The sequence below is a fragment of the Stomoxys calcitrans genome, chromosome 2 (genome assembly GCF_963082655.1).
Source record: "Stomoxys calcitrans chromosome 2, idStoCalc2.1, whole genome shotgun sequence".
Taxonomy (NCBI): domain Eukaryota; kingdom Metazoa; phylum Arthropoda; class Insecta; order Diptera; family Muscidae; genus Stomoxys; species Stomoxys calcitrans.
In genome coordinates, this window is record NC_081553.1 from 152,327,698 (window position 1) to 152,399,786 (window position 72,089).

The following is a 72,089-nucleotide window of genomic DNA, read 5'->3' on the forward strand; positions in this document are numbered from 1 at the left end:
TAAAACTTGGGCTTGGTAATAACTTTCAATATTATCAAGATAATGACCCCAAACATTCTGCTTTAAATACCAAGATGTGGATGCTGTATAACTGCCCCAAAGTCATTAAAACTCCTCCTCAAAGTCCCGACTTGAACCCAATTGAACATCTTTGGGAACATCTCGAACGCAAATTGAGAACGCGCAATTTTTCGAGCAAGAGTCAAATGCAACAGGTGATAATGGAGGAATGGACTAATATAGACCAAAATATAACCGCTAAATTAGTCCAATCGATGTCAAACCGTTTAAAAGAAGTTATAAGACGCGGTGGTCGAATAACAAAGTATTAATTTTTTTAAATTATGTTATTTATTTTTTTGTTTTTTTGCAATGATGAATACTTTTTTTGTTTAATTTTTTGTGTTCAGCTGTAAAATAGCCCTTTTTGTTCCAATAAATACTATTTTTTTCTTTAAAAACAATAAAATTGTGTACATATATATCACACAAGCACTACTGCATCATTAGTTTAATATGTTTTTATTCCAATTGTCTTTTGTAGACTTATTAAAAAAAAAACATTGAATGATGAATACTTTTTTTGACCGCTGTAGGTTATCTATAATGAGTTAAATAGTAAATTATTGGCGAAAAAAATTAAAAAATGCCCTAAAATTAAGCAAAAGTCCAAAAGGAAATTTAAAAATGAAAAAAATTTTCTTAAATCTTGAAATAATTATACAATTCCCAAGAAATCGTTAATTTTTTTTATGATTTCGTGATTTATTTTGATTTTTTTTTTTATTTATTATTTTTAATTTTTTAAACTGTCTATGTTATCTACACCTTTATGAGTATGGAAATTTATATTCCGTTTGTCCCCAAAAATCCCCAAATTAATGTCAATATCCCCAATATAAATCCCTTATGGATTTTGAAGGGCTTTTTATAAAAAAAAATCAATTCATTTCTTGAGCAAAAATATCTTTTACTGACAGCCAAACCGACTGAAGATGTGCGCCACCTATAAGCACTGATAAAATATTTGAGGCTAAAAAAATGGACAGCAATATAGATTTTGTTTTTTAGCAATATTTATTCAATGTAAGTAAGATGTACTAGAAATACAACCATTGCCAAATTGAATTGGACAGATTGTTATCGTCATCATGCAACAGCAGTCGATAACACGCGCATTGCACGGTATTGTATTAAAAACAGTGACACAATACCTACATGAAGTTAGCAACGTCGCTAACTTTGGATAACACAAAAATTTCTAAAATCACAGGGCAACACAAAGTAACAAAAAATCAAAAAGTACGGAAATTATCAACTGGTTTTAGCTTCGGTCGTCAGAAAATTGACCTTTGAGTTATTTACTTCCAGCCTGGAGGCCAGGAACGGACGTCGTCCAAAAAAGTACATATACCAGTTTAAAAGGGAGACCAACACCTTTAATTTGGTGTACCCCAGAACTGTTTTTCGTGGAGGGCAGTTTTCGCGTTTCGAACCAAAATTCTGGAAGATTTTTTCCACAAAAAACAGCTCTGGGGTAAATGTGTTATACCAAAGTAAAATTAATGATCTCCCCTTTAAATTGGTATATGTATTTTTTTGAACAAATTCCGTTCCTGGTCTCAAGGCTGGAAGTAGATAACTTGCAGGTTAATTTTCTGGCGACCGAAGCTAAAAACTGTTGACAATTTCCGTAATTTTAGTTTTTATTACTTTGTATCACCCTGTGATTTTAGAAATTTTCACGTAGTTAGCAAAAGTCGACTTTTGCTGCTCATCCCTCTGGATTATCAGTCTCTTCCTTATTTGTTAGTCTCACGAATGGTTGTGCGCTTGAAGAATTGCACCCGACTTCAGGTGCCAAGGCACCCACACCTCTAGGAGGGGCAGATAACATACTACGGTCTGATGCCACCACCGCAGATGTTGGGCCTTCGAATTTCGTTTTGAGCTTACTGAAAGACTTTGAACTTTTTGCGTAATATGTAGTTCCATTTCCAAGACAGATTGAGAAACACGTCCGCTTCCCTCAAAGGCTAATTTTAGAGACTGAAGTACACATTACGACAAAAAAATATATTAAGCCAATTATGCTACAACTGCAAAAAATTATTTCAGTTTTGGCAACTGAAATGATAGACGTAGTACATTCTAATGCAAACACAAGTTACGAATAAAAAACGTGGTTGAAATCATTTTTAAACTTTTTTAATTTTCAACAGTAACATACACAACATACGTTTAGTAGAGCAACTGTTTTTTTTTTTTGGGTGGAATTAATAGGTTTGGTAAGGTTGAAAAGAGGGTGCAGATATTAATCCGCCCCATGTCACTATGGACATAAACCTAACCAGAATTCGGCTTGTTGTGCGCTCTAAAAACTATAAAGCAACCTCTAAAATGAAAATTTTAAGTTAGGAATTCTGTGTTACTTATAAAATCCTTAATTGCTTTCAATACCGCTTCCCTAAGTTGGTTCATGTCTGGTATTGTGTCTTCACCTAAGTGCCGGTATCTGTTAGAAGCGAAAGCCGGGCAATGACAAAGGAAATGCTCCAACGTTTCATCATCTTGCCCGCATGCCATACAGATGCTATCATTTGCCGCACCAATTTTACATAAGTGAGTCCTATGTGTCCCGTTATGATACCAATAGTTATACTGACCTCCTTCTTACTTCCTTTCTGTAATACAATAGCCTCGTCTTCTTACGATCTGGATCCCTCCATAGGATTTTCGTCGTCCTACCGACCGTTTCACTATTCCACAATGTTCCATGCACATTCGTCGCCCATTTCCTTAACTCGGACTGCGTCGTCCCGAAAGGCTTCGGGTTAACCAAGTTAATTGACGGCAGTCCTCTGGCTTTCACTGCCAAATCGTCTGCCCTTTCAGTTCCCTTTACTCTGTTATGGCGCGGAACCCAAACGATGCGGTGGGTGGCGGTGTTGGAGAGTCCAAAGGCAGATGAAGTGATGCCAGGTATGCTCCATCGTCTCCCTGTCCCACCACTGTTGCATCCGACGTTGATAACTCTGGGGAAAATATATAATTAACATTTTTATGACAAATAACTAAGGTCCTCGGCCGAGTACCAGCATTAGCTAAGAATAATTGGTAGTTTATTTGGTTTAGTGCAGAAAATTTGTTCTGGCTCCTGAATTAAGGCAATATGAATCCTGCATTGCTGATTTTCTCCATCAGAGCGAGTGTAGCAGTCTCGATCTGGTAATTTTTCCAGCTTCCGTAGAAGTGCTTGGATCGTCAGTTCTATCCTTTCCAGCATCCTGCACTTTTGCCCGATTACGCTGTCGTCGTGCACCGGATCGCTTTCTCGGTCTGCTTGTGAGCTTAGCAAAGCCATCGCTCACTTCTGCTGTCATCCCAATGCCCTCATTTCTCGATTCGTCCGCTCCACTCAACGGCTACAATGAAAAAATGTTTTTATAACAATAATTAACCGTGTTTACACCAATTATTCGGGAATTCTAAACCTAATTTTGGCGAAAAATACATATTTTACACGTGAGACAGTGCTAAGTTTGGCCGGGCCGAATCTTATATACCCTCCACCATGGATCGCAGTTATCGAGTTCTATGCGCAGTATCTCTTTTTAGGCAAACTAAAAATATTGAATTAGAACTGTTATTCTATTAGAGCTATTTTAAGTTATAGTCCGATTCTGACCATAAATAAATGCTGATCATTGTAGAAGTCTTTGTGTAATATTTCAGTTCATTCGGATAAGAATTGCGCCTTGTAGCAGCAAAATTGGGAGATCGGAGCTGTATAAAGCTATTGATCGATTCAGACAATATTAGACACGACACACAGACGGACGGACATGGATAGATCGACTTAAAATGACATGACGATCAAGAATATAAATACTTTATGGGGCCTCAGGCGTATATTTCGAGGTGTTACAAACAGAATGAGGCTATAAAAACACAAACAACACAAGTGAATGTTTTAATTTCGTAGTACTAATTAAAAATTAATCGGCATTATATCTTATGTGTGATCGTATATTTACAGTGCAATCGCGATAAAACGAACAAATTAAAACCAATTCAACTAACTTTTGCAAGATTGTTAATATTTGCAAATAGCATCTAATTTCCCATTAAAAATGTTTATTTGTAAGTTAAAAATAATATACAATACAACTATTCATTCAATTATTTTTCTATTTATGAATAAGAAATCTAGATATAAATATAAATATAGCAATTATGATCATACCGATGATAAATGCTGCATATGCTACCGATGTGCTATGTTTGTGATGGTTGTAGTGCCCATTGTTAGCCTCTTCTATAGACCTTATCCTGAGTTGGATGGATAAATGTTCGGCGAACTGTGATGGGAACTGGTCTAATACAGAGGACTGATTGGTTTTGATGATAGTGTCATCAAGGGAATGGTAAGGCCTCATTAACTCTACGACATGTCCAAGACTGGTGTATGATGATTTAAGAACGGATGATATATTATGTTGGCCTGTTAGATGGATAAAACCATGCTTAAGGATGCACTCTGGCCTTAATGTCAAAATTCTAGATCCTTCTAAGCTAAGAGGTATGATATTATTTTCGCATACCACTGTAACTTGTGCATCTGGAAGAGTTGCATACATACATTGATTTTGGCCCTTTAAAGGTGTCCATGACACATTTGTATGGAGTGTCGTCAACGGGCAATTCGCGTATGTTCTGTTCCGTATCAAATTGAGTTCACATGCGCACATTTCTGCTCCAAAGGTGAATAGTAAGTACACACCATAACATATGAACAAATCCTGATTGATCACATCACATTTTTATACCCTCCACCATAAGATGGGGGGTATACTAATTTCGTCATTCTGTTTGTAACTACTCGAAATATTCGTCTGAGACCCCATAAAGTATATATATTCTTTATCGTCGCGACATTTTATGTCGATCTAGCCATGTCCGTCCGTCCGTCTGTCTGTCGAAAGCACGCTAACTTCCGAAGGAGTAAAGCTAGCCGCTTGAAATTTTGCACAAATACTTCTTATTAGTGTAGGTCGGTTAGTATTGTAAATGGGCCATATCGGTCCATGTTTTGATATAGCTGCCATATAAACCGATCTTGGGTCTTGACTTCTTGAGCCTCTAGAGTGCGCAATTCTTATCCGATTGGAATGAAATTTTGCACGACGTGTTTTGCTATGATATCCAATAACTGCGCCAAGTATGGTTCAAATCGGTTGATAACCTGATATAGCTGCCATATAAACCGATCTTGGGTCTTGACTTCTTGAGCCTCTAGAGGTCGCAATTATTATCCGATTTGCCTGAAATTTTGTACTACGGATCCTCTCATGACCATCAACATACGTGTTTATTATGATCTGAATCGGTCTATAGCCCGATACAGCTCCCATATAAATCGATCTCTCTATTTTACTTCTTGAGCCCCCAAAGGGCGCATTTCTTATTCGAATTGGCTGACATTTTACACAGGCCTCCAACAGATAATTTAATTGTGGTCCAAACCGGACCATATCTTGATATCACTCTAATAGCAGAGTAAGTCTTTTCGTTTATCCTTTTTTTGCCTAAGAAGAGATGCCGGGAAAAGAACTTGACAAATGCGATCCATGGTGGATCGCATTTCGGCCCGGCCGAACTTAGCACGCTTTTACTTGTTGTAATTGTGCTTGCGCAACTGGAAAATAATGTCCTTGTTCGATGTTTACCGCCAACATTGGGTTTAAAATATTTATTACTGCTAATGAGTCACCTATCTGGTTGGGTACTGGATAAGGTGAAAAAGCTTAAAGTCATCAGTGTCAGCCAAGGGTAGCGTTATAGTAAACACTACATGATCATTGGTAAGTCCGCCCTTTATTTTCATCAACTTGTATATATCTAATAAATCGTCATCAGAAACGGGCAGCCTTAATGGCATTGGTATGTGTGACTTAATCTGTTTCATCTCGGCCTGAAGTTGCGTTGGAGTTAGTAAGAGCGGATTAATCTTCCCATGATGGACATCTGTTAAAGCATCTAAAATACATCTTTGCATCCGTTCAATTCTGTCAGTGACTACTGAAAGCTGCATCATGTTGAAATTGATGGCTTGTAGTAGTTTAAGTTGGTTTATTTCGGCACTTAGCGAATTTTCTTTCTTGCTTATTTTGTCAATACTCTTCTGAATTTCTTTAAAACTGTGTTTGGTCAAAGTTGTACTGTGTTTCACAACGTTTATAGTGGAATTAATGACAGAAGTTTGATTTTTAAGGAGGTTTAATAGAAAGGTGTCGACTTTCAAGGTTATTATTGTAGATGACATCTGTTCGGCGTATTCTGAGTCTAAAATACCAAAAAGTGAGTTCGCAATATTTCCAATTACGTTTATGGCACCTTCTTTTTCGTGATTTCTGCAGTAATCTATTTTCTAAAACCAGATCTTCTTTAGTATGTTGTAGCTCTTTTACAATGTGGAGACAAGACTTATTCATTTTCACCATGCTGCACATGTATTGTTGTGTGTTGATCCCGTCAGATAAAAACCTTTTATCTGCCCAGTACATTGATAGGTCATAGTATACAAGAAGATTCCATTGACTTGTCGCAATTCTCGTGGTTCCAATTTCTTCGAAGTGAACTCCTATCTTGTTTCCGAATTTTGTAATATTTATTTGTTTGCAGAAATGATGGGAAGAATTAACAATAGGGCTAAAAGGGTTGTGAATAGATGTTTTCCATGTAATCTGATTCTTTTCCGTTGAGGTTCATTTTCTGCAGACATTTGGTAGCGAGGTATGGAGCTGCCCTTGTGCCATATGTCACTGTATTGTAGTAATACGTAGTAATTAATCGGCATGGCTGGATCTTCCCTCCAAATTGTCAGTTGATATTGGTGATTGGTGGAATCTAGTAGTATCTGTCTATACATTTTTTCTATGTCAGTCGTGAAGACGAATCTCGGCAATCGGAACCTGAGTAAGATTGAAAATAGATCGCTTTGCACGACTGGCCCAGTGTACATAATGTCGTTCAAGGATAATCCAGTTGATGTTTTCGCTGATGCGTCGAACACCACTCTAAGTTTTGTTGTAGTTGAGACGGGTTTCAGCACGCAATGATGTGGAATGAAATACTTCGGGTCCATCACGTTGTCTAGTTCAACTTTCGCATATGGCCCAATTCTTCATATTCGCGCATAAAACGTACGTATTGTGTACGTATCTCTGGATTCTTTTGCAATCGTCTCTCAAGGCTGATGAATCGATTGTAGGCTACATTTTGCGACTGACCCAATGCCTGAGGGTTTTCGCGAAATGGAAGGCTGCTGGAGATAATACCTTTTCATTAGATCCGACCTCATCCATTTTCCAAAGTTGTTCAATCGCAGTTTCTAGTGATGTTTCACTATCGAATATTGCACACGTTGGTGCTGTTGACTGACTGGCAATGTTGTGTTGTCGGATTTGTCCACCGACGATCCAGCCAAGTGAAGTGTTGGAAGACCATCAGCAAGTCTTATAGCTCCAAGTTGCGTGAGACTAAAGTAAAATTCAGCATCAAGTAGAATATTTATTTTTTCTTGTTTATAGAAATTGGGGTCTGCTAGATGAATGGTCCTTGGAATGTTTCATGTGGAAGCGTCAACGTTCCGGTTTGGTTGTGGTGGAATTATAGTTGGTAAGACGAAGGCTTCCAAGTTTGCAGAGAAACAATGATCTCTTGATGTCATTTCAACATTTATACGATGAGTTGCTCTTTTCTGGACCTTCCGCTGGTGAGAGAGATAATTTTCAAATGAGCCTTTCCGTTATAATATTCACTTGAGAACCTGAGTCCAGCACTGCCAGGAATTCATATGAAGCACCATTTCGAGATTTGATGATTATCTTTGCTGTGGCTAATATTACATAATTATTGTTACCGATTAAAGATGAAGCGGATGCAGATGGGACTGCCACTGCATTGTTTGGGGCTGCGCTGTTTTGTGCGTTTGAATGTTGTTGTTTTTGAGTTGAATTTTGGTTTTTAGGTGAATTTTGGTTTCGCTTTTGCAGATACAGCAACGTGTTGTGTTTGTTGCCACAACTGCTTGCAGAGCAGCCATTTGCTGAATGGTCAATCTTGAAGCAATTGACGCAAAGTTTGTGTTGTTGTACTCACACAGCAACAAACACAACACGTTGCTGCATCTGCAAAAGGGGAACCAAAATTCTGGATGGATCCTCCAGATGCTGCCATACTTCATCGTAAAAGTTCTGCATTTGAAGCCATAGGCCTTTGACTGTCTCGATCTTGATGGAGTAGAATTGTATTGGTTCGCCGTCCTCCACCGATGTCAAACCCTGCAGGAATCGGTTTAAGGCCGTCATCCGAGCCTTTATTTTCCTAGTTATCCCTTGATGCGGGATAAACTCCTTTTGCAACTCCTCAGTACAATAACTTGTTCATGTTATATGTAACAATGTATATATTGTGGAAGCCCTACATGTTTTTTTGTGTGCAATTAAATAACGTAGATGCAATAGTATCAGACTTCGCCCAGAGATATGATGTTTATCTTAGTTCGGTCGCGAACCAAACTATGTGTGTAACACCTTGGAACGGCGTGATCTTTTTTTTTCGTGATAATGCCCTGCGAAGAAATGCCGTGAATGTGCGTCCAATGATCATAATGTGCTTTTTAATTGTAGTATTCAGTCTTACACAGATTTCGACAACCGCAAGCCGACACCATATACACAAAAAGAATAAAATAAAAAAATAAACAAAAAAGTAATAAGAATCCATTTGGTTTACCTCGCAACCGTATACCTTGAAAATACAACCAAAATCCCCAGACACTACATAATTTAAAAAAAAAAATAATACAATAATAAAACAGTAAACTCGTCTGATTTATGTTTGTTTTTGTTTTTGTGCTAACCTTAAGTAGTTCATTTCCTGGTAATATAGGTAGACTCAAAAAAAAAAAAATATATAGAAATAAATGTGTATGTAAAACTTAGAGTAAAATTTACCTCCTCAGAAGAAAAAAAAAAGTGGGCATTATTTCTTTAAGTGCAAACTGTTCATTCATAAACCACAATTCGTTTATTTGCCAATGAGTGCAGATAAAGTTAGAAGAAACTGCAAACGACAACGCGAGAGGTTTTTGATTTGAATAGATCTAGTCCACAGGTGAAGCAGAAATATATAAAGGGAAAGAAAAAAAATGGCATCAGCTTATCCTAATTTAGATGGGCTTCACGACACCGAGATGGTTGAGAACATCCAAACCGGGACTAAACCCATAAATAGACCCAGTAACCCTAGTCAGGGCCAACAAGCTTACACATCCAGAGAACAGATAGACAAGGCGATAAGCGGGATAATGCAGGAGAATATGCAGGCAATCCACCAACAGATTCGATCTCTCTCTTTTAGTCAGATACGACACTCCGAAAAACAGTTTCGATTTAATGAAGGAGTTAGTGGAACGGGGACAAAGAGCAGGCGAAAATATAAATGAGTTCATAGATGACCTACACCTTTTAAGATAAAGGTTATTGGAACCCGTTACAGAATACGATGTGTTGAAAAAAGCAAAGAACAACCTGAGAAGTGATTAAGCTCGCATAGCTTTTCCTATGAATATATCCTCTTTAGAGCAACTAGGAGCGGTTTGCAATGAGATTGAAAGTAAATTTCGAGGCGTGACCTAAAACCACCAAACCTGGTTCCTTACGGAGGGCTTAGAAACGTGAATGAGATGATCATAGAGAGTGAACCCGAGGATGAAGGCGAACCGAACACTTTAGGTTAGGTAGAAGCTCTAAACGCCAATATAGAATATTGGAACTGCGCAAAATTCGGTCATGGGTTCCGAAAGTATTTGGCGCTGGAACGGAACATTTTCTGCAACAAGTGTGGAATACAAAATACTTATTATCCTAAATGTCTAAAACGTAAACCGGGAAACCCGAAGAAGAACATGGTATCTGCGGGGAACCATCGTTCGGGAGAGGAGCCCTCGAAAACGAGCCACTAAATTAAGAAAATCCCCATAGCCTAGCAAATTACAAATACTTAAGACATTATCTACCATTAGAGACTCGGCAAATCTACAATGAAACGACAAAAAGAAGATATTTGAAAACCAAAGTGGCGAAATTATAAACTATTATAAAACTATTATAACTATTATAATATTATGTTAAAAGTACTTAAACCTCGAATACAAAAATTGAAGGAAAAGGCAGAAGCACACAAGCAAATTGTCAAAGCAGTACACTCGGCGATTAAATATACCCATGAAAAAAGCGATCCTAGACCATATGCCACTATTAAACTATAAGGTCAAGAGCTGCGAAAACTCTTGGATTCAGGGGCGTCTGTACGGCTATTAGGAAATGGGTGCCGTGAATTAATGGAAAAACTTGAAGAATCAATTACCCCATATGTGTCCGTTGTGACTACAGCATCTGGCGACCGACAACGAATTCTAGGTAGAGTGAGCGAAAAGGTGAAAATAATCGTATATTGTCTATGCCCTGATCTTGAACAAAGCCTCTATCAAGGTGTAGACTTCTGGAAAGCTTTTCAGATCGCGCCAGAAATCTTCAACGTGTATGCATTAGATATAGAGCAGATTCAGGAAAAATATAGAGAACAGTATGAGGAAGACGACCGGAGAGAAATGCATGAGCTTAGTCCTGAACCAGCGCAGGCTCTAAAGAATGTGATTCGAAGATTTCCCTCATTTGGATCCAGAGGTTTGGGCCATACACACCTCGAGAAGCATACAATAAAGCTGGTAGAGGTGTCGGTACCTATAAAGAATAAGCATTATCCGATCTCGCCTGCTGTCCAAGAGATCGTATACCCCAAAATTGATCGAATGTTAGAACTAAAGGTTATAGATGAAAGTGAAAGCGCATAGAGCAATAGGACGACAGTAGTTCTCAATCCTGGAAACAATCGACTTTGCCTAGATGCCATTAGTTTTCAATGCTGTTACAGTCAAAGACGCATATCCACTTCAATATATCGATGGGTCGAATAATAAGTAGTGTGGATCTAAAACATGCATTTTGGCACATCTAATTGGACGAGGAATCACGACCATGCACTACTTTTACTGTCCCTGGCCGACCCCTATATCAATGACAATGACAACATAATGTCATTCGGTCTATGTAATGCGGCCCAACGCCTATGCCCTCTTATGGATAAGGTCATACCCGCTAAACTGAAATCGAACGTTTTCATCTACCTAGATGATCTCCTAATAAACGCTGGGATTTCGAATCCCACATAAAAATATTGGAGGAGGTGACGAAATGTTTGGAAGAGGCAGACCTGACTATAGGATTAAAGATGAGCAATTTCTGTTTTAAAGAACTGCGGTACCTAGGATTTATAATTGGTGGCGGTACCCCGAATACAGACACCGAGGAGGTGAAAGCAATCGTATACCGAAGTCGCCAAGGACGTCAGGAGTTTTTTAGGTACAGGCCGGCAGCTCTGACAGACGCTCTGAAGAACAACGTCAAGTTCAAAATGACCGAAATGGTCCTAAGCGCGTTTTAAGAGTTGAAATACCCATTTTAAAACATCCAGATTTTTCCGAAGAGTTTTTCATCCAATGCGATGCTTCAGACATAAGAATTGGGGCAGTACTTTTCCAGAAATGTGACAACGAAGTGGAAAACCCAATAGCATTCTATTCACAAAAACTGAACAAAGCCCAGAGAAACTACAGCGTCACTGAGAAAGAATGCCTAGCAGCGGTCTTGGCGATTAAAAGATTCCGACCGTACGTCGAGTTTTTGAAATTTACAGTAATTATGGATCATGGTTGATGGGACTCCGAGACTTGAGTGAGCGGTTTGCCAGATTTCACGATCGAACACCGAAAAGGCAAAGATAATGTTGTGGCTGACATGCTATCCAGGCTATCCAGGCCAGGAGGAAATTGATCTCGATAACCAGCTCGAATTTGAAACAACGGAATTTGAGAGCGATGAATACAAAGAACTCCGTAAAACGATTGTAAAGAACAAAAAAAACTTGAAAATTTGGGGTACCTGAAACAATACACATTGATAATGGAGCGCAAATTACCTCCACCAGTTTTAAAGAAATGGTAGCGAAATATCAGATATATCATATACAAACTGCCCCTTATGCACCCTAATCTAATGCATCAGAAAGAGCAAATCAAATTGTAGCAATTAGGGCTTACCTTGAAAATGATCACCGGGAATGGGATTTGTATCAATCGGAGACTGAATGTGCAATGAGAACATCAATACATACCGCGACTGGAGTAACGCCGTTTTTTGCCTTATTCGGATATAATATGTTCTCATGCGGAGCCGATTGTAAACTTGCCAGGCGTCTAAAATCCATCACAGACCACGAAATCTTAAGTCTCGATCGGAATGACAGAATGTCTTTTATCCTGGGAAAAGGGAGAGAGAACCTGAAAAGTGCTAAACGTTTCAACGAAAGAGCACGGAAATTGAACATCCTCCCTGGGCAGGAAATTTATCGACGGAATCACGTTTTAAATAACTTCAGAAGAAATTTTCATGCTAAATTTCAAAAATGTCGTGTGGTTAAGCCATTCGGAAATAATATGTTTGAAGTCAAGAATCTACAGGGAAAACCATTAGGCGTTTGCCATGCCAAAGATATCAAGATATAAAGAACTCCATGGCAGAAGGTCTATGAAACTAACTCCCGGTTATCAACCCAATAATATTTCCCAATATGCTAATTGGTGACTACCAGAGCAGATACCAGCCAAGATGTTTTTAATAATTAAGATTTATTGAAAATAACACAGGACTTGCGTGTAATACAACCTTTAGTAAACCTATAGGGAAAAGAAAAATCAGTTAAGAATTTAATCAAAAACAAAATTGTTTTCAATTAAAAAATTAATTGATTCAATAATTTTTTTTCTGATTGGATATGATACTTTTTTTAATTACAGTCGTGATTGAAATTCTTGAAACTTTCAATTAAAAATCAATTGAAGCAATTAATTTGATTCAATCCTAAAATTTTTTGTCAATCCCAATCGCAGTTGAAATTTTTTTTTTTTAATTTTCAGTTAAAAAATTAATTGAACCAATCATATTTTTAATTGAAAAAACTTTTTGAATTGAAAATTGGTTTTAGACCCCACCTCTTTCATTCTTTTAGAATATCTGCCCTCTTTAAATGTTTTACTTAAGCACCATATTTAAAGCAACCCTATGTCACGCTTTTTCTTTTTGTCTAGAAATCCCGGGTTCCTGCCAAATTGGGGTGGTTAGGTTAACCATATTACATATCGTCCCCTATGATATAACTGCAAGGAGATTTGAAAGGCCCAAGCGTCCCACATTTCGATAGATTTATAGCAATCCCCTGGCAGCCGTTTTTACAAACAACTTTTCAAGAGAAAAAAATTTAAAACATGTTTTTATTGAATTAATTGAAAGTTTTAAATATTTCAATAATTTTTTTTGGTTTGAATATACAACTGTTTTTTTTTTAATTGAAAGATTTTTTCAACTACTCCTTCAGAAACGGCGATTGATAGTATCATTTTGTGAATGAAGCAGCAATTTAAAAAATTAATTGAAGCCATTATTTGTGTGATGAAACCGATTACTACTTTTTCTGTGTACGATAAGGACAATTAGATAAGTGGGCACTGTTCAGAGATAAGATTTTATTTACTCGTAAAAGCCGAATTATGGCTGATGCCGACGCGGTCAGACAAATATTTCACACAGAGGTTGTAAGTATATCAAATAACAACATTTTGTTTGAAAATTTCTTTCAACATCGAACCATATGCCATCAATTTTCAAATGACATTGTCAAAATATAATATTTTTAACAAAATCATCAATAGATCATTAAGAAATAGATATGAGTAGGTGAGCGGCTAGTATCGGCACTGTCAGAAATTTTAGTAGCCCCAGGGATACTCAAAAATTTTTCAAACTTTGCTATCAATTGGCACACAGCCCTAATGAGCAATTAAAAAAATATTTATTGAGTTTCAAAAATTTTCTTTAGCCAGATGTGCAGTTTCTTTTGATTAATTTGTTTTTCTATTACTTTCTTGGAAAGCGATATTATCATATTCGTACGATTGAGTCAAAATTTTCTTCCGGTGGATGAACGCCGGCTAAGTCTACGATGTAGGGCAAGGGCAGCGATGTAAGATGCAAACCACGAACACATTTAGTCTGTTGTGATTATGAATAGCCTGCCTTTTTAGGAAAAAGAGTTGGTACTACTTACATGGAGCTGTCAGGAGGGGGAACGATTGTCAATTGTGTCACGGTTGGATAATAGTGACCGGAATGAGTTGCGGGGTAGTGGGGAAATCACTGTGGTTGGCATATGGAGTAATTATTGCTATCCGGACGTTGGTGGCCTGAGGCAGAAAGGGAGTTTGTAAGTAACATCCCCTACTTCGATATTCAATACTCACCCGTTTACTTACGTCACCGGCGAGTAAATTTGTGATGCATGCAGATAGCTATTTCTAGGGGTAGGCGTATTCGGGTGGTGATCCCATTCGCATGTACATGATAGGTTGCATGTGCGGGGTTTTATGCCCGGAATTGTTTCCTTTGGAACCGCAGTGTTGAAGTAGCAACCCTCGTGAAACGGACTCGGCTGTTTGCAAGTTCCATTGATGACGAATTTTTTTATTTCCCCCGAGAATCACATAGGGCTGCGGATGTTTTCTGCTGCCGACATGTGCAGTCCGATGGCACCCGAATAATTCCTTCTGCTGTTATGAGATTTGCGATAGCACCCTTAGATTTCTTTTTGTTACCGTTGGTGTTTCAATGACACACACCAGACTCATTTCTTTGACCATTGCCACATTGGTGCCCGTCAACGTCGACATATTAGCCGGTATCTGGTGGTGGCCATCAAATTTTGGTGTTGCCTTTACACGGGGCTCTTTTGGAGGAGGCCACGTTTTACGTTTTTGATAAAGGCAGGCAGATGGATGGAGCTGTGTGCCAGTGGGAGATCAAGGAAGCAAATGGGCAAGTGATTTTGTTATGATATTAGACAGACAGTACGGGCAGAGTTGTAAAGGAATCCGGGTTCACATGTCGCTGGACTTTACGTTGTAAATCTGCCTTCGGAATTGCCAGGATATTTCGGTTTTCACAGTCAAGCGATTCCACGGTTAAGTCCATTTTTGTGGCGTCTATGTCGGTGCGATACTACACTATCATTGCATCTGTGATGCCGGATTTGCAAGCTACATTAAAATTTTTTTTTGTCGTATGTACATACGTAGTGTTTACAACACACGCCAGAGGAGGTTGGTTTAAATGTTCATTACCCTACTTCAGTTTGTATAATTCAGTCAATTTTAATTTGAATGTTGACGAACGAACATAGTAAAAGCCATTAATGACGAAAATTCAGCTATGTCGACTCAACGCTTGGCTTAACCTTGTTAAGTATACCCTGGAGACGATATTGACAGACATAGAAGTCGAGAAAACGGGAATTGCCGAGATATAGCCCGGTAGAATTGAGACTTAATCTCAGGCTTGAAAGTCGTTCCCCACGTTCATACATCGGTCTTTCCAACCAGGGATTTTAAAGCCCGAAGTTTTGTTGTGTGGCGTGCGTTGATGCAAGGGACATACATCCACCCGTAAGTCGTAAGCTGCGATTGTGCGGCAAGAAGAAGACCAACACATGGACAGGTCAGTGTCAATGTAGTCGTGTTTGTTTTGTTATATATCTACAGATTGTTGTTATGTGTTTAATGAAGACATCCAAAATTTCAGCAACAAGCCGAATGGAGGGAAAAGAAGTCCCAGGACGACGGCTTGGGCTGATTTGTTCATAATACCCCGGTAAAGCTTCAAAGTCGTGGTCGTATCTTCAGCATAAAGTATTGTCAATGTAAAATTGTAACAAAGTGCTAGTGCTAAAATCTTTTCCTTTTTTCTCATAGTTGGCTCGCCCCAAAGTGAAGTCTTTTGCAAAGAAAAATCCTGTTAGAAATTTTATTTGTTCATTTTTGTGTTTGGTGTACTTATACAAAGTGCAAGTAAAAGTAATTGCGTGGCACTAGACAAATTAAGAAATAGTTGGTTTTGTTTGGTTGTCGTTTGTGTCTGTGCAGGTGACATCCACTCATCCAGCGGTTATTATCAACCTCCCAGGAGGATTAAGAAACCCTTCCGAAAATCCAGGGTTTGGCCAAGAGCTGTAAAAGAGAGGATACCGTCAGCAAATAAATTTTTTGAAATCAACATTAAATCCTGGGATACCAGAAATATTTCCCGGGTATTCATGTCAAGTAGCTGTGTTTCGAGGTAGTACCTGTCTTGTGTTTGTGTCTGTCTTACTTGGGAATGAAATTGGTTTTGTGTGTAAAGCCCAAGAATCCTGCAAAGAAAAAAAATAAGAATGTTGAAGAAAATAATTTATTATTCAAACCCAGAATTTATTATTATAACCTAGAAAAGAGAAAAAAAAAATAAAAAAACAGATTCTACAAAACAAAGTAATTAAGTTCTAAACAAATAAAGCAGAGAAAAAAAAGAAAATAAAAAAAGAGCAATTTAGAATTAGTTAGGGTTAAGAAAAAAATCGTTTTTTTTTTTTGTAAAAATTATTTATACCAAATAATTAGGGTTCTCAGCGTATGAATTCGAAAATTGGCTCGAATTTAATTAAAACAATACTAGTGTTAGTGATTTAGTCAGGTCTACGTTGTATGTTTTAGGTTAAGTGGCAAAACAAAATAATAAGACAAAAAAAAAAGCAAATAGGAAGAATAGTTTTAGTTTTTGTGTTTAGTAGTATAAGAATTATGAAAATAATTGTTTTTTAATGTTCAATGTTAATAGAATAATATTTGTGTAAGGTTTTTTAATATGGGGACGGTGGTTGCATAGGTGGTTTGTGAGGTGAGCTAAACGGTTTGATGTTTGGGAAGGTTTGAAACCTTCCTAAGTATCCTGAGCTAGTTAGGAACGGCAGCGTCAACGCCTAAAGGTGCTGCCGCAAATCCACCACACATAAATATTTTGCAGAAAAGTGTAAACCAATACGTCATTTTAAAGGGAGGTTTTTATCTATTATCTCTTTGGCAACACTGGTTTAAGCAGCTCACGCACGTGTTTTGTTTCATTGTCAAACATTTTCAGTTTGGTCAGTAATTTAACTATGAATCGTCTTGCAAACGAATAACTCTTGAATTTTATTATCAAATTGCGTGCTTTGTTAAGAAGTTCACAATACCAGAAGTGAACCAACTTAAGGGCGTGGCATGGAAAACAATGAAGGATTTTGTTTAGCACGGAATTCCTAACTTAGATTTTCTTTTTCGAGGTTACTTTTTTGTTATTTAAAGTGCATAATAAGCCGATTACTGTCCATAGTGACGTGGGGTAGATTAACATCCGCACTCTTTTTTCAACCTAACCTAACCTAACCTAAGAAAGTTCATTGCACACACAAACAACGAAAATTGAGCGAACAAGTAACATACACAAAATCAGAGTTGCGCCAATCGCCGATTTTAATAAATAGTACACTCAATATTTTGTTGTAGGGCAACTGCCACTACCTGTAAATGAATATATCTTGCGTCTATAATAACATAACTACCAAGTAGTGTACCGTAAACAGAAGAGCAACCTTTTTACTCTGTCAACGAGTTTCGTTTGTGTGTGTTTTATAGATAAGAACCATAAAACACAAACAACGAAAAATGGCGCAAACTAGTTACCTATACAAAATCAGAGTTCCAGTAATCACTGATTTTGACAGATAGTGCACTCAACATTTTGTTATTGGGCAACTGAAAAATTGAATAAATGAATATATCTTGTGTCTATACAGACAAACCCCCTTGGAAAGATTATGCCCAAATTGGATTAGACTAAAAATTGCAAAATTATAAATTAGCATTTTCTTTATATATATATACAGGGTGGCTGATGAAAGCCGCTACCAAAAAAAAATGTAATAACTTTTTTTCTATTTAATAATAATAATTTAATAATTAATTTAATTAATTAATTAATTAATTTAATTAATAATAATTTAATAATTAATTTAATAATTTAATTTAACATGAATAAAAGAAAAATGTATTCCATACACCGAAAAAAAAATGTAGCAATATTCATCATTGTAGCAATATTCATCAGCCACCCTGTATATATATATATATATATATATATATATATATATATATATATATATATATATATATATATATATATATATATATATATATATATATATATATATATATATATATATATATACATATATACATATATATATATATATATATATATATATATATATATGTGTATATATATATATATTTATTTATTTATTATTAAATTATTTATCAGGATCCACTGAATAAGCTTAAGCCAAGCGATCAGCCGACATACAATTTTTTTTAATTTTTCGCAGTACTTGGTATTGAGGATGTCAACTTGTTTTCATTTCACATTCATTTTTTGTTTACGTTTTCTCCTATTTGATGGCATTTTCAATTGGCAGATTTGACATCCTTTATGATGGCCCCAACACTTTATGGTTTCGCAAGTGACCTAACCTTCTTTAGTGAATTCTGATTATTTTTAAAGATTTCATAATATAAGGTAAAAACATCCTTCACAATTTTTTTCCAATATCAACCGTAAAAGGCAATGTCAATTTAAAATTTTCTTATAAACACTATTGTTCTTATATCAATGAATGATGTAAGATTCTAGCTTTTAGCTCAATGATTAGCGATTTCGTGTTTGTGTTTTAAGCTGCGTCTGAACAATGTGCCGCTGAGTAAAACCTCAATCTACAAGAGGTTTACCTGATTGAAAATTTCACAAATGTCGCCAGTATAATTGAGAACATAACCATCGCCGAATTTTTTTTTGTGGTTGAAACCACTTAAAGTCCTTCTGATGGTAGGAGGATTTGATGTGGCTCTTATCCAGGAACAATGGGTGTTGGTTCCATGGAGAAAGTTCGTGACTACAAATTCCTGTATTTAACCTACTCAAAGGTACGGGAAATGGGGGACACAGAGCCTGTATTCTTGCAAAGAGTAGTCTAAATATTTTTCTTTTTCCTTTGATAAGCACTGACGATTCAGTAGTAGTCTCATTGCTTGCTGGCATCCCAACTTCAAGCATTAAGGGTGGTTGAAACTGCCTCCGCAGAAAAAACAAAACCCTCATTGTGAGATGTGATACTAATGCACTTCACCAGATATGGGGATGTTCGGATATAACGAAAGGGGAGAGATGCTAAAGATATATATTATAAGTTGCAATGTGGCGATTTAAAACAAAGTGAACAACTCGACTTTTATTACCAGGAACAGGCAAGAGGTACTAGATGATACCTTTGTATCGGAGAATATAAGCGGAAGAGTATGCTGCTGGGATATGTTGGATGAACACAGTTTTCCCCGTCCTAGTTATATTAGTTTTATACTTGGAGAAAATAGTCCAAAAATGGGCCCTCGGCAAAATAGAATAAAGGCGGGGATAAATATCGGCACGCATCCTGTACGGCTATCTCTCTACCTGTAAACGAAGTGGAAGATGGTCAAAAATGTCTTAGAGCCAAACATAGGGCAAACTGCGACCCCCAGGTGGCACCCAGAACTGAATGGTCTAAGAAAGAATGCAGAAAAATCGTTAAGAGGGTGAAAGCCATAAGGGCACCACACGACTGGCACGTTTACAAGGCTGATATACACTTAGTCCCTAAAGTCTGCGTTCATGTGACAATTTCTTTTTTAATTATTAAAAAACAACATAATAAAATAAATAAAGTAAAGTTTTGTTGTATATGTTGTTTCTTTATATTTCTTAAATTAAAAAACAAAAATTCAAGTTTGCTTTTGCTTTTTTGTTCTAACGATACTTTTGTCTCATAAGAAGAAATTATGACAACCAAAAAGTCTGCGTTCACTTTGTTTATTTCGAAAGTACCGTTACTTTTTATGATGCTTGTTCTTATTTTTGATCAGTTTTAGTTCATTATCATAACAAGTGATAGTTACACGTGTTTTTTTTTAATTAATAAATTTGGAAACATGGAAATTAAAGGAAAGGAAATATGCATATCTGAAAGAAAAATAATTAATAAATTGTGGAAAGAAGGACAAAGCCTTAGAAATATTGGTGGAACAGTTGGAAAAACGTATTCTTCTGTCCAGCGCATAATTAATAATTATAAAGAAACCGGCATTATAGCTTCAAAGCCTCGGCCTGGGCGTCCAAAAAAATTATTCATTAGAGAAGAGCGCAAAGTGATTAACATGGCAAGCAACAACCCTCGAATAACATCAACCAAAATTGTTGAAAATATTAAAACAATGTTTAAAAAAAGCATCTGTGCCGAAACTGCCAGAAAAATATTACATAGAGCTGGATTTCATCGAAGAGTTGCTCGAAGAAAGCCGTATATTTCAGTCACAAATAGACAAAAGCGAATTGCATTCGCTAATACTTTCATCAATAAGCCTTTATTATTTTCTCCAACGAGAGCAATTTCTGTATTTTTGGCATTAAAGGTCGGCAAATAGTGTGGTGCAAGTCCTGGGCTGAGCTGGAAAAATAAAATTTAGTGGTGGAGTTATGGTGTGGGGGTGTATGGCTGCTAGTGGAGTGGGTCAATTAGAATTTATTGAGTCAAAAATGGATAAATGGGGTTATCTCAATATTTTGACAAAAAAAATTGGAAACCAAGTGCTGCTAAACAGCAAACTAGTTACCTATACAAAATCAGAGTTCCAGTAATCACTGATTTTGACAGATAGTGCACTCAACATTTTGTTATTGGGCAACTGAAAAATTGAATAAATGAATATATCTTGTGTCTATACAGACAAACCCCCTTGGAAAGATTATGCCAAAATTGGATTAGACTAAAAATTGCAACATTATAAATTAGCATTTTCTTTATATATATATATATATATATATATATATATATATATATATATATATATATATATATATATATATATATATATATATATATATATATATATATATAAAGAAAATGCTAATTTATAATGTTGCAATTTTTAGTCTAATCCAATTTTGCCGATTGAAATGCCATCAAATGGGAGAAAACGTAAACAAAGAATGAATGTGAAATGAAAACAAGTTGACATCCTCAATACCAAGTACTGCCAAAAATTAAAAGAAAATTTTATGTCGGCTGATCGCTTGGCTTAAGCTTATTCAGTGGATCCTGATAAATAAAATAATAAATATATATATATATATATATATATATATATATATATATATATATATATATATATATATATATATATATATATATATATATATTTATTATTTTATTTATCAGGATCCACTGAATAAGCTTAAGCCAAGCGATCAGCCGACATAAAATTTTCTTTTAATTTTTGGCAGTACTTGGTATTGAGGATGTCAACTTGCTTTCATTTCACATTCATTCTTTCTTTACGTTTTCTCCTATTTGATGGCATTTTCAATCGGCAGATTTGACATACTTTATGATGGCCCCAACACTTTATGGTTTCGCAAGTGACCAACCTTCTTTAGTGAATTCTGATTATTTTTAAAGATTTCATAATATAAGGTAAAAACATCCTTCAAAATTTTTTTCCAATATCAACCGTAAAAGGCAATGTCAATTTAAAATTTTCTTATAAACACTATTGTTCTTATATCAATGAATGATGTAAGATTCTAGCTTTTAGCTCAATGATTAGCGATTTCGTGTTTGTGTTTTAAGCTGCGTCTGAACAATGTGCCGCTGAGTAAAACCTCAATCTACAAAAGGTTAACCTGATTGAAAATTCTTTTTCCTTTGATAAGCACTGACGATTCAGTAGTAGTCTCATTGCTTGCTGGCATCCCAACTTCAAGCATTAAGGGTGGTTGAAACTGCCTCCGCAGAAAAAACAAAACCCTCATTGTGAGATGTGGTACTAATGCACTTCACCAGATATGGGGATGTTCGGATATAACGAAAGGGGAGAGATGCTAAAGATATATATTATAAGTTGCAATGTGGCGATTTAAAACAAAGTGAACAACTCGACTTTTATTACCAGGAACAGGCAAGAGGTACTAGATGATACCTTTGTATCGGAGAATATAAGCGGAAGAGTATGCTGCTGGGATATGTTGGATGAACACAGTTTTCCCCGTCCTAGTTATATTAGTTTTATACTTGGAGAAAATAGTCCAAAAATGGGCCCTCGGCAAAATAGAATAAAGGCGGGGATAAATATCGGCACGCATCCTGTACGGCTATCTCTCTACCTGTATCTCTACACCTGTAAACGAAGTGGAAGATGGTCAAAAATGTCTTAGAGCCAAACATAGGGTAAACTGCGACCCCCAGGTGGCACCCAGACCTGAATGGTCTAAGAAAGAATGCAGAAAAATCGTTAAGAGGGTGAAAGCCATAAGGGCACCACACGACTGGCACGTTTACAAGGCTGATATACACATAGTCCATAAAGTCTGCGTTCATGTGACAATTTCTTTTTTAATTATTAAAAAACAACATAATAAAATAAATAAAGTAAAGTTTTGTTGTATATGTTGTTTCTTTATATTTCTTAAATTAAAAAACAAAAATTCAAGTTTGCTTTTGCTTTTTTGTTCTAACGATACTTTTGTCTCATAAGAAGAAATTATGACAACCAAAAAGTCTGCGTTCACTTTGTTTATTTCGAAAGTACCGTTACTTTTTATGATGCTTGTTCTTATTTTTGATCAGATTCAGTTCATTATCATAACAAGTGATAGTTACACGTGTTTTTTTTTTAATTAATAAATTTGGAAACATGGAAATTAAAGGAAAGGAAATATGCATATCTGAAAGAAAAATAATTAATTAATTGTGGAAAGAAGGACAAAGCTTTAGAAATATTGGTGGAACAGTTGGAAAAACGTATTCTTCTGTCCAGCGCATAATTAATAATTATAAAGAAACCGGCATTATAGCTTCAAAGCCTCGGCCTGGGCGTCCAAAAAAATTATTCATTAGAGAAGAGCGCAAAGTGATTAACATGGCAAGCAACAACCCTCGAATAACATCAACCAAAATTGTTGAAAATATTAAAACAATGTTTAAAAAAAGCATCTGTGCCGAAACTGCCAGAAAAATATTACATAGAGCTGAATTTCATCGAAGAGTTGCTCGAAGAAAGCCGTATATTTCAGTCACAAATAGACAAAAGCGAATTGCATTCGCTAATACTTTCATAAATAAGCCTTTATTATTTTCTCCAACGAGAGAAAATTCTGTATTTTTGGCATTAAAGGTCGGCAAATAGTGTGGTGCAAGTCCTGTACTGAGCTGGAAAAATAAAATTTCGTGGTGGAGTTATGGTGTGGGGGTGTATGGCTGCTAGTGGAGTGGGTCAATTAGAATTTATTGAGTCAAAAATGGATAAATGGGGTTATCTCAATATTTTGACAAAAAAAATTGGAAACCAAGTGCTGCTAAACAGGGTTAGCAACGACATTTTGGTTCCAACAAGATAACAAACCAAAGCATACATCGGAGGTTGTTAGGCTTTGGCTTCTTTATAACACTCCAACGCAGCTTAAAACACCACCACCAATCACCATCTTTGGGATATATTGGAGAAAAAAATTCGTCAGCACGTTATAACCAGCAAGGAGATGTTACGAAGTGTCATGCAGGCAGAATGGGCGAAAATATCATCTGAGGAAACAGGGAAGTTGGTAAACTTTATGCCAAATAGACTAAGTGCAGTCTTAAACCAACGTGGCTATCCTACCAAATATTACGAATGTGTTAATATGTTTTTATTTTGTGTTTAAATAACTCTTTTGTATATTTTTAATTACTGAACGCAGACTTTGTGGTGCTTATATTTAATTGTTATCATATTTAAATTGCTCTAGATTAAAAGTGCTTAACCAAACTTAGAATTTTGTTTTTGTTTTTTAATGTTAGGAATATGAAGAAAAAATATATGTAAAAGAGTTGATTTGATTTATAATTTTATTTTGTGTTCTTTAACCAATCATAAAAGTTTGTCCGGTGAACGCAGACTTTATGGGCTATGTGTAAGAAAATACAAGGGCGAGCTGAGAAAAACGTAGAACAAATTCTGGGTGGAATTCTGCAGTTCCACGGAGGAAACATCTGTGGCCTCTAGCCTACGGAAAATCCTATCCTTGAAACCTTTTACGATAGGTTTACTTAGGGAGAATAGGTTGTCACAGATATGCATTCGTAAGAGGTTGTTCAGAAAATTTTGCCTTGGATAAAAAGCTTTTGGACGATAAAAACGTTTTGATCTATCACCGGTTCAATTACAATCAGTGATCAGTGGTTTCGATATACTCTGTTTATATCAGCATTTCGTATATAGCTGTGGGATGTCGAGAGACACAAAGGACATTTTCATTCCTCCAGCAGGAAAACCGTACCACACAAATGGGAGAGATTTTCGTCCTATTAGTCTGTCATCCTTGAAAAAAACATATCTTAGGGCAAAGGTGTCTGAAGATTTCCTTTATCGGTAGCAGCATGCATGACAAGACCACTGAAACAGCATTACACGACCTGCCAAGAAATACACAATTGTAGCATTTCTTGACAGGAGGGCCGTTTGTTTTGCTGGACAGGAAATTGAAATTTTGTTACTTTAGTTCAGAAATAAAAGAGAAGAATTTAAACTGAAATTTGAAGTTCAAGGTATTCTCTGCACAAATGTTGTTAGAGACGTTTTGATTTTTGCTGTGTTGGAGATGGTATGTAAGTCGTTGGGTAGCTGATTCCACAGACGAATTGTGCGAATATAGACTTGTCTTTCGGATATTTGAGTCCTGTTTTATTTGAATTATATTTTTCCACGTCTTAACCATTAAAAATTTAGGCTTTGATAAAGGTAAACAGATTCTTTTTCATTTATTATTTTATGAAAAAAAAACAAGAGTATTTTGCGGGTGACGTATCTATTGTATGGCATGTTATAAATCTGGTTTGCATAGAATGAAACCCTGTCATATCTTTCCGTTAACAAAAACGAACGAAAACTTTATATCAGTATAAAAGTGTAGGGGTGAAATATGTTTTCCCAAGTAACATTCTACCATGGAAAGTTGCGAAGGAGCGTGAGTTCCATAGATTTCGAAGTTTGGCATATACATTTTTGTGATCAGTCCAACTAAGATGTTTGTTAAAAATAATCCCCAGGTTTTTGACTTTACGAACAATTTCAATTTTGTAGTCACCGATACATAAATAAATTTCATTCGTATTCTCTTATGAATACGAATGGCCTTGCATTTACTTGGGTTAAGAGCTAGACCGTTTGCAGTAGCCCACTGTAACACTTTTGCAAGGTCTTGATATACAAATGCAATACTGCCATCTAATGTGGCTTTAGGTGCTGAGGCGTAAAGTTGTACATCGTCAGCGTACATTCTAATATTGCCGTGTTGGATTACATTTGCGGATCGTTGCTGTACAGAGTATACAGCAGAGGTCCTAAAATTGATTGCAAGTGGCGGTGAAGATTATCTATTATGCGTAGTGAATTGCTAACGCTATTGCAAATAAGACGATATCATTCTTGCCGTAATACTTGAGAACTCAAACATATTTGCATGATTATTTCATAATGTTGGATGATGAACAGAATCAAAAGCTTTTGAGTGGTCCAAAAGGACTAAAACTGCGACGTCGTGAGTACGTCTAAATCCTGATTATTTATCAGTCAGTAATTTACGGTCATTTGAATACGCATATATTTGTTTATGCAGTAGTTTCTCAAACACTTTAGAAAAAAAGGTAAAATGCCAATGGGTCTGTATTCGTTTAGACTCTTTTGAAAAGAAATTATTTTTGCAAGCTTCCAGATGCTGGGAAAAGTACTTGTTTTGATAATAGAATTAAAAACATGTGTTATTGGTTTCAAGACATAAGACGCAATAAATCTTATAAATTTGGGATTAAATGCATCATATCCAACCAACATACCATCAATTTCAGCCACATGTTGAAAATTTAACTCGCGATCTGAATAATTAATAATCGGTCGGTTAGAACAAGTTCCCACATCAACCATTGGAATATTTACAAACGTTTCGTTTAAGTCACTCACGTTAATTTCACTCTTAGGCTGAGTTTTCTGTTCAGCTTTTCATGTGGAATGCTGTCACACAGTATATAAAAAAACGTCGGCGAAACGCTGGAGGAAAATAGGCGAAAATGTAGGACTCTGTTTTTAGTGGAGAAATTGCAAAAAAAAAAAATAGTGGCAACGCCGGACATCATTGTAGGTATAATTTTTGTTTTATTGGTTTTAATGATTTGTTCTTTTTTTATTTTATTTATTTCCAAAAAAAAAAAATTAATAATAAAACCATAAATGCAAATAAAAAACGTCTTTTGGTATGAAAATCAAAACAAAACATAGCTGTCAAATTCCGCTGGCGAGACTATTCTGAAAGCAGAATAGAATACCAACCCTTGCTGTAGACGTTTTGGATATACCACACATATGACAGATTTCATTCCAACTATGCTTTCCTCCAACGGCCCTTTTAAATTTGTTGCCTTAGTACTCCAGTTTAGCGCGATTTATATGTGCCACGACAGTTTTTCGACAATCTTGGTAAGACTTGTAAAGCGTTGCGATTTTATATCTTTTCCAGAGTTTATAGTCGTCATTTCTCTTTTCTATAAGTATTTTATTCTCTGACTAAACCTAGGTTTAGCTTGGTGTTTTATGGTTTTTGTTATCATCGGAACATGTTTGTTGTATAAGGAGGCTATAGTATCCGTCAACAATTAAGCATCTTCATCAGCACTCGAACTAAAGTACAATTAATCCTATCTTAGATTGAGCAGGTCGCTTTTCAAAACCGATTGGTTAATTTTCTTAAAATCTCGATACGAATAACTTTCACCCTGACATGTTTGTTGTATAAGGAGGTTATAGTATCCGTCAACAATTAAGCATCTTCATCAGAACTCGAACTAAAGTACAATTCATCCTATCTTAAAATGAGCAGATCATTTTCAAAGCCGATTGGTTAATTTTCTTAAAATCTCGATACGAATTACTTTCACCGTGATATGATTTTGTAGCATTATATATAAGGAATATCATATCGTGTCTCGAGAAACCAGAGCCTGTTAATTGGTCGTAGTGAAGAACTTTGTCCTTATTGCTAACGAAAATTAGATCAATCAGTATATTTATAATGGTGGTAAAGACGTTGAAGTCACCAGTTAAGATAATGTCATTGTACATAATGGATATTGACTGTAATTTTGCTGTTAATGTTTCAATGGGTATGTTCTTATTTGGTCTTTATACACAGCCTAGAAAAATTTTGTTACCTCCTAATGTTAGCCCCGTGAAAATGTGTTCATGATTTTCTCCATATTCCGTAGTACAAACTACCCGGCATATAAGACCTTTGCGAATGCAAATAGCAACGTCTCCCCCATTTGTTAAGCGAAATTTATATCAAACATTTTGGAAAGAGAACCATTGGCATATGTTGGTGTTTTAAACCTCGTGCATTGGGTATATACTGTAGTTGTCAGACCTATAGTACTATATGGTATTGCTTTCTTGTGGATGGTGCTTCAAAAGCCCATCTACTTGTTTAATACTACTTGCTTGTGCATAACAGCCGCACTGAGAACGACACCATCTGATGCACTGAATTTTATGCTACCCCTATGGCTCTACACATTGTGGCTAGGCAAATTTCACAGATCCAGGCAGTGTGGATTAAGCATTGCCTGCGCCGCTTTTTGATAAAACGTATTGTACCATTATTTCTAATAGAACCTATTGGAACTGCAAAACAATAGTAACCGAAATTACCTAGACTGAGGAAGAATCAGGCCCGAGGGACAACGAATGATAGATCGTCACAAAGGCGGGTTGTGAACTTTGCAAAATTATGTGATCTAATCTAATCTGCCGCTTTGCCGTCGCTGGCTCGAACAGAACGTCCAAGTCATTGTATCCGTCATGACAGTTCACTGTCTGATCGGAAAACGTACTTACAGACTGAAGGTTGCAAGTAACGATTTTTGCAGATCCTGTGAGGACGTCGAGGAAGAAGAGGCTATAGAATCTGCTGTGTGTAACGCAGCAGATGTTCGGTATGGCACATCTGCTCACGTGTCTCATATAAAGTCGGTTGATACGGGATAATCATGAGCACCACACAGGTTGGAACTTTGAGCTCCGACTTGTGTGGTGCCCATCGTTATCACGGAAAGCGTCCACAGGTTGCGGTTGGTGGAGCTCCGTTTTTATGCGGAGTAGCTGCAAATGCGGCGGCGGGCAGTCAGCGATTTTCGAGAGGAGAGTCTCAGTGAAGAGGCAGGTGGCAATGGCTCTTAATTAAATACTGAGTTCCAATGATACTCGAGATGACAAGGCGTGTTATTCAAATAACCAATGGCCAACATCAGCGTCTGTTCCCAGGTTAGGAGCCACTGGAGGCGAGCGTCTGATCTTGGAGCAAGCGGCGCGCAACAACGAGGGATACATGTCCGATCTCACAAAACCCACACGGTTTGGGCGCTGGGCCAGTAACCCAGGAAAACTATGAGAATTACTATGTAAAACAAAGGAAAAGTAAAACCGGACCTCCCCAACGTTGACGACCAAAGCAAGCGAAAAAAGGACCATGATTTGCGGATCTGACCGGACCTTCTCTTTAGAGAAGGTGCAGTATACGCGCTGGCGGATGTATTAGAGAAGTTCAAGGCAGATATTACTACCTTACAGGAAGTGCGATGGACTAAGAATGGCGTCACAACAACACCAAACTGTGACGAACTATTCTAAAGCTGCCATAACACGAGGCATGAATTTGGCTGCAGATTTGTGGTTAGCCGGAGACTGAAACACATTGTCTAAAGCTTTACTCCGGTGGATGAGAGGCTAGCCACAATCTGAATAAAAGCCTAATTCTTCAACATCAGCCTTTTTTGTGCCAATGCCCCGACAGAAGACAAGGACGAGCAGACCAAGAGTATTTTCTACGAACGCATGGAGAGATAATATGACCCCTGCCCCGCCCATGATATTAAAATCGTTCGAATTTAATGCGAATATAGGAAGGAAGACATTTTTGGTCCAACAGTCGGAAAGTTAAGCCTCCAGGAGATAACGTCCGATAATAGGTTGAGGCTAATAGATTTCGGCGCGGCAAAAAATATGATAGTTAGCAGCACAAGATTTCAACATAAAAATAGTCACAAAGCCACATGGCTGTCAACCGACCAAAACGCGAGGAACCAAATTGATCACGTTATGATAAATAGAAGAAGAAGAATAAATAGAAGAAAAATAGAATAGAACAATTAGTGGAGCGAATATAGATTCGGATCATTACCTTGTTGCAGCAAATGTTCGCACCTATTTGAAAATGGGGAGGATAGTACGATCTGACACTGCACGGAAGCTGGAGATTGAAAAGCTCCAAGCAAAACAGATGGCAACGGCATACTCCACTCGTCTGACCCAACTGCTTGATGAAAGCACTCCTTGTTCCGATGATATAATGGCGCAGTGCCAAACCATGCCCACTCCATGAAAATGCCGCGAAATCCGTACTTGGGTACCGGAAGGCTCACCCAAGAAACCCAAGGTAAGACCAAGAGAGCCGAGATGTTACTGAAGCCAAGGATGCGCGCATATAGAGCGACCCAGCAATCTGTAACAGCGCGCTGGGTGAAAAAGAGGTATAGGGAGAAAAGGAGAGAGGAGGAACGTCTATTCCGCATAAAGAAAAAGGAAATGGAAAGACGTGAGTGTGAGCGGGTTGTATGTACAGGAGTCAGAATGAAGTCCAATAATTCTAGCAGTAATTAAACTTCAGACCGATGGCTTTGGTGCAGGCACATCCTCCTGCAGAGACAAGGAAGGAAATCTGGCAACTGACACAAATAGCATGCTGAGGACATGGAAAGAACATTTTAACCAAATGCTAGTGTCCGACGTTGGCGGCAAGAAAATACCGCAGAACCAATCTCTAATGATGGTATAGAATGTTTACCTCCTATCAGAATGACAAGCCTGTTTGCGTAATCTAGCTTGAACAACGCATACCCGATGATTCGAACCTCAGCATACTATGTCCCGTACACAAGAAAGAAGACAAGACGGAATGTGCCAACTACAGAGGAACAAGTCTCCTCCCCATCGCATACAAGATATTCTCGAGCGTACTGTGTGACAGATTAAAACCTAAAATCAATTAGATAATTGGGCACTATCAATGCTACTTTAGACCTGGTAAATCCACCCTGGACCAGATTTCCACACTGCGCCAAATCTTGGAAAAGACGCGAGAAGGACAAATTAATACCACAAAGCCGCTTTCGATGCCCACAAAGCAGCTTTCGATACCCCTTTACATTCAAGGGTATTTCAAGTCATGTCTGAGTTTGGTATCCCTGTAAAATTAATAAGACTCTGCAGGATGACACTTGCTGATACACGTTCCTCAGTAAGAATAGGAATGAATCGCTAGGAATCAAACGAGGTTTCATACAAGGAGAAAGTCTATCGTGTGATATTTTTAATATCCTGCTGGAGAAGAATATACGAGATGCAGATGTAAATAGATATGGCACACTTATCACACCTGCTACTCGCCTATGCCGACGACATCGGCAACATAGGTCGGTCACCGGAAGTAGTAACTGCAGCCTTTGAAAAAATCGAAAGAGAGTCAGTGAAAATGGGTCTGGTAGTTAATGGAGATAATACGTAATGGATGGTTTCAACACCCAAAACGCCTTGTACAACCGAATAATGAAAATGGAGAAAGTTGGAAACCACAACTTTGAGATTGTGAGCAACTTCATTTACCTTAGCACCGCCGTAACCGAAACGAATGACATCAGTTTTGAGATAAAGGTACACCGGGACGACCAAAAGCCCGATGGGACTATCAAGTGTTGGAAGACACATTGAAACTTGGTATCTGAGGTTATAAAATGAACAAAGAAGATCGAAGAGCTTGGAACGCTATTTTGCGTTCATCTAGTGGACCAAATGTTCTGTCATGGCCAATTTAAGTTATTATTTAAAAGTTATACAATTTGATTTTCGACAAATTCCTAACCCTGTCCGCTGTTTCAACTGCAATATCTGCTAAAATATTGAACACGTATTACTGCTGAAGAGGAAACAAATTGTTGCTATGATTTAAAAAAATTTGCAATGCTATGTTGGAGAGTATATATTTGCATGGAATTCGCCTATAGTATTTTACTTTTACGTTTTATTGTATTTAGTTTTCTACTTTATTTTAGTATTTATATTGTTATTATATGTATTTTATGTTATTGTACTTTATTTTATATTATATTATTTAATTTTGTTGTTGTTTAGTTTGGTCAAGTTTTAATTGATTGTATTTTACATTTTCAATGTGAGCAAATGTACTTATTTGAGGAGATTTGCAGCAAATCTCCTTCCAAATTCAAATGCAACGCTGAGTTTGCATTGAATGCCGGTTATAGTGATTTTTGGACATAAATTTTTCTTAACATTTGGCAATTTCGTATTGAAATTATAAAATTTAGTAGTAATTTAATAAAATCGTTTCACTAAATTAATTGCTGACCACAATGTATATGCTGAACACAATATAAATGCTAATCACAATAAAAAAGCTGTCAAAAACGTCACTGTTGACAAATAAAAACCACATTTAATCGTTGTGGAAACGGGTTTTGGAGATTATCTCAAATCAAGTGGATTTGGGCTCTAGTGGAAACATGGTTTAAGACTTACAATATTATTTTTAAGACACGTTACATTGGTTTTATACTAATTTAGACTCAAAATACAATTAACACGACTTGAAAGCTAATATCACAGTTTGTTTCACGGTATTGCAACGCCGTAACTAGCGCTTATGTTGTCAGTGTCTTCTTTATGGTTCATCGTCCCCCCAATGTTTTGTTGAAAACGAAAGCTTTCTATCATAAGTCTCTTTTCGCTCTTTATCTAAATAATATTTTTACGTTGTCAAAGTCTGGTATGTGGCCTGTGCTAAGAGTGTTGTGCAAGTGCTGCACAGTTATTTGATATCAGGAGGAGGTGTCCAAGGAGCAATCCTTCTCCTACCATCGATACATCAGGTTTAGAATAGCACGGACAGCTCCGAATCTGATAAGCTTTCGCCATAAGATGAATAATAATATTAACAGGATTACGACTACAAAAGTGGGGTTTTTCGAAGATAGTTGTCCTCTTCGGGAAAGAAAACCCCTGGCTGACTGGAGAGATTCGCAATATTTGGAAAGAGGTCCGCACACTTTGCAACAGAGCCCGTCGTCAAACGGGTAGGTTTACTGGGATGTGTACTACACACGAAGGCTCAAGGAATACAATCACATTACCAGCGATAGCGATAATTACGCCGCGATAATTACGCCGCTGAGATAAAAAGGCAATGGAGGCCATGTTGAGGCTTTTGATGAAAACGCACTTTACCCGGGTTACGAAGGGACTTACGGAGACACCGGAATCTTTGAATAATGAGGTAGATCGAGATTTATCATTACTGAAATTTGGGTAAAGAAAGCCTTCAGAAACTTTGAACCATTTAACTCCGAATGGTTCATATACTCCGAAAGTCTGGCAGGAGGCAAGGGTAGTATTTATACCCATGGAATGTAGTGTAGATGGCATAATAATGCGTAGGACATTCAACGAACTGCTGAACAAATAGCATGTCTATGTCAAGGGAAGGTCGGTGAAGACTGCCCTGCACGAGGTTGTGTACAAAATGGAGGAATCATTCGATGCCAAGACGTGCTTTTAGTAGTGTGCGGACTAACCCGTTGATGCAATCCTTAGAACATTAGCGGATGGACCGGGTACTTAGAGAATGGAACCCATATGCTAGGTAACAGATAGACAAATTGTGAGTCTCATGACATAAATATTATGGATAAAGTAACACAGGGCACGTTAAAAAAAAGCATTTTATCGCCCTTCCATAGGGTAACTACCATTAATGACCTATTACGGAAGCTGACTGAAGAGGGGTCTGAACTCGTCTGCTACGCAGACGTTGTCATCTTCGAAGAGGTCCGGATCGGAATCAGCTATACAGAAGGGCCGAAAGGGTCTCACAAATAAAACACGACTGGGCTAGACTTGGACTGACGGAACTCCGGTATTGGCATCTAGGAGATCATGATATACAGATGGATCAAACCTATAGGACAGGTGGACCTGGAGTCTATATTGAGATACCAGGAATTGAGATCTGTTTTCGACTGCCTGACCATAATACGATCCTGCAGACAGAGATCCGGGCGATTACGGGATGAGTGAGGTGTCGAGTCTGAACATCTTTACGGACAATAAACAGGCCATAGTAGCAACACAAACCAGGACGGTAAGGTCAAGAACAGTCTTAGAGTTAAAAAAGGAGATTAAGGCCTGCTTTGAGAATGGCACAATCCCCATCGTTTGGGTGCCGGGTCATAGTGGAGTAAGAGGGATTGAAGGAGCAGACAATTTGGAAGTGAAGGTCAGAGGACTGTCATCAATAAACTTGGTTAACACGAAGCCTTTCGGGTCAACGCCGTCCGAGACACTGTGGAACAGCGATACAGTCGGAAGGAAGGCGAAAATCATATGGGGAGATCCGGATGATGAGAAGACGAGTCCATTACTGAAAGGAGGTCCGTATAGCTTTCGGTATAATAACGGGACACCTAGCACTACGAGCTCACTTATGATAAATCGGTGCTGCAATTGATAGCATGTGTAGGGCATGCGGGGAAGGTGATGAAACGTTGGCGCTTTTCTTATGTCATTGCCCGGCTATCGGGGCTTACAGACACCGGTGCTAAGGTGGGAACACAATACCCGACATAACCCAACTTAGGGTGGGTTATGGAAAATAATAGAGGATTTTGTAAGTGGCACGGAATCCCTGAGTTAGATTCTCTTCTCCTCTTTTCAACCTAACCTACTTTATTGAAGTTTATTCTATTTTAGTTTACTCTCTTTTATTTGATCCTATTTTATTGTAGTTTATTTTATTTTATAATTATTTTTTGTATTTCACTTATGGTGAATTTGATTGTACAAAAAATCAAAATGTTGTGTTCGTTTGTCCAAAAAATTTAACCCCACCACCTTGTATATTGTTCAAAATAACTGCGTGCACTAAATATCATATTGGGTGAACTGTGCGTAACTTCACTCGTAAAACAACTGATTGCCGTCAGCAAATCTGGTTTCAAAGAAGGAAAGCAGAAGAAGAAAGCTATATATTAAAAATTGAGATAAGAAATGGAAATAGCGCGTTTTATTTAGAATATAAGATGCATTGAAAGTTCTTTATCCGAAGACGAGGGTGCGATTTTTACCGTATTATTTTATCGAAATGACTACAAATAAACATACAAACATGTTCGATTGAAAATGTAAATCGTATTAGTTGCGAAAACGCATCTATGATACAATTACCACATGTATGGCTGTCCTTTTTCCCACTGCATGTAATTTTGTATAATGACAAACTTTTTTTCTGTGGCAATTACACTTCTTCCGTAGTACACATGATTTTATGCGTCTGTTGGAAGTTGTATTGATGGCTTTGAACGCTAGACAACGGCAACGGCTTTCGCCGTTGCTCCAAATGCCCAGGTTCGAATCCCGGCCGGGTTCTCCCGAATTTTTTTTTCAAGTTTTTTGCCTATTAAATTAAATATTAAATTTACAATTTTTGTTTGTTTCTCTTTCGAGATGAGCTCAATGATCGAATATTGCCGAAACGCGTCCCATAGTGGTTGGTGCTGCTATCTTTGGCTTTCCTTTTCCATTTGCAATCTCCGATCATTGAGCTCATCTCGAAAGAGAAATAAACAAAAAAAGAACATATTTTTCTTCAAAATCGGATTTTCGATCGATTTTCATAAAGTTTGGAGGAGAACAAGGTGTATTAATGAAGGTGGCCTCACGCGAACAGCTGAAAACTGCCGGCCAATTTGATAGTATTAAAATGTTAGTTCCGAATTCTCAGCAAACCACCCCATTTTTTGCACGTGATCTTAGTTTGAGTTTCTCTTTCTCACATTTAACTGGCACTCGTACATAAACGAGGTATAGTTTCTTTGGTTGTGTTGAGAACAATACCAATTTTGAAATGACATCTTGATGACGAGATGGCGGATTGCACCATATGATTTGTGGTTGTTAAACAAATGAGACCACCTTTAACTGTTTCTCCATTGAGGAGAAATAAGCGGCATTAAGCAGAACGTTGATAGCTCGTCGTAAAAATTGGTCAAAATTATTTTTTTTTTAAATATTTAACATTTATTGTTCCTTAATTTTTTTATATATTTGCGTTAAATTTTGTGGACATAAATGTAATTTAAACCAATTGAGCGACGCAAACAATAGCCTGCTAAATTAAAAACTAGTCCAAATTAAAATGAGCGCAACAGAAAAAAATTCATCAAAATACTGATACTGGTTCGTCAAAACTATCACTATAAAACTAAGACATTCGCAAAGCCAAGCACATTTTGAAGGCTTGAAAGATTAGAATCGGCCTGCAAATAGTGTGTTGGGAGGCCTTACAAAATTCAGCTCAGATTTAATTCACATGTTACCGCCAATGGACCAATTCCTGCAAACATTAGCGATGACTGTTTTCAAAAAAAAATTGAGAATCTTTTCCAATTTCACAGTAACAGAAAAAATTTTAAAATTTTCAATTTTGAAAAAATGTGCCCCCCCAAAATAAAATCCTGGCTACGTCCCTGTTTAGAGGCAATGAACGGATTTAATGTTTTCAGTTCGCTTTTTTCAGACAACATATGTTTTGCAGCACGATCGGCTAAACCGTATCCAAATATATGTAGTTTTTACAAATGTACTTTTCAGCTACTACTTTCTCAACAACTTATAATTCTCCTTTTATTCCAGCACTTTGTTTTGCCTTGTATCTCAAATTAAGTGTGAACCGAAGCACCTACGCCATAATTCATTTCAATCTGTTATAGTTCGAAAAACGATTAAAATCGTTAATAATGGATTTTAATTGCCTCGCCACCAGTATTCTATAATTTGAAGGAAGCTCAACTTTACTTCGATCAGCATCTGAAGTTATTTTGTCTCAATTGGTCACTCTACTTCACTTTTCATTAAAAATATGGGACCATTTTTCCATCTTCCGTTGAGGTCAAATACTTTGGTTAAGTTTGCCCTTTTTGCTTCATCTACGGGATTATTTGCACCTTGACACCAGTTCCATTGTTCCACATGACTGCTCTCCAAAAATTTCCCCCACTCGATTAGCCACTGCAGCATCGTTGTATATTCTGCCCTAAAAACAATATTTTTAATGGTTTTTTATTATTAATTCTTTAAACCCTAGTTCCATGACTGCGGCCTGCAATTCCAACTTGAGTGTCATATGAAATCTATTTGGGGCACAACTTGGTTTGCCCATGACGAAAACAACTTTGATATCACTACTTACCACTCGCCTATAACCCATCGCAGCCATAGCATCCGCAAATATGTGAAGTTCGACGTCATTATATGCTGGATAATAATACCTTGGCATCATAAATTCGCTTACAAATCTAAACGGTTGGAGGACGACTTTAAACACAAAATCTCTCGTAGGGGTGGAATTTTACCACCTATTTATTTAGTTTTAAATCAAAACATAAACATCTGATGCGGGTACCAATCGAGTATTCGTTCCACTCTATCATAGCAAAAGGTGTTGCCACTGCTACCTTTGTCATCGTGGTACCACACTCATCGAGCACTTTTTCGAGTTGTTTTCTATGCCCTGTAATTGGAGTCCCGCAACTTTATACATTTTTATGACATCTTTCAGTACATTGACTGCATCTTCTTCAGACTAAAAACAATCGATATAGTCATCAACATAGTGACGATCGATGATACTCGTACTATGACTGGCTCTGGGTTAGTCCAAACGGCGCTGTGTTCATCCAAACATTTTCATGCATTTAAATTTTTCACAAATTGAGCAATTGTGGGGGAACATGTGGCAGCGAATATCAGATGCTACATGATATAGATATCCACTGGCAAATTCACGTCTCCATTCCTCTGTAACAATCTTTGACAGTTTTGATCTGTTTTCGTTACAACAATTCGGTGAAACATTTCCTTTATGTCTCCGCATACTGCGATTGGGCCTTCTCTAAATTTAAAAAGAATGGTGATTAGTGGTTTATTTATGTTTGAGCCTGATATTAGGACCTTGTTCAAAAAAAAGTAGTTAATTTCAGCCGCGGCGTCAAATACAAGACGAATACACTTTTATTGGGATTTTTGACAGCAAATTGTGGAAAATAAAAAACACGATTATATTTGGCTTCTTTTCGCAATATAATCATCGATTTTTAATCTATATTCAATTCCATAAAATTTTTTGCTCTATGATATATAGACGTCTTAGTGCCATATCGTACGACTCCAGAATAAGGGGTACATTTTCCTTCCTTTAAAGAGGACATTCGTATCCACCATTTACCAGTCTTGCAGCATGGTTCAATAACTGCATCGCCCTTTCATTTTCCTTCGTTTTTGTATCAACTTTGTTTTTGGAAGATCACTGGCAATGGAAGATCAGCTGATAAATAAACATTGAAAATTGTATATTTATCTTTGTAGTGGCCAATTCCACTTATTAATTTTTTCGGTATTTTGTGAAGTGAGGGTGAAGTTCCGGAAAATCTCTTTACCCGTTTATATCAAGCTCATTTGCAATGTCTGTGTTCAGTATAGACACATACGCTCCGTCGTCGTCAAATAATTTACCATATATCGTAACGGGTAGAATTTGGAACAATACGTTTTCGGTGCGGCATGTTGCATCTAGTGGCAGATGTGGTTGCAATTGGCAATATGTCGTTGACCATATAGGCTAGACCTAATGTGGAAAGCAAATTTGCAAAGTCGACGATTGTGGCTGGTTGCTGAAGGTGCAGACATTTTTCTGTCCACAGCTTGGATGCTTATTCACTTAGAAGCGAAGGATTTGATAAATGGTGCTCAGCTTTGGCGTTACATATTTGTTAGCGTAGTTACATATTTTGTTAGCGTGGTTGACTAGTGCTTCAATATTGTCATTGGCTAAAAGTGGCACTGACCTTACTTTTTCAATTTGGCTCCTGATCAACTGTTCTGATCGACCAAAGGTATCTTAGAGTTGTTTCAAAATGGCGGCGATGTTTCTTGAATTGCCCAAGAGAGATTCTACAGATACCTTTGATCATCCCTTTAAAGTATCTCTTAGGCGCATGATGTTGTGTAAGTTTGAGTATCCAAATTCAGTGGCTGTGCTTTCAAACGACTCTTAAAATGTCTGACATTATTCTTGAAGGGCTGTTGAAATAGGCAATGGATACATTTTCTTTTGTGGCAAAAGTAATGAATTTTGTGAGTGTGAACTGTGGGCAGACATATTTGAGGTTATGCATGATCTTGGTGGCGTCTGGTGAATGTGAAGATGGTGTTGGCAAATGTGAAGATAGTGCCATATGACTTACGTGCGCCGGCGGTGGTTGGCTACGTGTTTGTTGTAATTGTGATATCAAAGAAGGCAATGCAGACAAAGATTGTAAATTGGCGAATTGTTCTTACATTTGGTTGGCGGTATTTTGTATTTGTTGTGTCGAAACAAGAAACTCTGTTTGCATTTCCTGCATTTGACATTGCATTTGTCCATTAAATATTTCTTTAACTCAGTAATTTCATTTGCAGGTTTTACAACTAAGCCTGGTGAATTGTTTGATGATGATGATTGTTTTTTGAAGCTGAGAAGAAGAAGAATTAACATTATTCAGGTTGGCTGGAGGTGCACTGGTCGAAGCGGCGTTTAAGGGTTCGTTTTGAAGACTGTGAGATGGAGTTTTTGCTTTTGGCGAATGGGCTATTGGCTTCGGCCTCTTTCCTTCGTCTGGTTGTCGGACTTAAAAACAACAAAGAAGTAACGTTTTTGACAATTTTCACAAACAAAGGCTTCAATAAATTATGAATAATCCATAACCGGCAGATTGCACAATTAAGCTTAACCTGCGTTTGACAAATTAAAAGATGTTTTATTTGTGCGGTTAACAAGTGACCGCCGTTGTTGTTAACATTGACGATGTTGTTGCTAATTCTCTTTAACTAAATATTAAAACAAAAGGTAAAGATTTAATTTTCTTAAAATAAAATTTTAACACAATAAAAATGAAAAATTTAAAGTTAAACTAAACGGGTAACAGGCTTATTTATACCAAGACATGATTATAAATCACAACAAAATGAAGTTGATGGCTGGGGAATTTCTCTGAATAGGGACAGTTGTTCAATTATTGACAACACAGGGTTACCCCCACCACCACCTTCAGACTGCCAGTGCGGGATACACCCACAGAAGGTGTTCTATAGTCTCTTCTTCTCTTTCGATGTCCTCACAGCTTCTGCAAAAGTCGTTACTGGCAACCTTCAGTCAGTCAACAAGTTTTTTGATAAGACAGTGACAGTGACGGACAAAATGACTGTGACATATGTTCTTGCCAGTGACTGAAAAGCGGTAGACCTTTTCAAGTCTGGATTAGGCCACAATCTATCATTCGTTATCTTTCGGGCCTGCGCATGCCCACAGATTTCAGTTTCCCTGGAGAGTGTAAGGTAGTTCCTAATCTCGAGAGCTTGTTCGCCTTACAATTCTCTGGAATATATCTATGGCACGGCACCCAGAACAGGTGAGTTTTGAACTGTTCAGCCATCACGATGAGGTCTGCGATGGTCGAGGGCGGTTTTTGTGTTCAGAAATACATTCTCCAGGGACTAAATGGCTGCCTAGCTGTCCGAGAAGATATTCATTCCAATTTTCGTAATGATATTATATCTTAGCTATTCCACCACTTCCTTAATTGCAAGGTCCAATTCTAGGTAACTTTTATTACCAGGGATAAAATAAGTTACATAGACTACTATACAGATGATTCCAAACTAGAAGACTAGACGGCTCTTTTAGGAATAGTGGACTGTACTTTCATCAAAAAGCGGCTCAGGTAGGGTGTGATCCACATTGTTCCAGGCAATGTGGACATTGTATCAAGGATAACACAGTGTCCATAGGGGCCACATGACTAAAGAAAGAGCTCCCTTAGCCTCACGGCAGTGGTCGCTGCAATTTGTCTAGCCACAATGTTTAGAGGCTTTAGATGTAGAATTAAATTCAGTGCATCAGATGGTGTCGTCTTCAGTAGTCTGTGATACACAAACAAGCCATCCTTTGGATCCAGTTAAGTATTGAGCAGTAGGTGAACTTTTGAAGCCCCATTTACCAGACCACAACACCTTATAGCATAATAGGGCTTACAACTGCAGTATATACCCAATGTATGACACGAAGTATAAACCCCCAACTTTTGCCAATGGCTCTCTTGCAGGTGTATAGGGAAAGTTGCCTTTCTTACCCCTTTCACAATGTTGGATATGAAGTTTAATTTCCTGTCCAGGCAAACACCCAGGTTTTTTGCGCTTTCTGTAAATGGAATATTCTCTGCTCCCCAGGAGACAAGTTCCACTGTAGGCAACTTGCATCTTCCAGAGACAATAATATATTGTATATGGCTATATTCCAGAGTAGAGGAGACAGTACACCTCCTTGAGGTGTTCCTCCGCTGACCCATCTTTTTAGATCCACATGTCCCAAGCCTGCTTTAATGCATCTTTTAGTAAGTAAATTATTAATAAACTTTCTTACGGTAGTGTTGATGGCTAGAATCTCCAACTCCTTTATGATTGACGTCGGTTTTACATTCTTGAAAGCACATTCAATGTCACGAAATGCTACCATAGTATACCCTCTATCTAGCCGAGTAGGTTATTTCAGTGGATTTGCCTTTACTATATGCATGCTGCTGCCGCGACAGCCGATCTGCAGGGATCTTAGCCCTAAGATATATTTCTATCAACCTCTCAAGAGTCTTCAGCATAAAGCATGACAGAGTAATAAGACGAAAATCTTTCTCCTTCGTGTGGTAGGGTTTTCCTGCTTTCGGAATAAAAATGATCTTCGTTTCCCTCCATCCCACACTTAAAGGAGTCAACACTTCTTATCACCCAAAAGATTTTCGTCTCAGACACAATTTCGCTAATAGCCTCCCACGAATGCATACCAGTGGTAGCGAGTATTTCTAGTGTTTCCTCACTAGACATTGGCCATACCTTCTCTCAGAATATACCTCACCGTAGAAGGACTTGAGAACAGAATCTTCCTAAGTCTAGAAGCCTCAGATGTATCCTTCATGGAGCAGCAGAATTCTACCCTATATCCTCAGTAGTTTCCACTTCCTTTTCTGGTCTAGAAGTGCAGAATTTGTGCCGAAATTTATCCCAATCCGCCTTTCTTCAGTTTAGCTGAAGGACCACTTCTGCAGTATATTCTTCAAGGCTGAAACTAATATAACGATGATCAGAGAAGTAGTGGTCATCTAATACATCCCAGTCGCGTATTCTTCCACTTATATCTTCCGATACAAAGGTAATATCTATTACCTGGTAATAAACTTCCCAGCAAAAATTTGTTCCTGTCTTGGAAGGAATGCGAAAATATTCTAGCATACTAATGCGCATTTTGAAGGCTCAATAAGTATGTATGAAACTATATGTAATGTAAAGGAATATTCTTCAAAAAATTTACAAAAAACTATGGTTTTAACATACTTTTGTGCAGTAATGTATTACATAAGGTATGCATGAAACATGGCTTCAAAGTATGGTAAAGACGAATTCGTTTTGCATCCATATTGCTTCTGATCAGCGGTTGTATATGCTAATAGTGTTTTGAGCTCATTGAACGAAGATCAAGTAAAACAATTCACGAAAGCTAGAAATTGGACCGATCTTTATCCGCGTGCTTCAAGGGGAGTTTAATTTCTTCAGTTGAATTGGCGAACTCGGGCAAAAAGGTTATCGCGCATGTTGTGTTTTATTTTTTGTTATTGTTTTATACTTTTTAACACAGTATTCTTAAAAGATGTTGAGACTGAATTCAATTTTAAATACCTTTATTTTATTTCATTTATTTCTTTAATTAATTACTATAAAACGCCATCTGAGACTGAGCTTTGTATGTTAATGACAATTTATTTTAAATTACACACTGCAAATAAAAACAAAAGCATTTATTTTATGGGGCATTAATCACAGAAAACGGTGCTTTCATTGAAAACTTTACTTGCATGAAAAAGGTAATTTAAATTTGTGCTGCTAATGTTCCATTTTTGATGTTAAACAAGAAGCGCATTTTGGATCTTTTAACAATCCCATTTAAATGGGACATAACCCACAAAAATCATGCATGCCGGAAGCAATTGTGTATGCTAATGTCACAATAGTTTGAAGTTACACTATTGCATTAAGGGGTGCAATATTTTCTGCTGGGATATAATATATTCAATAAGCAGCTCACCCCTTTCGTTAACTACCGAACTACCCCATATCTGGTGATGTACATCGGCATCAGCATCATTTCCTACAATGAGGCTCTTCGTCCCTACAGAAGCGGCGTCAACCAGCGACTTAAGGTTTGAAGGCGGCATCTCTGAATCGTGTGCCATGTAAAGGGAAGCCAGCCAATAGTGAGACTTGTTTATTTCAAGGCTGGCTACTATTAAATCTTTAGTGCTTAGCGACGGAAGAAGAAAAACATTTAGACTACTCTTTGCAAGAATACAGGCTCCGTGTCTCCCATTTGCAGTGCCCTCGTGTAGTTTAAATCCAGGAATTCTTAGTCCACGAATCATTCCTCCACGCGCCAATGGCTCTAGGATAACAACCACGTCAAATTCCCCTACTATCAGGAGAATCTTTAGTGCCACCAAAGCGGCCCTACAATGGTTTAGATTTATCTGTAGAAACCGGACCATAGTCAGGATTCAGAACTTCGTCTTCTGATTCCACCAGAAGTTCATCCTCATAAGATTCATTAGAACTTGTAATGATGAGTTTCCGTACGCATCCAGGGGAAGATGGGAAAGCAGTGGAACCACTCTTTCTCAAGACACTGGACACTTACGGAGTGAACGATTCCCCCCTGCTGTCGAAGTATTGTTTGAGTTCCGCGCTTCCCCGCTGGCGCACACCTTGAGCCTAGACCAACTGGGTGACCCAATTCTCGGGTCCCGTTTCGATGCCTTCCCTCCTGTCACGATTGTGGCAAGGGGAATTTCAGTCTCCTGCAATCCGCCAGACCTTAGCGATGCTCAGGGAAGTGTTCAGCAACAACTACTGAATCTTCTCCTGATACCCCAACCCCACCGTTTCTATAGACCTTCAGTTTCAACTTGTGAAATCCGTAGGATACAACCCCTTCAAACCTTTTTTGTGTCTGCGAGACAGCTGGAGTTAAGTACGAATACTGCATGTCTCCGTTCACCATCAGCCTCATTCAATCCAACAATCTTCCAGTCGGTGGTTGAAAGATTGGAATTACATTCCCTTTGTCTTCCAAGCATGGATTCAGGATCTGAGGGAATCCTTGGTATCCAGGCATGCGCCATTGGTCGAGAAGGAATATCTTCCTTCTTGACTAAATTTAGTGCTGCACCTGGCCAGATCTCATCAATAATTTTTAGCGCACAACGATACATTTCAATTGAGCGTTGATACCCGAAGGCAAATAGTTTGTATCGGCCCCGATTCCAGCCTCCATCGTTAAAAACTGGAGTAGACCCAGGGGAAGGCCGAGGGTCTAGGCATATAATAGGCAAGCGAATATAGAATAGGTTCGGCCTTGTTCATAAGATTCTAACCACGTGTCTATGTCAAAAAACCAGGTGTCTATGTCCTGCTGACCAGTCGTTTGTCTGGATCAGCCGCTCCACCAGTCAAGGTTTCAGTAGCAGACAACATGCTACGGCTTGATACCGCCGCCGTAGCTTTTGGGTCTTTGGATTCCATTCTCGGGCTCTAGAACTGTCGCTCCACTGGGAACATACGCAGATGATCAACCACCTTATGGATGCCACTATCGTTGCTAAGTGAGTGACTTAAATTTTTCTTCCGAAAATAATGGCCTATTACGAGTTACAAAAAATATTTGCGGACCAAATAACAGAACGTCCGCTCCACTCAACCTTTCAAACAAGAATCTCTTCCCATGAATAAGATTCATCAGAAATGTTATGTTCAACATTATTGTACGACTTGTTAGTAAAGGTAGTTTTATAAGGCTCAATCCTAAGTCATACGAGGGTAGAGAATGTCGATCCCACCATCGCACACGAAGACGAAACAAAAAAACATCTTCTAAACTGATTCAATCTGATTAGAATAAAGCGTGTAGTAGGGATCCTAAACCATATTCAACGTGTAAACAACCTCAAGCTCATTTCTCTTACAAAATAACTGGTATCAAAGGAACTTTCTCTTGAAAAACGCATTACTTTACATTTGAAAATATTCAATTCTATCAGGTTTATATCGCATCAATCGTTACAGGAATCCAGGTCAGACTGGAGATAGCATTGTTAATCCGGATCACTGAGGGATCTGAAGATTATCACATAATCTGCAAACATTAATACCTTAGAATACCTTATAGTAATGGGTAAATAAATAAAGATACAGAATAAGATCGAGTCGAGATGGTTGGGTTGGGGAACCGCCCAGGAAACATTAATCGGTTAAGAAATGGCATTTCTTGACACCTGACACTTTGTGTACGAACAATTAAATACGAGCTCAACCTCTTCAGCAACGAATTACTGGAGCCACACAAATCCACTTTCATCAACAAGAGTGTTTGTTTAACTTTATCAAAAGCTTTCCGGAAGTCAGTGTATATCACATCAGTCTGTCTACGACCCCTGAAAGCATCATTAACCAGACATGTTCTGAAATTCTTGAAAATAGTATTTTCATATATAAAAGTGGAATCTACAAAATTTGCATCTCTGATATCAAAGGGATGTCATATCTATTTCTGAAGTGCTTGCAAAAAAATCTGCGTAACTATTAGAAATATCCAAATCATAACAGCGGTAAATCACTAAAGCTACGCTTGGAATTGACAAATTTACAGAAAGAATTTGGATTAGATTTTAATTGCTTCTTCATTCTATTTAGTTAATTGTTATGTGCTAACTTGTACTCCTTATTATTTTTCGATTTTGCTAAGGAATAATTCGAAAACTCCCGAGTAAATCCCGATTTTTTTATTTATGTTTATATAGTCAACTTTTGCTTAACTTTAATTTTTTAACTTCGATAGATTTCTCGTATTCCATGGTGCAAATGTATCAGCAACGACTATTCGAGTCTATCATTATCTGTATTTACAAAACGAAAAAATTTTCGGTGGATTAGGCGATTCAACAACAATAGATAGGTAGGGTAGGGTGAGATGAAAGCGGTCCTCTGGATTAGTTACCAGACTGCAAGATCTCAATCATATATCAGATGTACTATTGACAAAGACTAAATCAAGTAATTTATCAAATGAATTAAATATATTATTTATTTGTAAAAGCCCAAAATCAAATAATGAAATACTAAAAGTAAGAATATCATTCGAATTTCCACAAGATATAATCGGTATTTAACTATTTGAGTCAGAAGATTGGATCCATGAGATAGACGGTAATTTAAAATTAAATAACCATGATTGCATAACCTTTGGAAAGGGCTTGGCAGAAGAGTGAAAGAAGTCGTCTCGATTGGTTGGATTTAGAAACGCATATGTGAATTTTTTTAATTATACTATGATTGGGATCTGCTGTCAGCTTTTTCAGTTTGGCCTTTTGGTCTTGATGGCATCGGACCAAATATCTTGGTCGATGATATCTTCCGAAGTATTTATTTATTTATTGTCATAGAGGATAATAAATAAATACATTGTATGAAAAAAATTCTGGCCCATGGGCCCACAAATAGGTATAGGCCCATATAAACCGATCTCTCGATTTACATTTTGAGATCAAATGTAAAAATACACATACGCATTGTAGATTTATCAAAAACGGAACTACTTTGTACCTAAATTCATAACGTTATTTTTCAGAAAAATTCGGGAGCAACATTTTCCGCAACTAACAATTTTCATTTTCAAGATTCAAAAACTCTTCTAAGGAACCAAGTCATGCATTTTATACACATGGATTTATTTTTTCTCCTCGAATATGGACAACATATTTAATTTTTAATATAACAGTTATTGAAACCTATCTTACCTTATAAAGTAAAATCCTCTGGCCAAATGTAGAAAAGATTTCCAAAAGCCTTGATCTTCTGCACTTTTTCTCCAATCTCTGATACCCAGTTTCGAGATATCGCTCTCCACTTAAACACTTCATCGGAGTTTTGATTTTACCCTTTTGTGTTTTCTTTTTGCTTCATCCATTCTGACAAATGGCCTAGCCAAAGCGACCGTTGTATTTTGATGCATTTAACTATTCTATAGTCGTCATACAGCTCGTGTTTCATCCGCAACCTATATTCTCAATTAACGCAGACTAGTCCGCCTCATTTACTTTCGTAGGTACTCATGCTTAGGAGACATACATCAGCACGGGAAGTACCAGTGTCTTGTATAGTGTAATTTGCGTTTGTCAAGAGGTGGCTATGCTCCTCATCTGCTTACTGAATCCAAAGTTGCATCTGTGAGCCAATAATATCCTTCATTTTATTTCAAAACTGATGTCATTTGTTTCGGTTACCGCGGTGACGAGGTAGATAAAGTTGCTTACTATCTCAAAGTTCTAGTTTCCAACTTTCTTCATTTTCTCTATCTGCTCCGGATGATATCAACTACCACAAAGCCCTGTATAATTGACTTCTTTGAACCGTTGAGTGGAGCGGCCGTTTTGTTATTTCACTCCGCAAGAATTTTCCTGTAACTCGTAATAGGTCATTATTTTTGGAAGAAAAATGTAAGTCACTCAAGAGTAGCTGCGATTGAGGTATCGTGGAGTGGAGCGGCGGATCCAGAACCCGGGAGTAGGCTTAGAATGGACTCCAAAGACCCAACAGCTGCGGTGGTGGTATCAGGCCGTAGCATGTTGTCTTCTACTGAAACCTCGACTGGTGGAGTGGCTGCACCAGGCTCCACTAGCCGACAAACGACTGGTTAGCAGGGGCTTTTGACGAAAACACCTAGTTCGAGTCCTAAGGACAATGCCGAACCTATTTTTTCTTTGCATTCCTATAATTCCTGAAAATCGCCCTGCCACAATCGAGACACGAGGTGATGACATCGAAACGGGATCCGACAATCCCTGTCTGGGTGGGTCACAAAGTTGGACTGGGCTCAAGGTGTGAGCCAGCGGGGAAGCACGGAACTGAAAAAGTACTTCGACAGCAGCAGTTAATGAAGTATCTAAGGAGGAATTGTCCACACCGCAAGCGTCCAGTTTCTTGAGGAAGAGTTGTTACACAGCCTTCTCACCTACCCCTGGATGCATACGGAAGCTCATCATGACACGTTTTAACGAATCTTGTGAAGATGAACTCCTGGTGGAATCAGAAGACGAGGCTTACACAACAGTGGTGGAAGTTCTGAATCCTGATTATGGTCCGGTTTCTACAGATAAATCTCCACCATTGTAAGGCCGCTTCGGCGGCACTAAACGTCCTACTGATGGCTGGGGGATTTGACGTGGTTTTTATTCAGATACCATGGATGTGTGGAGGAATGGTTCGTGGACTAAGAATTCTGGGATTTAAACTTCTCAAGGGTACGATGAATGGGAGACACAGTCCCTGTATTCTTTCAAAGGGTAGTCTAAATGTTTTTCTTCTTCCATCGCTAAGCACTGTTGAAATAAACAAGTCTCATTACCGGCTGGCTTCCCTATATATGGCACATGATTCAGAGATGCTGCCGTCAAACCTTAAGTCGCTGGTTGAAGCCGCTTCTGTAGGGACGAAGAGTCTCATCCGTAGGAAGTGATGCTGATGATGTCAACGAAAGGGGTGGACTGCTTATTGAATATATCATAAGTTGAAATCTAGCGATTTGTAATAAAGGGGATAAACCGACCTTTATTACCAGGTATTACCAGAAGATATAAGTGGAAGAATATGCGACTGGGATGTGTTGGATGACCACTGCTTCTCTGATCATCGTTATATAAGTCTGAGCCTTGAAGAATATACTGCAGAAGTGGCCCCTCGGCTAAACTGAAGAAAGGCGGATTGGGATGAATTTCGACACAAATTCTGCACGTCTATCCCTTCTAGACCAGAAAGGAAGTGGAAACTAGGCAGGATATATGCATAGTGGTCAAACGGATCGCGAAGGCCTTGAATGTGTCGCTTGTGTCAGCATGCCCTAGTGGCAAGCCAAGAGGCAAACAGCGATCGTCAGGTTGGACCCCAGAGCTGGTTGGTCTAAGGAAGGACTGCAGAAAACTCTTCAACAGAGCAAAAGCCACAAGAGCACCTCTGGGCTAAGGAAGAATCTGTCCTCGAGACCTATTACGGTGAGATATATTCAGAAGTTAGAGAATGTATGGACAATGTCTAGTGAGGAAACACTAGAAATACTCGTTGATACACTTTTCCGGGAAACACTCAAACGAACATAATGGCGCCTGAAGAGGTTGTCACTGGTATGCATTCGTCGGAGGCTATTGGCGAAATTGTGTTTGAGCCGAAAATCCTTTGGGCAATTAGAAGTGTCGACTCCTTTAAGTCGCCAGGCCGTGATGATGTATCACCGGTTGAGTTGGCTTAGGGAGATATACTCTGCTTGTATCAGAATGTCATATATATCTGTGAGATGGAGGGACACGAAGGTCATTTCCATTCCGAAAGCAGGAAAACCCTACCGCACGAAGGCGAAGGATTTTCGTCTAATTAGTCTGTCATCCTTTATGCTGAAGACTCTTGAGAGGTTGATAGAAACATATTTTAGGGCAAAGATCCCTGGAGATCACCTGTCTCGGCAGCACCATGCATATAGCAAAGGCAAATCCACTGAAACAGCCCTTCACGACCTAGTCGGCTACATAGAGGGTTCTCTCGCTGTCAAGGAATATACAATGGTAACATTTCTTGACATAGAGGGTGCTTCCAAGAATGTCAAACCGACGTCAATCATGAAGGAGTTTGAGTTTCTAGGCATCCACTTTACCGTAAGAATTTTTATTAATAACTTACTAGAAGATGAACTACGACAGACCTAACTTCTGTGGATCTAAAAAAATGGGTCCGCAGAGGAACCCCGCAAGGAGGTGTACTGTCTCCTCTACTTTGGAATATAGCCATTTATAATAAATTATTGTCTCTGGAAGAAAAAGGCCCAAAGGTGGTCGCTTATGCCGATGGCGTGGTAATTGCAGTGAGGGGAAAGTTTCCCAGCACTCTAAGAGATACATATTATTCAGGAAGCTCTACGCGCAACAGCAAAGTGGGCTACACAAATTGGCCGAGGTATAAATCCGTGCAAGACAGATGTATTGTAGTTCTTTTCAGCAGGAGATACAAGTTGCCTACAGTGGAACATGTCTCCTTGGGTGGAGAGAATGATCCATTTACACTGAGGACAACACTATCTGATGCACTGAATTTAATGCTACATCTTATGCCTCTGAACATTGTGGCTACCCAAATTACAGCGATTACTGTCGTGTGGTTAAGGAGCTTTCTTATTGGCTATGTTGCGGCTACGGACACTGAGTTATACATGATACAATATCCAATGTTTCATGCAATGTGGATTACACCCTACCTGTGCCCCTTTTTGATAAAAAGTACTGTACCACTATTCCTGATAGAAGCGATTGAAACTACGGAACTACTTAAATCTAATCTATCTCCATTTACTGCCAGACCCACTTTCTTTAATTCTCTTTCGATACTTTCGAAGGCTGCAATTGCTTCTTCCGGTGACCGACCCATAATATCGATGTTGTCAGCATAGGCGGGTAGCATATGTTCTTTTGTGAGTAGTGTGCAATGCCTATTCACACCTGCTTCTCGTAAAATCTTTCCAGCAGGATATTATAGAGATCACCTTGTCTGAAACCTCGATTGGTATTGAAAGGTGCGATAAGGTTCTTCTGTGTAAATATCTGTTCTAAGATGGATTTACCAGGTCTAAAGCCACACTGATAGTGTCTAATTATTTCGTTGACTTTAGACTTTAATCTCTCACACGGTACGCTTAATATTATCTTGTATGTATGGGGAGTAGACTTATTCCTCTGTAGTTGGCACATACCATCTTGTCCCCTGTCTCTTGTCTCCGTCTGTCTCAACATACTACTGGACGTAGTATGTATAGATTCCAATCATCGGGTATGCAATCTTCTAGCCAGATTGCGCAGACGAGCTGATGCATACGCCTTATCCTCCGGTCCTAAACAGTTCAGCGGTATCAGTATCCTCCGGTCCTAAACAGTTCCGCAACCCGTCGGCTCCTGCTGCCTTATTGTTTTTAAGACGGGTAACTGCTACATGGTTCTCGTTCTGATTAGGTGGTACATATTCTATACCATTATTAAGAATTGGTTCTGCGGCATCCTCTTCGCCGCTAAGGTCGGACACTTGTAGCTGGGTAAGATGTTTTTTTCCATATCCTCATCACACTATCTGTATCAGTTACCAGATTTCCTTCTTTGCTTCTGCAGAAGGATGTCCCTGTACAAAAGCCATTGGTTTCATGTTTAATTGTTTGGTAGAATTTTCTGTCTTCATTATGGCTCCTGAACATCTTGATTTACTCACGCTCAAGTCCATCCATTTCTTTCGTCTTCTTGCGGAAGAGACGTTTTCCCTCTCCTATTCTCCCGCGTTGCTACTGACTGTGAGGTTGCCCTAAATGCCTCATTCTTGACTTCAGAGGCTTTTTGCCACTCCTGGTCGAACCATGGGTTCCTTTGGTACCCAAGTATAGATGTTGCGGCTCTTTCCATGTAGGTGGCAATGGTTTGCGATTGCGCTGCTATACTATCGGTATAGGGAGTGCTTTCTTCAAGCAATTGGGTCAGCCAGTGGAGTGGGACAGCCGTGTAGTGTCAGATCGTACGATTCTCGCCACACTAAAACGAGTGCGAACCTTTGCTGCAACAAAGTAATGATCCGAATCGATGTTCGCCTTCGGATTGATCATACATCTTATACGCTGGTTGAATGCCTTCCATCTCTCACAACATGATCTATTTGGTTTTTCGCGTTTTGATCCGGTGACAATCCAATAGCGGTGTGAATCCTTCAATGTTGGAATCTGATGCTGCAAACTACCAAGTTCTTTGCTGCGGCGAATATTTCCAGAAAGAAGCAGACTATCTGGCTCCTCATCTGGCCAATATTTTCACAGCGTTCCTATACACTCAGAAGGCCTAGCAGGAGGCAATCGTGGTGTTTATACCCAAGCCCGGCAAGACAAGTTATGCGACACCAAAGGCCTACAGACATGCATTGTGGACACCATAATAAAGGGTAGGACATTCAGCGAACCGCTCATATACAAACAGCATTCCTAAGGGAAGGTCGGTGGAGACTCTCTTGCACGAGGTTGTGCATGAAATGGAAGAATCCTTCGATGCCAAAAACGGCGGTATGCATTGACATCGATGGGGCTTTTAACAATGTGCGGACCGACATACTAATCCAAATATTAGAGCAGAACCGTGTGGATCCAGTCCTTAGAGACTGGATTAACCATATGCTAAGGAACAGGTGGATACATTGTGTGTCCCATGGCATAAATATAAGGGAGAAAGTGGCACAGGGCACTATGGGTGACCACATAAATCACCTATTGCGAATGCTGACTGAGGAGGGATTTGAACCCGTCTGTTATACTACTTCTAAGGGGTAAGGATCCGAACGAGCTATGCAGAAGGGCCGAAAGGGTATTTCATATGGCAGAAGACTGAAACACGTCTGTACACGAGGAAGACGAAGGTGGGCTAATTAACGCACCACGTTTACTGAATAAGATGTTCAGAGAACATATTGTCTTGGCATAGGCGGAGCGATGAGGACCACGCCCACTAGGACACTGGAGACTATTCCAGGTATCAGACCTATTGACATACAGATATGTTAGGCAGCCACTGCGGCTATGAGACTTAAGGCGATGGGAGAATGGATTGAGAATGGGAGCTGCTCATACCATCGCGGTATAATTGAGGCGACAAAACCTGGAGGAAAAGGAAGAGGTTTCCGATCGGATACCTGAGATGAACCTTGAAGTCGAGTACGAGGTACTGCTGCCATTGGCACAGTCTTTATTGACTGAACCCTAGTATTGCCATCTGGAAGACCATGTTACACGGATGGATTAAAGCTAGAGGATAGACTGGACCTGAGGGTGTGCATTGAAAACCCAGGGACTGAGATCTGTTTTAGACTGCCTGACCATAATATGGCCCTGAGGGCGAAGATCCAGGCGAGCATGGAATGCGTGAAGTGGTGTGGTGCCAACGCGAACAGGACGGTAAGGTAACGAACAGTCTTGCAGTGTAAGAAGGAGACTAGCGCCTTATCTGGGAATGGTAAAATCCGCAACGTTTGGGTGCCAGGCCATAACGGAGTAAGGGGAAATGAGGGGACAGACGGTTTGGCATTGAAGGCCAGAGGAATGAAGTCAATAAACTTGGTTAGCCCGATGCCTTTCGGGTCGACGCAGTCCGAGTTAAGGGAGTGGGCGACGAATGCGCATGCAACATTGTGGAACAGTGAAACGGTCGGTAGGACGGCGAAAATCTTATGGGGGGATACAGATCGTGAGATGACGAGGCTATTACTGAAAGGAAGTAAGAAGGAGGCCAATAAAGCTATTTGGTATCATAACGGGACACATAGGACTACGACCTCACTTATGTAAAATCGGTGCGGCAATTAATAGCATGTGTGGGGCATGCGGGGAAGAAGATGAGATGTTGGAGCATTTCCTTTGTCATTGCCCGGCTTTCGCGTCCACCAGATACCGGTACTTAGGTGGAGACACAATACCAGACATGAACCAACTTAAGGGAGTGGTATTGAAAAGAATTAAGGATTTTGTAAGAAGCATGGAAATCCTAAATTAAAAATTTTTTTTAGAGGTTACTTTATAGTTTTTAGAGTGCACAACAAGCCGATTACTGGCTTATGTGTATGTCCATAAAGATATGGGGCGGATTAATATCTGCACCCTCTTTTTAACCTAACATAACCTGCTGTGGCGAAGTCTATTGGCTTCAACCCATTATCGGAAGTTATTTATATCATGGGTGAAACACATGTCATATTCTTTTCTAGGCGCTCGGAGAATATCCATGGTCTGTTAGTCATTGTCTTCTGTTCGGGCATGGGCGCAGTTAAGCCTGATGTTGAACAATTCGCCCTTTATGCGGATTGTGGCTAGCCTCTCATCCACCGGAGGAGATTAGGTTAGGTTTAAGTGGCAGTCTGCCATCAGACTCACATAGACGTTTTCGTCGATTGTGATACCACAGGAACAGAAGAAGGAAGATGCTTTCTAGTTCCTCCCGTTGAACCATCCAGATCGCTCAATAACTTGCGAATGTACACATCCGCTAAATCAGACAGATTCTCAAAGAAATGAGAGACTAAAGTGGAACTTCTTCTAACTGGTTGTGCGGGACACACACACAGTAGGTGTTCTATAGTCTCTTCTTCCTCGATGTCTTCACAGCTTCTCCAAAAGTCGTTGCTAACAACCTTCAGTCTGTCAGCATGTTTTCCGATCAGACAGTGGGCTGTCATGAGGGACACAATGATTGAGACGTCTGTTCTAGCCAATGACAGCAATACAGTAGACCTCTTCAAGTCTTGATGAGGCCACATAGTTTTGGAATGCTCACAGACCACTCTTTGTGACCATCTATCATCCGTTTTCCTTCGGGCCTGGTCCTCAAAGCTTAGCTTACATGTCGCTAGAGGCATACCCACAGATTCCAGTGTCCTGGAGTGTGTAAGGTAGTTCCTAGTCTCGCAAGGTCGTCTGCTTTAGAATTCCCTGGGATATCTCTGTGGCCCCGCACCCAGAACAGGTGAATTTTGAAATGTTCAGCCATCTCGATGAGAGATCTGCGACGTGTTCTCCAGGGATTTAATGACTGCCTGGCTATCTGAGAAAATATTTATCCCAATCGCCGTTATTACATTATATCTTAGCCATTCCACCACTTTCTTAATTGCAAGGATGTCTGCTTGATACACACTGCAGTGGTCGGGTAACCTTTTCGATATGACCAGTTCTTGAACTTTAGAGTACACTCCAGTATAAAAGTCTATGTAACTTCTGTTACCAGGGATATCGCAATTCCAATCGGTTCTATCAGGAATAGTGTTACAGTACTTTTTATTTAAAAGCAGCTCAGGTAGGGTGTAATCCACACTGTCTGGAACATCGGATATTATATCAAGGATAACACAGTGTCCGTAGCCGCCACATAACCTATGAGAAAGCACCCTTAGCCTCACGGCAGTGGTCGTTGCAATTTGGGTAGCCACAATGTCCAGAGGCATAAGATATAGCATTAAATTCAGTGCATCAGATAGTTTCGTCCTCAGTGCGGCTGTGATGCACAAACAAGCCATCCTTTGGATCCGGTTAAGTATTGAGCAGTAGGTGGATTTTTGAAGCGCCGTCCACCAGACCACAACACCATATAGCATAATAGTCTGACATGACATGACACGTGGTCTAAATCCCAAATTTGCCAATGGCTTTCTTGCAGGTGTATAGGGCAAAAGTGGCCTTTCTTGTCCTTTCCAAAATGTTGGATTTGAAGTTCAATTTCCTGTCCACCAAAACACCCAGGTATTTTGCGCTTTCTGTAAATGAAACATTCTCTCCACCCAAGGAGACAGGTTCCACTCTAGGCAACTTGTATCTGAAAAGAACTACTTCTGTGTTGCACGGATTTACGCCTCGACCACTTTAGGTAGCTCAGACACAATTTTTCTAATGGCCTCCGACAAATGCATAACAGTGACAACCTCTTCTTGCGCCAAATTGTCCGTTGGAGAATTTCCCGGGAAATGTGTATCAATGAGTAGTTCTAGTGTTTCCTCACTAGACATTGTCCATACATTCTCTGGCTTCTGGATATACCCCACCGTAATAGGTCTCGAGGACAGAATCTCCTTAGCCTAGAGGCCTCAGATGTATCCTCCACGGAGCTGCAGAATTCTATCCGGGATTTATTCTGAACCTTTCTAAGCTCGCACTCATATTTTCTTAGCTCAGTATTATAGATGTCCCAATCGTGTGGTACTCTTGTGGCTTTTGCTATGTTGAAGAGTTTTATGCAGTCCTTCCTTAGACCAACCAGCTCTGGGGTCCACCATGGTAGGTATCAGACCTATTGACATACAGATATGTGAGGCAGCCACTGCGGCTATGAGACTTAAGGCGATGGGAGAATGGGAGCAGCTCATACCATCGCGGTATAATTGAGGCGACAATAGAAAACCTGGAGGAAAGGGAAGAGGTTTCCGATCGGATACCTGAGATGAACCTGCTGCCATTGGCACAGTCTTTATTGACTGAACCCTAGTAATGCCATCTGGAAGACCATGTTACACGGATGGATCAAAGCTAGAGGATAGACTGGACCTGGGGGTGTGCATTGAAAACCCAGGGACTGAGATCTGTTTTAGACTGCCTGACCATAATACGGCCCTGAAGGCGAAGATCCAGGCGAGCATGGAATGCGTGAAGTGGTGTGGTGCCAGCGCGACCAGGACGGTAAGGTAACGAACAGTCTTGCAGTGTAAGAAGAAGACTAGCGCCTTATCTGGGAATGGTAAAATCCGCAACGTTTGGGTGCCAGGCCATAACGGAGTAAGGGGAAATGAGGGGACAGACGGTTTGGCATTGAAGGCCAGAGGAATGCCGTCAATAAACTTGGTTAGCCCGATGCCTTTCGGGTCGACGCAGTCCGAGTTAAGGGAGTGGGCGACGAATGCGCATGCAACATTGTGGAACATTGAAACGGTCGGTAGGACGGCGAAAATCTTATGGGGGGATACAGATCGTGAGATGACGAGGCTATTACTGAAAGGAAGTAAGAAGGAGGCCAATAAAGCTATTGGTATCATAACGGGACACATAGGACTACGACCTCACTTATGTAAAATCGGTGCGGCAATTAATAGCATGTGTGGGGCATGCGGGGAAGAAAATGAGATGTTAGAGCATTTCCTTTGTCATTGCCCGGCTTTCGCGTCCACCAGATACCGGTACTTAGGTGGAGACACAATACCAGACATGAACCAACTTAAGGGAGTGGTATTGAAAAGAATTAAGGATTTTGTAAGTAGCATGGAAATCCTAAATTAAACAATTTTTTTAGAGGTTACTTTATAGTTTTGAGAGTGCACAACAAGCCGATTACTGGCTTATGTGTATGTCCATAGAGATATGGGGCGGATTAATATCTGCACCCTCTTTTTAACCTAACATAACCTGCTGTGGCGAAGTCTATTGGCTTCAACCCATTATCGGAAGTTATTTATATCATGGGTGAAACACCGGTCATATTCTTTTCTAGGCGCTCGGAGAATATCCATGGTCTGTTAGTCATTGTCTTCTGTTGGGGCATGGGCGCAGTTAAGCCTGATGTTGAACAATTCGCCCTTTATGCGGATTGTGGCTAGCCTCTCATCCACCGGAAGAGATTTGGTTAGGTTTAAGTGGCAGTCTGCCATCAGACTCACATAGACGTTTTCGTCCATTGTGATACCACAGGAACAGAAGAAGGAAGATGCCTTCTAGTTCCTACCGTTGAACCATCCAGATCGCTCAATAACTTGCGAATGTACACAGAGGCATACCCACAGATTCCAGTGTCCTGGAGTGTGTAAGGTAGTTCCTAGTCTCGCAAGGTCGTCTGCTTTAGAATTCCCTGGGATATCTCTGTGGCCCCGCACCCAGAACAGGTGAATTTTGAAATGTTCAGCCATCTCGATGAGAGATCTGCGACGTGTTCTCCAGGGATTTAATGACTGCCTGGCTATCTGAGAAAATATTTATCCCAATCGCCGTTATTACATTATATCTTAGCCATTCCACCACTTTCTTAATTGCAAGGATGTCTGCTTGATACACACTGCAGTGGTCGGGTAACCTTTTCGATATGACCAGTTCTTGAACTTTAGAGTACACTCCAGTATAAAAGTCTATGTAACTTCTGTTACCAGGGATATCGCAATTCCAATCGGTTCTATCAGGAATAGTGTTACAGTACTTTTTATCTAAAAGCGGCTCAGGTAGGGTGTAATCCACACTGTCTGGAACATCGGATATTGTATCAAGGATAACACAGTGTCCGTAGCCGCCACATAACCTATGAGAAAGCACCCTTAACCTCACGGCAGTGGTCGTTGCAATTTGGGTAGCCACAATGTCCAGAGGCATAAGATATAGCATTAAATTCAGTGCATCAGATAGTGTCGTCCTCAGTGCGGCTGTGATGCACAAACAAGCCATCCTTTGGATCCGGTTAAGTATTGAGCAGTAGGTGGATTTTTGAAGCGCCGTCCACCAGACCACAACACCATATAGCATAATAGTCTGACATGACATGACACGTGGTCTAAATCCCAAATTTGCCAATGGCTTTCTTGCAGGTGTATAGGGCAAAAGTGGCCTTTCTTGTCCTTTCCAAAATGTTGGATTTGAAGTTCAATTTCCTGTCCACCAAAACACCCAGGTATTTTGCGCTTTCTGTAAATGAAACATTCTCTCCACCCAAGGAGACAGGTTCCACTCTAGGCAACTTGTATCTCCTGCTGAAAAGAACTACTTCTGTGTTGCACGGATTTACGCCTCGACCACTTTCGGTAGCTCAGACACAATTTTTCTAATGGCCTCCGACAAATGCATAACAGTGACAACCTCTTCTTGCGCCACATTGTCCGTTGGAGAATTTCCCGGGAAATGTGTATCAACGAGTAGTTCTAGTGTTTCCTCACTAGACATTGTCCATACATTCTCTGGCTTCTGGATATACCCCACCGTAATAGGTCTCGAGGACAGAATCTCCTTAGCCTAGAGGCCTCAGATGTATCCTCCACGGAGCTGCAGAATTCTATCCTGGATTTATTCTGAACCTTTCTAAGCTCGCACTTATATTTTCTTAGCTCAGTATTATAGATGTCCCAATCGTGTGGTACTCTTGTGGCTTTTGCTATGTTGAAGAGTTTTATGCAGTCCTTCCTTAGACCAACCAGCTCTGGGGTCCACCATGACGGTCGTTGTTTGCCCTTGTTTTGGCACTAGGACATGGTGACACAAGCGAGTCATTCAGGGTCTTCGTGATCCGCATGACCATTATGTTTATGTCCACGTGTAGAATTCGTACCGAAATTTATCCCAATCCGCCTTTCTTCTGTTTAGCCGAGGGACCACTTCTGCAGTATTTTCTACAAGGCTGAAACTAATATAACGATGATCAGGGAAGCTGTGGTCATCCAACACTTCCCAGTCGCATATTCTTTCACTTACATCTTCCGATACAAAGGTAATATCTAGTACCGCCTGTCTGTTCCTGGTAATAAAGGTCGATTTATCCCCTTTATAACGAATCGCCAGATTGCAATTTATAATATATTCAATTAGAAGTTCACCCTTTTCGTTGACATCCAAACTTCCCCATATCCTGTGATATGCATTACCATCACTTCCTAAAATGAGGCTTTTCTTCCCTACAGAAGCAGCTTCAACCATCGACCTAAGGTCTGAAGGCGGCATCTCTGAATCGTGTGCCATATTTAGGGAAGCCAGCCAGTAATGAGATATTTATATAATGAGTAATGTTTATTTCAAAGCTGGCTGCTACTAAATCTTCAGTGCTTAGCGACGAAAGAAGAAAAACATTTAGACTACACTTTGCAAGAATACAGCTTCTGTATCTCCCTTTCCCCGTACCCTTGAGAACTTTAAAGCCCGAAATTCTTATTCCACGAATCTTTTCTCACACACCCATGGTTCCTGGATAAGAACCACGTCAATTCCCCTAGCCATCAGGAGGAGCTGTAGTTTCCCCGAGCGGCCTTATAATGGTGAATATCTATCTGTAAAAACCGGACCATAATCAGGATTCAGAGCTTCCACCACTGTTGTGTTAGCCTCGTATTCTGACTCCATCAGGAGTTCATCCTTACAAGATTAGTTAGAACTTGTCATGATGAGCTTCCATACGCATCCAGGGGTAGGTGAAAAAGCTGTGGAACCACTCTTCCTCAGGACACTGGGCACTAGCGGTGTGGACGATTTCTCCTTAGGTTCTTCACTAACTGCTGCTGTCGAAGTACTTTCTGAGCTCCATGCTTCCCCGCTAGCGTACACTTTGAGCCCAGTCCAACTTTGTGACCCACCCACTTAGGGCTTATCGGGTCCCGTTTCGATGCCATCCCCTCCTGTCTCGATTGCGGCAGGGGAATTTTCAGTCTCCTTCAATCCGCCAGACTTTAACAATGTGGTCTATAGTTCCTCAGGCAAGTGCTCAGCAACGACTGCAGAGTCTTCAGACTTGTTGAGGTCTGCGAGACAGGCGGAGTTTAGTACGAATACTGCAGGTCACCATCAGCCTCATTCAAGATATCAATCTTCCAGTCGGTGGTTGAAAGACTGCGATTACATTACCTTAGTTTTCCAAGTATCGATTCAGCATCTGAGGGAATCCTTGGTATCCAAGAACGCGCCATTGGTCGAGAAGGAATATCTTCCTTCTTGACTAAATCTAGTGCTGCACCTGGCCAGATCTAAACAATCTTTTTTTAGCGCACAACGATACATTTCAATGGAGCGTTGATGGCCGAAGGGATTTAGTCTGTATCGGCCTTGTTACCAGCCTGCATTGTCACAAACTGGAGGAGACCCAGGAAATTCCGCAACGACATTGCAAGGACAGTCCATTGACTATCCCACTCCAATTATTCCTAGGTATGCAGCCCTGTTTTTCTCCCTTGTCGCCAACTGTCATCACCAAACTGTCCATAACGACATTAGCAACGGTTCTTGGATCCATCTTACTGTTGTTCGCCCTAGTTCTTTTAGGCATGGGATGCCCTCCAGGTGACCGCAGCCTTTTGGCTGACTACAGTGCAGTTTCCGAATCTAGACGCGTAGTCTTTGAGGTAGCCTGTTTACGGAATTCCCAAGCCCAATTTAAGGAATCTCTCTCCCTATCAGTGAGAGTCTTAGTATCATTCGCACCAAGCATCTCAATAAACCTAAGAGCGATGCGTCTTCTAGTATTCCAACCTCTTAAAGAGCGTGTTGGTTTGCTAAAGGCCGATGGCCTAAGCAAATTATAGGCATGCGAAGAAGGAATAGGTTCGGCTTTGTCCATTAGACTCGAACCAAGTGTCTTCGTCAAAAGCCCCTGACCAGTCGTCTGTCGGCTAGTGGAGCCTGGAGCAGCCGCTCCACCAGTCGAGGTTTCAGTAGCAGAGAACATGCCACGGCCTGATACCACCACCGCAGCTGTTGGGTCTTTGGAGTACATTCTAAGCTTTCTTCCGGGCTCTAGATCTGCCGCTCCACTGGAAACAGACGCAGATTAACAACCGCATAATGGATACCTCTATCGCAGCTATCCTTGAGTGTCTTCAACTTTTCTTCCAAAAATAATGACCTATTTCGAGTTACAGGAAAATTCTAGCGGAGTGAAATAACAATACGTCCGCTCCACTCAACGGTTCAAACAAGAGTCTCATCCACCAGAGCAAACCTGGATACAAGCAAATCCACAACCAAATTCATGTCTCGTTTCATGGCAGTACAATATAGGGCGTCACCTCACGGTGTTGTTGTGGACCCCTTCCCGAGCCATCGCACTTCCTATATGGCAGACGCCCAGCATTTCTCCAATATCTCCGCCAATGCGAATGCTGCACCTTCTCCATAGAGAGTGCGGTCATTCCAGGTACAGATAAGCAAATCATTGCTCCGTTTTTTTCCTTCTACGTTTTTTCAATGTATTCTCTTCAAGTTTTTCGGGTGATGGCTATTAACCCGACGCCCAACCTGTCTTTTTATCATTCTTTAGGTGAACTAGTGGCACAACAACCTTATGTCACCCTGGAAAAACCTATCTCCATATTTAATTTCTTGAACACAAAAAACACGTTGTATTAATATTCAAGTTACAATACTAAATACAAATTTTGCCCATGAACATTCCACTAAGAATAGGTGCAAACTTCTCACATATCAATGAGTACAGTCCGATTCAAGTTTAAGCTCAATGATAAGGGGCCTCCTTTTTATAGCCGAGTCCAAACGGCGTGCCGCAGTGCGACACCTCTTAAGAGAGAAATTTTACATGGCATAGTACCTCACAAATGTTGCCAGCATTAGGAGGGAAAACCACCGCTGAAAATTTTTTTCTGATTGTCTCGCCAGGATTCGAACCCAGGCGTTCAGCGTCATAAGCGGACATGCCAACCTCTGCGCTACGGTGGCCTCCATCATTAAATTATGGGATTCATAATAAGGACAATACCTTAAAATTTAATAAAAACTTGTCTTTTGTTTAAGTGTTTTGTAATCTTAAAAATAAAGTGATCTGCATTAATTCAAAGGCTATTTTATCTTATTGTCAATATACAGCAATATGTATAACCCACATCAACTTGAGCTATATGCATCTTAACATGCAGGACGAGATTTTAAAGATTCAACATACTATTTTTAAGTTTAACAAATCTTTGTGTTTAAGATCTATTTTTAAATCCAAACGTAAAAACTAGAAGCATTCACTTCCTTATTTAGGACAAAATCGCTTCTTCAATACAACAACAACCTTTATTAATATTTGGACAAATTTGTTTTAGTGTAGAATATGTCATATCTATATAGAAGAGCATAGATGATGATCATTGATGATAAACTGCCTGTACCATTAATTCAACGACTAAAACATTGGCTACTTTGTACATGCTTTCAAAATAAATCTATTTAGGTCTCGTAGTAAGCTTGGTAGTAGGCTGGGAGAAAAAAAAAAACAATGAGTTAGCTACGTTGGAATAGAGAAAGATAAAAAAATTGATAGATTGAAAATAATAAAAATTGACCATAACCGGACTTGTCGATAAAGATTTATCTGAAGGAGGACCGAAGACAACTTTGCACCAATTTTGCAGTCCATAAACATGGGATCATTTGCAATACTAGCGACCTACAATTCTCCAGAAAGAAATTCTCTAGAAATTGAATGCAGTAAACTTTAAATTTGAAGCTCTCCTGACCAACATTTTGCTGGAGCAGCAATTCACAATTGTATTAAACTATTACCCAAATGTGCCAAGTTTTCAAAATGCCCGGATGTTTGACTGTTCAACCATTTTAAGCTGGAACTAAAAAATTTAATTTAAGATTTTCTTTGCAAAATATATATGTATTAAAATCATCTCATTTATCATCATAGTTAGATTGAGTATTTTTCGTTAAAATCAACATTTAATGCTAATTTAATATGAAATTAAGAAGACCACCATCAACAGGCCTGATAACATCGTGGGAATTAATTTGGTAAGTCCAAAACACACTTACACATATTTCATTTCATATTTGTTTGTTCTTAAATGTTTCACCATAATTTTAGTTTAATTTGCCTTATCTTTGTTTACCTACTTATCATTAAAATCAAGATTTTTTTTATAGAAAATTAAGAATTTTTATTTTAGACTTAAAAATTCATTAAATTAAGCAAAACATAAATTCACGTTTTGTACCTTATTATTAACTACCATTCACTATTGAATATAAAAGTTTGTTGTTGATTATGAAACTTTAAAGGGTTTCACTATGTCACGAAAGGTGAAGGCAATCTATTAGGAAGTGCAATTGGGGCTGACGAGAATTGGTAAGTCAGCAGGTTGGGCGGGTAGAGAGCCCAGAGCAACAACCTTACATGTAATGTTGCTCATTAACTATTAATACCATCCGGGTTCCCAAGGTAACTAACACGCACACACATGACATAATAGCTACCTTACACTTCACGCATCCGAATTAGTCTCCAAATGAAAAGAACTGACCCAAGATTGAGCACGACCGGGGCCAGAAGGTAGCGACTCCGGAGGGGATTGAACCTTCCGGTTCCGGAAGTTAAGGCCCCCCCAACGTGGCCCTCCAATTGTATATACGACACGAGTGGGATTTTGAGGCTGGCCTTTTTTCAGACTTCTACTCTCACACGTATGAACAATTTTTGGAAACTACGTACCTGGGTTGATTTTGGTTTCTGGAAAATCTTAGGAACGTAACTCAGAAATGAATTTCACTTCGTATGGTATTGATGAGGAAAAGTATTGTACCGCCTAATGGATTAACCTTTACCTTTTTTGTTTTTTTTTGTGTAAAAATTGTTTAATATTAATTAAAGAATGCCTGTTACTCGAAGTGTTGAAGATTTGATAGGAGAAGGAGTGAATACATACATAAAATAACGTGTCTTTTGTCGTCAATGGTGAGGACGGATATATGGAAGAGACTGGACCTATGACTAAGTCAAAAACAAGAAAAATTCGCGACGCTTCTAGAACATCACGAAGCGTTACAAGGGATGTTGCTGGTTGTTCAACAAACTCAATAGATGAGAATAGAGTACAAAATATGATTTCTGAGTCAATTTATGATTTGAGAAGAGAGTTAACCACAACAATTACAGAAGAAATTGGTGATTTGATACCAGGGCTTAATTTAGATCAGGATAAAGGAGGAACTATTAACTCAAAAACCGAGATGCGTTCCGAAGAAGCTTATACTCCTCCCTTCTTGAAATCCCCATTGACGAGTTTATCTACAGGGTCAATATTATGACGACAAATACTCTAGGAGGCGATTTTCAATTGTTGTGTAGGTATGCTCAATTATTGTTCGACGGCAAACCTTTTGGGTGGTTTTGGAGGTATCATCGCCTAAAAGACAATATAGAGTGATCCGAACTTGCTACTGGATTAAAGAGACAATATAAAGATTACGACATTAGGGACAATATGTGTCGTTGAAGACAAAGACTGAACAAGCTATTAGAAAACATGAGAAGTTTGTAGGCGATATGCAAACTCTAAATCGTTTTAGAAAGTTCCGTGATAAAGGAAAAATTTCTGAAATTAGTGAGGAAGTAGATGAATTAGAGGAAGAACTAGTCGACGGTGAATTGCTTGAAATGCATAGACAAACCCAATGCTGGAATTGCGAAGAGTATGGCCACACTTATAAGGATTGCGAAAAGTACAGAACGGTATTTTGTTATGGATTTGGCCTAAAGAATATGTTTAAACCTAAATGTAAAAAATGTAACGATTCGGGAAACTCGAAGAGGGATGTTCCTTATTTGGAGAAGGGACATCCTCTTTCAACGTTAAGGAAGCAAATGATACATAGAATTTGATCGATAGTGATGTGGATAATTCTAAATTTTACGGTGAGTTTGAATTAATACCACATGACTTGGTGGGAAATAAGCATGTAGGTTTGAATTTTAGTGTAAGTAAAGGAGCCAAATCTGAACGTCGTGCTTTTCGTATGAGGAGTTTTTGGAGAAAATTAAAATCGTTTAAAAGATGTACAGTTGCATCGATAGTGGTTAAAGATAATGAAACAAGACCATTTTTACCATTGTCTATCGAAGATGAATTGTACTTTGCCCTGTTGGATAGTGGAGCAAAAAGAAGTGTAATTGATGACAAATTAACTCAAGAAATAGAAAATTTACCTAACTTTAGAAAGTGTCATGGTAATGTAAGAACAGCAGATGGGCAGAGGCAAGACTTTTCGGGCATAGTAAATTTGGAATTTTCTTTTCAAAATCAGGAGTGTAACTTTGAATTTTTAGTAATAAAATCTATAAAGTAGGACATCATATGCGGAATGGATTTTTGGAATAGATTTCAGATCTCTATAAATATGACTAATGAACTATTTGTACTTAAAAATCACAGTAATGATTCTGATTATTCCGATGAACAAAAGCGGAAACTTCGCGCTATAGTAACAATCCCCATATTTTTCTACAGGAGTATTAATAGTGAAGCCAGATAAGATTTTGCGTTGATAGTAGAAAACTGAATGCTGTGGCAGTTAAAGATTCTCACAAGATACCGAATATTGAAGGCATACTCTCTATATTACCACCTGTCCAGTACATATCAAAAGTGGACTTAAAAGATGCCTTTCGGCAAATTGATGAGACATCTAAGCCCAAAACTGCCTTTACGATTCCAAATTGGCCACTTTATCAGTTCACAAGGATGCCATTTGGGCTTTGCAATGCACCCAAACAATGTGCCTTTTGATGGACATGGTCATTCCATATAAGTTGAAGTCTCGTGTTTTCGTTTATTTGGATGATTTGTTAATCGTATCAGAAGGGATTGATTAGCATTGTCAACATTTACAGGAAGTGGCTGGTCGATTCCGAAAAGCGAATCTCACTATAAATGTGAAGAAATTTTTTTTTGTATAAAAGTGTAAAATATTTGGGTTATATTGTAGGTTAAGGCTCGCTAAAGTTGATCCGGAGAAAGTAACTGTAATATCACAATTTCCAACACCGACTTCATTGCGCTCTCTTCGATAATTTTTGGGCATGATTGGTTGGTACCGTCGTTTCAACGGGGACTTTTCAAGGTACACGTTTCCATTGACTGAATTGCTGTCTACGAAAAAGGTATTTTAATGGACGGAGGACGCTCAGAATCCATTTGAGTTGTTAAAGGCGAAATTATGTAGCGCACCAGTGTTAGTTCATGCTGACTTTTCAATATCAGTACAGTTGGAGTGGGAGCGGTCTTGGCCCAAGTGGATAGTGAGGGAATCGAAGACTCAAAGAAATTATACAATAACTAAATTGGAATGTTTATCCGTTATTTTGGGCTATTAAGAAATTTCGGGCTTATATTGAGGGGCATGAATTTAAGGTTGCAACGGATCATGCCAGGCTGAAGTGGCTGATGCTTCAAAGTGACTTATCGGCATGTTTGGCCAGATGGGCATTGAAATTGCAATTGTTTCTATTTAACTATTGAACACCGAAAAGGCAGAAAGAATATAGTGCCTGATGCGCTTTCACAAGCGTTTGTAGATAAAAATATTGTATCCGAAGTAGATATTGAAGTGTTGCTGTCCATAGATTTTGATTCGGAAGCTTTTCCCCGTGAAGAGAATTCGAGATGGCGTGATACACAAACCAAGTCGAAATATCCTGCTTTTAAAATAGATGGGACCTTTATTTACAAGAGGTAACCTTTTCAACAGGAGATATGGACGATTGACACTCTTGAAGGTAAGTGCTACAACGGGAACTGAGAAACAATGTTATTTACTCTGCCCATAATCAACCTAATGTATCCCACTGTGGTATTGCGAAAACCACGGAGTTAATAAGACGATACTTTTATTGGCCTATACTGGCAACGTTGCATTGAAATTTGCAATTGTTTCTATTTTACTATTGAACACAAAAAGGCAGAAAGAATATAGTGCCTAATGCGCTTTCACAAGCGTTTATAGGTAAAATTAATGTATCCGAAGTAGATATTGAAGTGTTGCTGTCCGTAGATTTTGATTCGGAAGCTTTTCCCGTGAAGAGTATTCGAGATGGCGTGATACACAAACCAAGTCGAAATATCCTGCTTTTAAAATAGATGGGACCTTTATTTACAAGAGGTAACCTTTTCAACAGGAGATATGGACGATCGACTCTCTTGAAGGTAAGTGCTACAACGGGAACTGAGAAAAAATGTTATTTTCTCTGTCCATAATCAACCTAATGTATCCCACTGTGGTATTGCGAAAACCACGGAGTTAATTAGACGATACTTTTATTGGCCTAGACTGGTAACGTGTGTAAAAGAATATATTGGAACCTGCAATATTTGTAAAACTTCCAAGGTGCCAACGTCAATTTTACGAACGCCAATGGGTCAGATGATTGAGACAAAAATACCTTTTCATAGGCTTTATATAGACCTCATTGGACCATTTCCCAGAACTCGGAGTGGACACATAGAGATATTAATAATTTTTTTTTATCATTTTTCAAAATTTAGTTTTCTCAAACCATTAAAAAAGCTAGTTTCAAACCCGATAATTTCATGTTTAAGGGATGACATTTTTATGTGTTACGGTGTGCCGGAGGTTATCTCTGATAACGGTACGCAGTTCAAGAGTAGAGACTTTGAGAAATTGATGGGGAATTTTGGTATCAAACATCAGTTCACTGCATTTTACAAGCCCGCAGTTGAATGCAAGTGAAAGGGTAAATAGATCGATAAACTCCGCACTACAAGCGTATGTGAAAGAAGATCAACGTCTGTGGGACACTTACTTACCGAGTGTGAACTGTGCGTTGAGAAATACTATCCATGCAACGACAGGTGAAACAACAACCAAATAATTTTTGGCCAACATATATTTTGGGAAGATTGGAGATATTGAACGAGAGTGATAACAACATCCAGCCTTTGCTAATGTCGCTAGGGACAGTTTGGTGATGGCAGTTGTCGACAAGGGAGAAAAACAGGGCTACATACCTAGGAAAAATTGGAGTGGGATAGTCAAAGGACTGTCATCACTATACTCCAATGTCCTTGCGGAATTTCCTGGGTCTCCTCCAGTTTGTGACAATACAGGCTGGTAACAAGGCCGATACAGACTAATTGCCTACGGCGATCAACGCTCAATTGAAATGTATCGTCGTGCGCTAAAAAAGATTGGTGAGATCTGGCCAGGTGCAGCACTAGATTAGTCAAGAAGGAAGATTCTAGATTCCTTCTCGACCAATGGCGCAGGCTTGGATACCAAGGATTACCTCAGATCCTGAATCGAGACTTGGAAGACTAAGGGAATGTAATCCCAATCTTTCAACCACCGACAGGAAGTTTGGTAGATTGGATGAGGCTAATGGTGACCGGTGACATGCAGTATTTGTACTCAACTCCGGCTGTCTCGCATACCTCAACAAGTCTGAAGGGGTTGTATCCTACGGATTCAACAAATTGAAACTGAAGGTCTATAGAAACGGTGGGGTTGGGGAATCAGGAGACGACTCTGCAGTTGTTGCTGAACACTTGCCTGAGGAACTATCGACCATATCGCTAAAGTCTGGCGGATTGCAGGAGACTGAAAATCCCCTGCCACAATCGAGACAGGAGGGGATGGCATCGAAACGGGACCCGACAAGCCCTGTGTAGGTGGGTCACAAAGTTGGACAGCTTCTCTCATCATCGTTATATTAGTTTCAGCTTTGGAGAAAATACTGCAGTATTGGTCCCCCGGCTAAAGAGAAGAAAGGCGGATTGGGATAAATTCGGGACAAATTCTGCACCACTATCCCTTCAAGACTAGAAAAGGAATTGGAAACTACGGAGGATATAGACATAGTGGTCAAGCGGATCACGAAGGTCCTGAATGACTCGCTTGTGGCTGCATGTCCTAGTGCCAGGCCAAGGGGCAAACAGCGACCGCCATGGTGGACCCCTAGCTGGTTGGTCTAAAAGCCACAAGTTGGTTTAAAAGCCACAAGAGCACCATACGATTGAGACATCTATAAGGCTCAGCTAAGAAAATATAAGGGTGAACTTAGAAAGGCTCAGAACAAATCCTGAGTAGAATTCTGCAGCTCCGTGGATACATTTGAGGCCTCTAGGCTAAAGAAGATGTTGTCCTCGAGACCTATTACGGTGGGAGTAACCAGAAGTCAGAGAATGTATGGACAATGTCTAGTGAGGAAACACTAGAACTACTCGTTGATACATTTTTCCCGGGAAATTCTCCAACCGACAACGTGGCGCCAGAGGAAGTTGTGCCAATAGGGAAGTTGTGTCTGAGCCTAAAATCCTTTGGGCGATAAGATGATGTATCACCGGTTGAATTACAAGCTGTGTCTGATAGACTGGTTCCCTGGCTTAGGGAGATATTCTCTGTTAATATCAGAATGTCATATATACCTGTGGGAAGGAGGGACACGAAGGTCGGAAAACCCTACCACACGAAGGAGAAAGATTTTCTTCCAATTGGTCTGTCATCCTTTATGCTGAAGACTATTCAGAGGTTGATAGAAACATATCTTCGGGGAAAGATCTCTGGAGATCGCCTGTCGCGGCAGCAGCATGCATATAGTAGAGGCAAATCCATTGAAACAGCCCTTCATGGCCTAGTCGGCTGCTTAGTGGGTTCTTTCGCTGCCAAGGAATATACAGTGGTAGAATTTCTTGACATTGAATGTGCTTTCAATAATGTAAAACCGACGTCAGTCATGAAGGAGTTGGAGTTTCTAAGTATCAACTCTACCGTAAGAAAGTTTATTAATAACTTACTTACTAAAAGATGCATTACGACAGGCTAGGGATCTGTGGATCTAAGATGATGGGTCAGCAGAGGAACTCCACAAGGAGCTGTACAGTCTCCTCTACTAGCCATTAACAATATATGATTGTCTCTGGAAGAAAAAGGCCCAAAAGTGGTCGCGTATGCTGATGACGTGGCAATTGCGGTTAGGGGAAAGTTTCCCAGCTCTATAAGAGATATTCTTCAGGAAGCTCTATGTGCAACAGCAAAGTGGGCTACCGAAAGTGGTCTGCGTATAAATCCGTGCAAGACAGAAGAAGTTCTTTTCAGCATGAGATACAAGTGGTCTACAGTGGAACCTGTCTCCTTGAGTGGAGAGAATGTTTCATTTACAGAAAGCGCAAAATACCTGGGTGTTTTGGTAGACAGGAAATTGAACTTCAAATGCAACATTTTGGAAAGGGCAAGAAAGGCCACTCTTGCCCTATATACCTGCAAGAGAGTCATTCGCAAAAGTTGGGGGTTTAGACCGCGTGTCATGCATTGGATATATACTGCAGTTGTCAGACCTATTATGCTATATGGTGTTGTGGTCTGATGAACGGCGCTTCAAAAGTCCACCTACTGCTCAATACGTAACCGGATCCAAAGGATGACTTGTTTGTGCATCACAGCCGCACTGAGGACGACACTATCTGATGCACTGAATTTAATGCTACATTTTATGTCTCTGGACATTGTGGCTACCCAAATTGCAGCGACCACTGCCGTGAGGTTAAGAAAGCTTTCTCATTGGTTATGTTGCGGCTATGGACACCGAGTTATCCATGATACATTATTCTATGTTCCATGCAGTGTGGATTACACCCTACCTGAGCCGCTTTTTGATAAAAAGTACTGTAACACTATTCCTGATATAACCGATTGGAACTACGAGTTATCCATGATACATTATTCGATGTTCCATGCAGTGTGGATTACACCCTACCTGAGCCGCTTTTTGATAAAAAGTACTGTAACACTATTCCTGATAGAACCGATTGGAACTACGATATCCCTGGTAACAGAAGTTACATAGACTTCTATACGGATGGTTTCAAACTAAACGACCAGATGGGCTTTGGAGTGTACTCTAAAGATCAAGAACTGGTCATATCGAAGAGGTTACCCGACCACTGCAGTGTGTACCGAGCAGAGATCCTTACAATTCAGGAAGTGTAGGAATGGCTAAATTATAATGTCATAGCGACGATTCGCATAAATATCTTCTCAGATAGCCAGGCAGCCATTAAATTCCTGGAGAACGTATTTCTTAACACAAAAACCTCCCTCGACTGTCGCAGATCTCTCAACGAGATGGCTGAACAGTTCAAAATTCACCTGTTCTGAGTGCGGGGCCACAGAGACATCCCAGAGAATTCTAAAGCAGACGAGCTTGCGAGACTAGGAAGACTAGGGAATGCCTCAAGCGACATGTAAGCTAAGTATTGAGGACCAGTTCTGACGGGAAACGATTGGTCACAAAGTGGGGGCTCTGAGCATTCCAAAACTATATGGCCTAATCTAGACTTAAAGGGGTCTACTGCCTTGCTGTCATTGGCTAGAACAGACTTCTCAGTCATTGTGTCCGTCATGACAGGTCACTATCTAATGCTGACAGAGTAAAGGTTGCCAGCTACGATTTTTGCAGAAGCTGTAGGGACATCGAAGAAGAAGAGACTATAGAAGACCTTCCGTGTGTGTGTGTCTCGCAGTAGCAATTAGAAGGAGTTCCACTTTAGGTTCTCATTTTTTTGAGAACCTGCCTGATTTAGCGGATGTAAACATTCGCAAATTATTGGACTTTTAAAGCGATTTGGATGGTTCAACGGTAGGAACTAGAAGGCATCTACCTTCTTCTGTTCCTGTAGTATCACAATGGACGAAAACTTCTAAGTGAGTCTGATGGCAGACTGCCACTTAAACCTAACCTTACCTTCCTGTGACTGCACTGCTTGATGTCATGATATTAGGTTCTTTGCCCATCCTAGTCTTCCGACTCTTGATTAAGACGGTAATGGTTTCATCATGGGGTTCCTGTTCGTTATGCTGTATTAAGTTTTCATTTCCTGTACTGCCTGATGTTTCAATACTAGGATCTTTGCCTATCTTACTCTTCCAAATCTTAAGTAAATGGGCTTCTTGGGAGTATGTGATGGAAGAATATGCGACCAGGATGTGTTAGTTGACCACAGCTTCTCTGATCATCGTTATATTAGTTTCAGCCTTGGAGAAAATACTGCAGTAGTGGTCCCTCGGGTAACCAGAAGAAAGTCGGATTGGGATAAATTTTGGCACAAATTTTGGACGTCTATCCCTTTTAGACCAGAAAAGGAGCAAAGGAAGGCCCTCAATGACTCGCTTGTGTCAGCATGCCTTTGTGCCTGCCAAGGGGCAAAGAGCGACCGCCATGGTGAACCTCAGAGCTGGTTGGTCTAAGGAAGGACTGCAGAAAACTCTTCAACATAGCAAAAGCCACAAGAGCACCACATGATTGAGACATCTATAAGGGTAAGCTAAGAAAATATAAGGGCGAGCTGAGAAAGGCTCAGAAAAAATCCTGGGTAGAATTCCGCAGCTCCGTGGATATTACATCTGAGGTCTCTAGACTAAGTAAGATTCTGTCCTTGAGACATATTACGGTGGGGTATATTCAGAAGTCAGAGAATGTATGGACAATGTCTAGTGAGGAAACACTAGAACTTCTCG

At 39.3% G+C, this 72,089-nt stretch overlaps 4 long non-coding RNA genes across 7 annotated transcripts; 2 read left to right on the forward strand and 2 right to left on the reverse strand.

Moving 5' to 3' along the window:
* Positions 1-1,651: 1,651 nt before the first annotated feature.
* LOC131994877 (uncharacterized) lies at positions 1,652-14,577 on the reverse strand. Of its 3 annotated transcripts, XR_009396912.1 has the most exons (4): positions 14,483-14,569; positions 14,290-14,425; positions 3,096-3,425; positions 1,652-3,035 (listed from the first exon to the last, which is right to left on the reverse strand). It is a non-coding gene; the product is annotated as an uncharacterized LOC131994877 (long non-coding RNA). The 3 variants fall into 3 exon arrangements; XR_009396911.1 differs by having other exon boundaries at positions 1,652-3,425; positions 14,495-14,577; XR_009396910.1 differs by having other exon boundaries at positions 1,652-3,425.
* LOC106094564 (uncharacterized) lies at positions 13,931-39,327 on the forward strand. The gene is made up of 3 exons (XR_001222577.2): positions 13,931-14,205; positions 14,267-14,445; positions 38,837-39,327. It is a non-coding gene; the product is annotated as an uncharacterized LOC106094564 (long non-coding RNA).
* On the forward strand, positions 15,317-16,544 carry LOC106094563 (uncharacterized). Its single transcript, XR_001222576.2, has 4 exons — positions 15,317-15,337; positions 15,418-15,731; positions 15,816-15,922; positions 15,986-16,544. It is a non-coding gene; the product is annotated as an uncharacterized LOC106094563 (long non-coding RNA).
* Positions 16,024-17,365, reverse strand: LOC131994879 (uncharacterized). Of its 2 annotated transcripts, none has more exons than XR_009396914.1 (3): positions 17,281-17,365; positions 16,305-16,422; positions 16,024-16,240 (listed from the first exon to the last, which is right to left on the reverse strand). It is a non-coding gene; the product is annotated as an uncharacterized LOC131994879 (long non-coding RNA). The 2 variants fall into 2 exon arrangements; XR_009396915.1 differs by lacking the exon at positions 17,281-17,365 and adding an exon at positions 17,157-17,267.
* Positions 39,328-72,089: the final 32,762 nt, after the last annotated feature.